Source organism: Amphiura filiformis, chromosome 14, assembly GCF_039555335.1.
Source record: "Amphiura filiformis chromosome 14, Afil_fr2py, whole genome shotgun sequence".
NCBI lineage: Eukaryota > Metazoa > Echinodermata > Ophiuroidea > Amphilepidida > Amphiuridae > Amphiura > Amphiura filiformis.
Genome location: NC_092641.1, coordinates 21,431,666 through 21,497,869, shown reverse-complemented (window position 1 = coordinate 21,497,869; position 66,204 = coordinate 21,431,666). Strand labels below are relative to the sequence as shown.

Sequence of the window (66,204 nt, the reverse complement as noted above, 5' to 3'; positions counted from 1 at the left end):
GCACTTCACAGTAGGTCATAATCACACCTCTACATGTAAAAGGGACACATGAACCAGAACCAATACCGGCATTTTCTTGAAGCAAATATGCTTCAATTTGCAAGAAGAGACTTCGGGAACAATTTCGTGATCCAAAATGACAACACCACGGCACACAGAGCCCTGCGCATGAGGAAATTCCTTGAAAATGAGAATGTAGAACACCTCGACTGGTCGGCTTTGAGCCCGGATATGAACCCTATATAGAACTTATGGGCAGCATGGGCAGCCAACCAACCACCCTGCAGGAACATAGACACGCCCTCATTGCTTGCTGGCGAGGTATTCCACATTTGCAAGAAGAGACTTCGGGAACAATTTCGTGATCCAAAATGACAACACCACGGCACACAGAGCCCTGCGCGTGAGGAAATTCCTTGAAAATGAGAATGTAGAACACCTGGACTGGTCGGCTTTGAGCCCGGATATGAACCATATATAGAACTTATGGGCAGCATGGGCAGCCAACCAACCACCCTGCAGATTTATAACCTAATCTAACTTTATTCAACTACCTGGATGATTGAGAATATTCATAGATATATATTATTATTATTATTATTATTATTATTATTATTATTATTATTATTATTATTATTATTATTATTATTATTATTATTATTATTATAGCTATTTGTGTATAGGACCAACGGGTTTAAATCCGTTGGTCCTGTTTACAAAGAACCACATCTGTAAAACATCTCCTCCAATGGATGGAGTACTCTCATGGTCATTTACCCAATGATAAAATTTTGTGTTTTCTTTTCAGGTCGTGTTTGTAATGACCGGTGACTGTGGGAATAACTCTCATCCAGGGTTTAAAGCTTATGAACAAATAGCTGCCACAAGTTCAGGGCAGCTATTCATGCTAGATAAATCCGATGTAGAAGATGTGAGTATCCATGGCAACGCAAAATTAGTTAAAACAAATTATGAGAATTCAGTTGAAGTCCATTGCGATAGCGACGGCTCAAATTGTGTTGTGTGTTCTGCTTCTTATTTTTTTTAATATTACCCATTTTGTAGGCGAAAAGGGTGAACATTATCCTTAAAGTGAGTCTCCGGCAATCATAACATTATGCCTCATATGTTGAAAAAATTATTATTAAACACAAATCATAAGGTTTTATTTAAAACAAACTCATATTGACCATAAAAACGAATACAAACAGTCGGCTCTCAACACGCGATATTCAAAATTCCCGCGCCGAAATTGTCTAAGTGCAATGACGTAATGGTTGTTTGTGCTCAATTGTCCTCATTTGGCGGTACGAAAAATTAACTTCAACGTTCACCTAGTATATTGTCATTATGGTAATCGGTAGCACATACATTGCCTCCAACATATCTAATAAGAACAGCTGGGGAAATGTATTTCTCTAAAGATGGTTTGCCAGAAAAACATACATTTTGCAAAAATCGAAATTCTTATAAAGGACATTTTTGATACAATTTGCCCCGAGTTTAGGAAATATGATATTCAGAACATTTTTTTTTTATAATAAAGCGAATATACAGGGTGTCCCAGAAAAAATTACCGAGTGAATAAAATTGAATGTAAGTCGAGAACTAGACATCAGAATCAAAAAATTAAAGCATAGCCTATTTTATTGTGCATCACATACGAAAATTTTATTTGATTCGGTTGAATGGTTACGAAGAAATTAAAAATTACATAATGCGCGCATCAATGCAGTTCATTCCAAGTTTGATCAACAGGCGCCATTTTCATACTCGCTCACCACTTCCTAAGGTTTGTGTATCTCATTAAATTAAGTCCACATTATCTATTTTATAATCCGATGGTGTTATGGAGATGAATAACAGTTTGCCCGAGAATACTTTGATTTCAGCAATTGGAAGTTTTCCAACTTTAATTCTTTAGGTTGGGGAAATACAGGGTGTATCAAAATTAAGTATACAGTTTGAAAAATACCGCTAGATTAAAAAGTATGAGGTCTGTGGTCAAAATTCTCTAGTTGATAACTTAATCAACATCTTGTCCTCCTATAGCTGACAAATCACTGGCGTGTGAACAATAATAAGGATTTGGTGGCTACTTTTGTGAAACGAGTACAAAAAGCAGTTGCGCGAAGTCAATTAAAATCAAAACAAAATACAAATCACAAGAAAGTCTCACCACTTTCTTTAATGTTTACAGTTATTGACAGTTTTAGTCTTAGTCTTCCACATGCCCACAATTCTTCTGCATGCAGATTTCGGCTCTTCTCAACATGGCGTTCACAGCACGTCTAATGAGAGGTCTGTCCTGCCTGAGAATGTCAAATTGTGCAATTATGCGTCTCTGAAGTTCATCAAGGTCTGCAGGAGGACTTGTGAAAACATTTAATGCAAACTCTGCTTCATCGCCAATGATGAAATCTTCCAGGAAACGTAGAGGACGTTCAAGAAGCCACTGACAGAAAACAGTGCGACGTTGGTGATCTGCTTGCTGAAGTTGATGTCTCTTAATCGTCTGATAGGGATGAAATCGCAAGTCATAAACGAGTTATTCTGTTAAAGGTTGCAGATGGTATTCCAAGTCCATTTCAACAGCAGATAATTTGACCTCCTGCTTGCCCCGCCTGCAGAATGTTACGGACTGCTAAGATATTTGCAGCAGATCTTCCAGTTCGGGGGCGACCACAATGTTCTCTGTTCAGATTACGACTCGTTCCAGTTATCTGATACTTCGCAACATTTTTGTAAATAGCACCACATGAAGGGGGCGTGCATTTGGGTACGGCTGGCGGAATCTCCGAAGCACTTCTGCTGGACTCTGGGTGCGATGGTACACTGCAACAAGGAAGGCCCTTTGCTCTAGCGTGTACTGTGGAGTATCCATTTTAATGTTGCTATTCTCCTTGTCAAGTAAAACCTAGCATATGTAAGAAGATAGTTGCCCAGATTTACCAAAAGTCACGTGTTATGTAACTCACACATGCACAGGATTGGAACCCTAACAATGAGGACAAATGATCTGTACACCTGCATGTTTCTCATGGCTGCACAACAATATCAAGCACCGGGCATTTAACCAATTGACTTCGCGCAACTGCTTTTTGTACTCGGCTCACAAAAGTTGCCATCAAATCCTTATTAATGGTCACACGCCAATGATTTTTCAGCTGTAGTAGGACAAGATGTTGATTAAGTTATTAATTAGAGAATTTTGACCAAAGACCTCATACTTTTTAATCTAGCGGCATTTTTCAAATTGTATACTTAATTTTGATACACCCTGTATGTTATATTTTAACTTTCCAAAAAACATTTGAGCCAAGAATGACAATGATTTAGTGCTTACAGCTTTACATGTGATTTTTGATACAATGCAACATTAATGTTGAAGTTTTAAGATTTAAATTTGCATTACAAGTCTTTGGAAATATTCCGAAAACATTAATGTGTGTGAGAATTTTGTTAAGCCAGATGGAATTCTTTATGCAACATTTATATCAACATTTACGAAAAAAGATATTTACAAGTACCTTACACGCAAGCTTTAATTTTCAATATCGTGCAGGTTTTCAAATTTGAACAAAACCTAATTAAATGTTTTGCAAGAAACAGATTATTTAAAAACAGCGAAAATGATTTCACGGTACAAAATATGAAGCCAATTGACAATTAACCACTACGGCGCATTCATTGTGTAGAATGATCTTTCTTTATAACTTGGAATGAAGTGAATTGATGCATGCGTTACGTAATCGCTCATTTCTTCTCAATCAGTCAACCGATTTCAGTAAAATTAACGTATAAGATGCAGAATAAGATGGGCCACATGCTGATATTTAGATTTTTAGAATTTGATGTCTATTTCTTGACTTACGTCCAATTTTATTTGCTCGGTATTTTTTCTGGGACACCCTGTACATACAACTGAATACCTGAGAGGAAGAAGGGCCCAAACTCCGGGGACCAACTCCATCAAAACTGTTTAGGAAATATTAAGAAAAAAATATTTGGAAAAGTTTTAGAGACATAATATGTTTTCATCTCCAGGTGATCTTTAATATATGAGCATATAAAAGTATGTGTAATGATATATCATGTATATGATGTTTCCATGGCAACGGTACAGGTCTTAATACGAGCCGGAGTTTTGAAGTTCTGATGACTGCTGTATATCTTGACTGCTATATGGACTTGTCCTGCAGAGATATACCATATAGTATTTGTTGAAAAACACATTGTAGCCAAGCAGCTGAATTACATGAATTTTACAATATGATTTAAGTAGACAACATCAAATAACATTTTAAGAAATATTTAGAATAGTAAAGACATCAAATTACATATGAATAATTGCACTCGATCAAGAAACATTTAAATATCATGAAAAACATGAACTAATCATTGCACAATACAAGTAAATAAGAACAGGCCAGCTGCTAAAAGATGGATTCTAAAAATATACAAAAAAAGGTTGTCATCATGGAAGATATTGCACTGAGCAGACCAGCTGCTAGGTTTGATAAAAGGGGGACAAGCAAATTAGCACAAGATCTCTGTTCAGCGAAGCACAGGTGAAACTTTCCACAGGAAACAGTCTTTTTGCTTGCACTGATGCACTTTATTGACAGATGTGTTGTTTTATTAACCAGATTCCAGCAAGTCGACAGAAGAATATCAATGCCTTGGTTTCGTGTACTCAAAATCTCCCACGGTTTCGACTGATTCTCATGTACCTCTCACAGAAGGCACACAGACTACCAACACATAGAGAGCCTTCCGGAACTCTCCTCACAATATCTGTCAAGAGCAAACCATTGCTTTCACCTTTATACTAACTAAAACCCAAGATCTAACATTAACTCGGGGATTTGACATCTTGTGCAATGCACTGAACATGCTAGCAAAGTGGGGATTTCCCAAGATTATTAATATACCTTGACTGAAATTAAAATTGCAACCAATGGTTGTTTTTTTCCTAAAACATGTCATAACACACAAACACTTACACGATTACTTGAAAGAGTTTTCCCCGTTTTAATATCTCTTATTAAATAGCTTAACAAAGTTAAATGATCAAATTAAATTACTCAAGATATATCACACTATCATTTCATCAAAATTACAGGGCTGCCGTTTTTAGTGGATATAAGAATGCCGTGGCGAAGGTCAAATTTGTACAAGATTGGGCCGATCAACTAATATACAAGTGCTAGTTCCGTAATTATACAAGTTATTATACAAATAAAAAAGTAAACATACTTATGAGACCATTTTTGCACCATAATGTACATAAGGACCAGTGATTGCACTGACAAAATTTCATTGATATAGCTCTTTCACTTCTGGGCGATTTCTAAAACTTTTTGATACCCCCTCGTACTTCTTAATTTTTATTTAGATAAGAATAAATAATAAAGGCAATAAACCCGTGTTTTATCTACCTATATATACTTATGTACTTCATTGAAGAGATTCATCAGGATTGTCTATATAAATTATTACTAGAGTTCTCATAACAAATCCAGGTACTCACAATTAGTAGTGACGTTTCGCAACCTTACTGGCTGGTTGCTTCTTCCTGACTGAGCTGTATCCAATACTAGCACTTGCCGTCTTAGCTGTAGTGTTACCAGTTGTTTTTTCTTGGATAAGCTGATTTGTATGCATGACTGAGAAAATAAGTTGCGCCCCCATTGTTCATAGCTTGCTCGTTGCGCCTCCTGATCCAGATTGACTCTCTTACCATCTTGGGAACTTTCTTGATGAAGAATTTTGGCCCCCTCCCAGTCTATGGTGTGGCTGTGCTCTGCGACGTGATCTGAAATGACAGACCTTTGTTGTTCTGAAACCGATGATAACCGAGCGGCTCTTGTGCACGTCCTTTGAGTGATTTTATCTGATTCTTTCTGATGTTCTTTCATTCTTATTCCGAACTGTCTTCCTGTTTCCCCAACATATGTGTGGGTGCAGTTGCGACAAGGAATTTCATACACACACACCCTGATGTTTCCCTTATAGCCCTTTTATCTTTAGGGTGAACTAACATGTTCCTCAGTGTGGTGTGTGGCTTCACTGCTGCAGAGACAACGTGTTTCTTAAGAATCCGCTGAAATTTCTCTGAGACACCTTGCACATATGGTATAACTACCATACCCCGAGATTTTGTATCGTCCGAGTTCTTCTTAGGTTTGGACTTAACGGTTTTGTCGGTGCGCTGCTGTTTGACTCTCTCAAACGACCAGTCTGGATAACCACATTTGCTCTTTATTTCTGTCTTCTTGCTCGGTAACAACGCGATCTGCTCTGTCCAAAAGGGTTCTGATGACTCCTAGCTTATGATGAAGTGGGTGATGCGATTGAAAATTGAGGTATTGTTCGGTGTGTGTTTTCTTTATGTACACCAACAGTTTGACCGATCCATCTGCTTTTCTTATGATAAGAGTATCTAAAAATGGAATCTTCTCCTCTTCCTCTGTTTCATTAGTGAACTTTATATTCCCTGTGCTATCAACCTGATTTAGATGGTCAGTAAGCTTGTCGGCACTTCCTTTATGGATGATCTCCAAAATATCATCTACGTATCGTTTCCAAAGGCAAGGCTGGCATTCAATGGGAGCGGTGGCGATGGTAGATCGTTCAAGAAATTCCATAAAGAAATTGGCCACTATTGGAGACACTGGGCTTCCCATCGCTGCTCCATTGTTTGCATATTTGTCCTTTGAACGTAAAATACGTCGTAAAAATGTTAAAATTAATTTCAGGAGTTCATGATGTCATCTACGCTGAGACGAAATACCTTCAAAATGTCTCTTCTGCACAAATAGCATACCGACAGTAGTTGGGTGACGCCACATTCAGATATGCATTGACAATAAGCAGTGTATTTGGGGTTTTCACAGATTTGGGATCACAGATTATTTAAGGTTCACATCTGGTCCGAGACGAAAATACCTTCAAAATGCACCTCTTTTGTAACATAGCAGAGTAACCCTACTTATATACACGTGCATTGACCTTAGCCAGTGTCTATTATGCGATCATACAGTTATTAAGGGATCACATCCAGTCCAACACAAATACTTTCAGAATGCCTCTACTGCCAACAAATAACAGCTGATAAGCTGAATAGAGGCAGTGTCTATGGGTGCTCCCAGATTTGGATACAAATGTCACTATAAAGGGTCACTTCCGGTCTGAGACGAAATACATTTTAAATGCTACTTCTGCCACAAATAACATAGCAGAGTACACCACTTAAACACATGTATTGACATTAGCCAGTGTCAACAGGGACTTTGGGTTCAAAAGTCATTAAGGGGCCAAAAGTCATCAAGGGGCCACACACCACTGCTGTGTTATTTGTATTTTACCACAATGTTTTCCAGTCGTGTCTGTTTCTGTAACAGATATATGTTTTCAAAATAAATTTAACATTTGTTCATAATTTATTTAGGTATTGAAATTTGTGGAATCCTCCGTCCATTCAAGGAAAGTTAGTTTATTGGCATCAGACATAGGAGAAGGTAGAACACATTCGTATCATCTACCGGTTGATTCTGAAATTGATTCTGTCACAATATCCTTGAGTGGCGATAACCCGCAGCTACTGTTACGAGACCCTTATAACCCAGGTAGGTTGAATGGCACAAGAGGATTACAAACATGAACTGCAAACAGCTTGGCATTGATCGTTATTTTATACACACTATTTTCTGGGTATTCCACCATTACTGAGACCAGAACGCCATGTAACCCACGATGCACGGCAGTTTTCCGGCGTGGGCAAAACGGAAGTACGGCAAAAAGATTTCGGCGAGCGTTTGGCATCACGGTAATAAATTTAAATGTCATGATATGGCAGCTCATGGCGTAAGCACAATTTATTGTTTTCGTTAACCCATGGTCCACCTAGAGTGCATTATTTTACCAGTAGGTCTAGTAATTGGCTATTATGATAATTAATTTACAGCCAGAATATAATCACATATTTTAACCGACTCAACTATAAAAAGAAATATAAATTGTATTAATCCATTCAGTCACTTCATGCGAGTCGACATACAGTCTCAATATGTAATATGCAGAAATTTACTGACTTTATAATATCAGAAAGAAAGAACCTCTATTAAGGGGCCTGGCAATTACTTTTGCTTGTATGTGATGTTGCATTTCAGCTCAGGCACTTTTTTGGAGACGCAATTTCATTTAGTTCCCGTGGGCCGATTTCCTAATATTTGTATATTTGTGTGTTGAAAATTCTAAAGAAAGAATAATGGTACTTATGTCCATCTTACTGAGCACAACATATACCTTAATGAATCTTGTCAATGCAGACAATTCGATGTGATTTCACTCGCTCGGAAACGTCAGTTTTTTTCATTGGATATTTTGTCAATCTAAATTCACAAATGATCCCACTTTTTTATCGAAATGACTTTCATGTGTGTATGTTGCATGTTCTTGTCAAAATATTTGCGCCAAGGACATAAAAAAATAAATGTAGATATTTATACAGCGCTTTATGCCGTAAACAGCCTCAAGGCGCTTTACATTTATTCCGCCGTCATTAGAATATGTCGGAACCACGTTTGCAGCCTACAAGTGGCGCAGGGTCCATCAGTACAGCTTCCTATTGCACCTGGGTGGGGTGAGGCAAGCGAGACAAAGCGCCTTGCTCAAGGGCGCAACACGGTGGTGGACCGGGGAATCGAATCCACGCACGTCGAGCAAGCTCTCAGATTATGAGTCCAAGGCCGTAACCACTGAGCCACCGTGCCCTCACGTGGGTTGCTGCATTTAGCATCCATCAAAATGGATGAAATGTTTTTGCAGAGGCTTTTAGCACAAAATAAATTGGTATTTGCTGTGGAAGTTGTGTTCAAACGTATATTCATTTCCAGCGCCACGTATAAACAAACTAGAAGCCAACAGTTTTGCCCATATCACATCAAATTTCTCTGGCAACTAAACCTTAATGTACCACCTAACTCGATGGCATTATTGGCGTGATTACTGTTGTCATGATATTAGATATGTTAGAAGTGATACGAGTTAACAGGCGAACTACATGTCAAAGTTAACTTGCGTTCTAAATATTGTGTTTTCTATAAACGTGATAAACTGCTTTGAATGAGGCACTGTGATAAATTCCGCCCAAAAGTACACGAAGGGAACGTACCAGTGCAATAAGTACTAAGCAATGGAGCATATCTCCGTGCTGGTCTCTGAACAAACATTATAGCCTGTTCAATAGAACCTTGTGATCAATCCGTATAGACATTACTATCCATAATATAGTGATGTGTATTTGGTAGACATTTTACAACAGATATTAAAATATCTGTTGTACCAACAAAGTAAGCATTTCGCCTTAGCTGGCAAATTACGTCATACAGATCTCTTTTGTCATTATGGAACTCAATAGATCTTTTCATTCATATTGGGCACCTTTTTTTTTTTTTACAGAAAAACATAAATTAGTCCAGTTGTGTGTCAGTTAATTATTGTCATTATGATTATGTGTTATACAGGGTATAGCTCGAGTGCACACCGCCTGTATCTTGTGAAGTTCCAAAGTCTTTCTTCTTTCTTAGGTCGATAAAAATTCTACTAGTTCGTCCAATATTTTAAAACTCATAGCTCGACCAATAAATACGGGCTCAATCGATCCAATTTTATATCACACTTGGGCACAAGAAGCACAGACCCAAGCTTGATATAAGTTACACACAGATAAGGGCCAAGGGTTATAAACTCAACCAATAAAGTATCGAAACGATTATAGATGTTAAGATATAAAACTTATTTAATGTATATAAAGCGCAACTTTCTCCTGCGCATTTTGATACCTCTTTTGTTGCTCTACGATATCATTTAGTCGAGTTATGGGCGCCTGAGTGGCTTCAAGTCGGATTTTAAAAGTTGCACTTAGCTCCTATTCAAGCCAAATGCGTTGCACTGTAACCAATAAATGACCATTGCTTTTGTCCGCCAAATTCAAATGAGTGTATGTGATGGTGGGCACACCAAGTATTCAGATGTCAGCAGAAAGAGTTCATGAGATAAGTCAGAGGTAAGTAAAGGGTAGCAAGTATTGAAGTTGGAAGTCGAAGGATTAAAATAAAGTAAAGTTCATGGTTAAGTAAACAGAGCACATCTTTGTCTTGATGTTGTGTGTGTGTGTGTGTGTGTGTGTGTGTACACGACGAACGCATTTGGCTTGAATAGGAGCAAAGTGCAACTTTCAAAATCCGACTTGAAGCCACTCAAGCGCCCATAACTCAACCAAATGATATCGTAGAGCAACAAAAGAGGTATCAAAATACGCAGGAGAAAGCTGCGCTTTATATACATTAAATAAGTTTGTGCTATATATTTCATTTCCCGATATATCTGACCATCTATAATCGTTTCGATACTTTATTGGTTGAGTTTATAAGGGTTTATTGGAGATTATTTAAAATCTTTAAAACGCTATTCTTTGCATGCTATGACCACTAAAGCACCCAACTTGACCACCAAACACGATACCCATTTATGGTAATCACATTTCATCTTATGTGTCCGGCTATGCGCTGTGGCGTTTCGCCATGCTTTGACGTATCGAGCTGCAATTTCGCACAGTGACAATTTCGCACAATTGCGCAAGAGTTTATGGGTACGCACGCAAATTGTAACAAATCTTAGAAATTAACCAATTTTTTGCCCTTATTCTGTTCACTTCGCTCCAAAGGCCAATGGTCAAAATGTGTCAAATTAATAAACTTTTTAATTCTGATTTCTTTTCCATTGTGTTACAGCAAGAACAGGAGCGGATGGGTTAGAGGTTTTAGTATCGTTAGAGAAAGTTTATATAATAACGATACCTAATCCGGAGCCTGGTATGTGGCTTTTACAAGTCAGCAGTACAGGAGTTCACACTTTGAGAGCAACAGCAAAAAGTCAACTTGATTTCAATTACGGATTTTCAAAAAACCAGGCGTGCGATTTGGATGAAACGATGCGGAGGCCGATCAGAGGTAGGTGAACTTAGGAACGGTATCACGATCGGGATCACGATTAGGATATACAGAGGTGAACATAACTGATATCATAATTCTTTGGCTTACTTTAGATGGAAAGGCACGGCGTCCCATAACCAAAGTGACTTATAATTACTCATAATAGGGTACTTCAACTGGTGTCAGGGACGCCAGATCAACCCATGTTCAGCTTCTCGGGCACATGATTATCATCGAAAACCGGTAAACCCCATCAACCAGACCTGGAGAGGTAGACACTGTCAATCCTGCACTGAACCAATGGTGAATTGCTCCTACCGCTAGAAAGTCCTGACTGAACATGAGCTAAACAAACTGTTAGGAACTCTGCAACATCGGCTAGGGAAGCCGGAGATGGGTTGATCTGGTGCTCCTGATACTACCTGAAATACCTCCTGCGTCTGGAATTATAGAATTATAAGTCACTCTCTTTGACGGACACCTTGGTTTTCTAGCCTGTTGAGAAAGTCCTGCTGCAGTGAAGCACTTGGCGAAATGTTCCTTGGAATCATATGGAAGAGTCTTGATCATCGTCAGCAGAGGCACTGCTGATCTGTCCGAGTTTCAAAAAGGTTGCTCTTGCACAGATAGTGGACTGTCCTTTCCCCCTCCGACCCAAAAGGGCGAGTAGAGGAGGCCCACTTCTGCTTCAATCAGTAGGTGTCTTCAGTCTCCAGGACTCAATGTGAGCGGAGGGAAGGCGTATGCTGTTATAGCTTCCAGTTCCCATCCGAAGGTACTAATAAGTGTAATAGGTGGGAAGCTAGTTACAATTTGCTGCAAACAAGTTAATCTTGGACTATTTATCCAGTTCAACAATCACTTGCCGGTCCCCGTATCGAGACTCCAATCTACTGACGTGATTCATACCTTTTGACCTTGGAAGTGGGGCTTGGGGCATGTCACCAAATCACAAAGTATCAGCCATCTTGTAGTCCAACCCTGCAAGAAGAACGCCCGGATAGTGATTCTGTGGCACCGGACCCGGGACAGCAGCTGTACTGTCAGGGCAAAATGGCCCACCAAGAATCCCACCTTGGCAATTGGTGTACTCAAAATGTTATTGCATTGCAGCCAGACAACTTCAGCCTTGGAAGGCAGACCCGTAGAGCAAGATAAATCCGGCAAAAATCCGAATATTGATATGCCATTACTCGTTGACTGCCGATAAAACGCCCAATAAAGACTTAGTCACCGGACCGCGCCGGCCAGTTAAAGTACATGCCCTATCACACCACTCCACACCATACATAAATTCTCCCAGTCACATTTCCCAAATATGAAATTAAAAAATTCAAATTTTAATTTACTTCTTTTAAAGTTTGGCAGAGGCGGGGTTCGAACTCACGGCGCAACGCTTAGTACTCTATGAGCCTAGCGCCTTAGACCACTCGGCCATTTGTCTTCTTGTTATTCATCTGAAACTTATTTAAAAATATTATCGCAACTTCAACATAGGCCTACCACGTGACAAGCAAAGGCAGAAAACGTATTATATTTTGGAATTTTATCTGCTTAAAACATTAATGTGTATTATAATAGAGCTACCATTATTTATATTGTTGAATTCTCAAGCGCATAGAGACAATTAATACGAGCGTCCTATGATACATACACAATACATAAAATCGATTTTGATCTTCGGCATTACTCGGTGACCTCCGATAAAACGCCCAATAACGCCGGTCAGTTAAAAAAAATGCTTAAGTACATGCCCTATTGAGATAAGCAATCCTTTTGTGATATGTCCATTCATCCATATAATAATAGCAATCAGATTTTTGGATGGATGTTTTACACAGTGATTGGAGAAGAAGCTATGTAAATTCAGCATCGAAGTGGTTACGTAATTCTCTTGGTTACCGGATCACGCTACTTTGGTATGCCTTCGAGTGCCATATACTTTTTGTGGTGATCATTTCGATCGTGGTTCATTACTCTAGCGCGTGATCCCGTTGACATAGTAACATTACGTAACTTCGATACTGAATAATCAAAAGTACATGTCTACAAATTGACAAGGACAACTCCTTTTGTCAAAATTGTTTTCACCTATTGCTCAGTATGTTAATTAATCCGATTAATTACGTAATTTCGCCAGCGTATGATATATCAGTACTAATATGTAGGCCCAAGGAGGTTAGATATAGAAAGAAGAGGAAATAGATTACGTATCGCATATTGGTCCTTTGTGCCTATTAGAGTTTCCGCGCCAAGGGGAGGAAGAAAAAAAGGAAGGAGGGGGGAGGAGAGAGAGGGAGAGGGAGACCGATGGAGTCACAGGGCTCTAAATTACATAGGCGTAGATCGGGGGGGGGGGATAAATGCCACAATATTTTGCCAGGGGGATGGTCAATATAATCACCCCCCAATATTGACGCCTGTGTATTGGTTTGTGTCGAAATTAACCTCATATTTGGCCATTTTATAGCCACAAAATGCCGTTTTTAGCGCTTTGCGCGAATTTATTCCACTTTTGTCCCATATTTCACCAGTTTAGTTTCAATAGGCCTATGCTAAAATTTTCGCGCGCATTTGTACCATAAGGTTCACTGTACTGGGTACTTTTAAAAAATCCTAACCTAACCTAAACATAACTTTAACCCTTAGATTGGAGCTCTACTAGAAGTAAAAATATAGATAGTGAACGAATTTAGTATTTCTATATCTATGTGAGAATGATACAATAGAGGCCCTGCATGAAATTATTGATTGGCTCCAAACAAAGGTTTTCAACCGGTGTCCTTCACCGTAGTTATGGCGGAGTGCAGTCCATTCAATCAAATGTTGTCATCAACCTATTTGATCGTAGTGCAGGATTATGTGTGTGAGACGAACTGTCACGGTAGATTGCAATCATGCTTTTGTTGAATGCATTTGAGTAGTCCGCCATATTTACGGGATGATACGTCGCATGCAAGGCCTCTATATGACATGATGAACATAGTCATTGATGCATCAGTTTTAAAATAGACTAGGCGGTTACCCATATTTGGCGGTTCTCGGCTGGGCGCGATTACCAGGCTGATGGTGACATGCCCATATGACAATGTTTACTAATTTGACCTCAGATGACCCCAGGGTGACATTGGATGACCCCAAAATGACCTAAACTTATAACTCTAAATGTTGACTGTACCTACCAAGTTTCATGCCCATATATGAGCTTTTACTAATTTGACCTCAGATGACCCGTGGTGACCTTGGATGACCCCAAAATGACCTTCAAAAAATGCTGCTTTAAATGTTGACCGTACCTACCAAGTTTCATGCCCATACGACACTTTTTAGTAATTTGACCTTAGATGACCCCTGGGAGGGGACCCCGTGGTCAGATGACTTAACGAACATAAACATCTTCTTGCCAGCACAGAACTATACCCACCCACCGAGTTTGAGCCCCGTAGGACCTAGTTTCATGCCCATATGACAGTTTTTAGTCATTTGACCTCAAATGACCCCTGGGAGGGAGCCCGGGGTCGGACGACTTAACGAACATAAACATCTTCTTGCCAGGACAGAACTACACCCACCCACCGAGTTTGAGTCCCGTACGACCTAGTTTCATGCCCATATGACAGTTTTTAGTCATTTGACCTCAAATGACCCCTGGGAGGGGGCCCCGGGGTCGGATGACTTAACGAACATAAACATCTTCTTGCCAGGACAGAACGTCACCCACCCACCGAGTTTGAGTCCCGTACGACCTAGTTTCATGCCCATATGACAGTTTTTAGTCATTTGACCTCAAATGACCCCTGGGAGGGGGCCCCGGGGTCGGATGACTTAACGAACATAAACTTCTTCTTGCCAGGACAGAACTACACCCACCCACCGAGTTTGAGCCTCGTACGACCTAGTTTCATGCCCATATGACAGTCTTTAGTCATTTGACCTCAAATGACCCCTGGGAGGGGGGGCCGGGGTCGGATGACTTAACGAACATAAACTTCTTCTTGCCAGGACAGAGCTACACCCACCCACCGAGTTTGAGCCCCGTACGACCTACGACGGCCTCACATTAGCAGTCACAGACAAAACCTAAATCTACAGAATATATCCATTACTCGTCGATACTCGAAAGAGCTCAAAATAAATAACTTAGAAAATTTTCTTGATGTCCTTTAACATGTTTTCATAGTTAACCATCGTTAGCCATGGAAATCTATCATGAGAACTGACCGGTGACTAAGTCCGATTTATTGGGACGTTTATCGGCAGTCAACGAGTAATGCAACCGGACAAAAGAATGGTCTCATAATCAAAGTTGGTTGTCCTGTGTATGGGACCCCCCCCCCCCCCACCATCTCCACCACTCTAAACCCTTAGTGAGGATACATGATGTGTAAATGAGATAAAAACTACAGGGTGTTTTTCAATAACAAAAGTTTAACTGAACTAAAGCTCGATTTTAAGAGCACGTTGACTTCTTTCATTTAATACCAAACTAGGGTATTGTATCACTTTAAGTTCTATTAGACTTGGGCATATTTTGGTTCATGACCCTGTTTTAGTGGAATCGTCCTTAATGTACATGCAGGTTGTCAGTGATTAACTCTCTTCACGCGAGTGTCGACTGCAGACGACATGTTTAAAAAAAAATCAAAATTCAAAAATTTCAGAAATGTAAATTTTCATGACCATATTTGGAATCAGAATGAAAAATGCATTAAAATTAGTACAAACAAGCCTAGTATTGGTTCAGTAGTTCTTAAGATAGCTCTTGATATTTTGAGAAAATATTTCAAAACTTCAACTTCTTCCGTTGAAGCGCATGGCTAGCACGCAAAGCATTAAGTTATTCTTGTAAAACATTTGTACACTCTAAGTGGTCCGAATTGAATCACTAATAAAAATGGTTTTACAAAATCTGCTTTAAGGCAGTTTATAAACATCATTTTACAGGCTTACTTTGTAAGTCTTGCAAAATATACATTTTAACATACCGGTATACGATTTATTAGTTGTATCATTTAAAAATTTATATTTACATATGTATGTTTTATTTCATCTATGCCAAAGATTTAAAAAAAAATATGCCGAATTTTACTGGGTTTATTAACGCAAATCTGTGAACAGAATTTTACATGTTTTGTAAGCGTTCATGTAATCTGGTTACTGCAAGTAGTGAAATATCATGCACTACTTTGCGAAGTGTGGCAACATTTTACACAGTTTGTTTAAGGTTTGCTCATTTCTGATAAGAAGTATTTAAAAATGCACATTATTTTACACGTGTATGTATCTTAACACTAGAATTGTTTATTTCATGTATGCTATAGATCCAAAATATTGGCATATTGAATGTTACCCAAATTGGGTAACTTGCTACACATTTTACCCATTTACTTACTTAGAGTGTATGAAAAGTTACTAAAACTAAAATGCCACGTGTATGTATCACCTGACACTGACACCTGAGACCACTGGCTTTTTCTACCATCTCTTGTATACCTGACGGTCCATTACGGATCTTAGCTGCCCTACTACTTCCATTGTATATTCAGATACACTTACATTTCTTTCAAAAACCAAATGTGCTCAGCTTATTAATTTAATTTATTTTTGACAAATCCAAAATTTATTTACTCAGTTACTCTAGCTTTCACCATCCAGACTGATGGCTTGTTCACAAGTGATCTGGTTCACTACATTTCCCGCGGTTTTGGATGCAATCTCACTCCTCGGGATCAATGTTTGTTTTAGCAGTGCATCATGAACGTGACTGAGAGAGAAACAGCCGTCATCGGGGTTGATTGCTTTCCCTTCTTGCGGATCTGAATTGCTTCTCTGATTCTTCTGGATGCTGCATTTGAGTCTCTGTCTAATATGCCCCCTCCCAGTTGATAACATGTTTTTCTTGTGCAACGTGATCTGTTATTGCGGATGCTCGGATGTTGAAGCTTTCCTATTTGCCCTGGTGAACTTTTTGTCTTTAACTGTATCCGAGACACGGACTCCGAATTGCCTTCCTGTTTCACCCACATACGACTTATCAACCCAGCAAACACAAAATATTTATGTAGAGGTTATATAAAGGGTATAAAACGTTTTCATAACATTCAAAAAGATTTTTTGATAACCTACTGCAAATATTTTAACATAATGCTATTTAAATGGTGACAAAATATTTGGCAAAAATGTTTACAAAAAATAGTAACATTTTAAAAACATTTAAAAATATTGTTGCAGTGTGTTTTCATACAAAACGTTTTAAAACGTTTTTATGACTTTTATATAACCCGACATTTAATGTTATTAAAACCTCTTTACCTAAACCAAAAGCCAAAATAAAACGTTTTTAAAACATTTTGTGTTTACTGGGAAATTATTTGCTGGGAATTTCGTATACAGCGTCGCTGGCTTCTAAGATGTCTTTCTTGTCTTTGGGATGAACTAGGATGCTTTTGAGTGTGTTGGTTGGTCTCATAACTGTAGAGATTTTATGTTTTTTAAAATCCTCTGGAGTTGTTCAGACAGCCTTTCAACATAAGGGATAACTACCATTCCTTTTGATGTAGTTTCGTCCGTTTTCTTTGACGACTTTGTTTCTTTGGTTGTCACTTCCATCTGGTGTTTGACTCCGTCAAATGCCCACTTAATAGGGTAACCACTGTCCATTAAAGCGTTGATCTTACGCTCCTCTGGCACTTTGTCTGCTTCGTCCGTCACTATGTTCACCTTCCTGTCCATGAGGGTTCTACACCGTGCTTCTGGTGGAGATAATGTTTAAGTAAACTTAATACTGCCAGTAGGGTTGATGGTGTTTAGATGTTCTGTTAACATAATTGTAGAGTCTTTCTGAATAATCTCAAATACATCATCAAAATATCTCCTCTAATATTTTGGGTTGCAATCAAGTGGTGCTCTCATGGTGGCTTCTTGCTCTAATCACTCCATGAAAATATTAACCACGATTGCGCTGACCGGACTTCACATTGCTGAATCAAAGATGGTGGAATACTTGTCCATATAAGCTGAAATACGTGGTGGTGAGAATGAATGGTAAGAAATCAATGATGTCTTCAGTGTTTAATTCTGTTCTGTCTTTGAGGGTTTCGTCGTCTTCCAGCCGTCTCTTGACGATGTCGAGACATTTTTCTATGGGAGTATTTGTGAATAGCGAAACGACATCATGTGAATTAAAAATATCACCATCGTCGATGCATATGCCCATCATCTCCTCCGTTAGAGACTTTGCATTGACCGCATGGCATTCAGATGTGCCGACTAAAGCTTTTGGAGGTCTGATAGCCAATCGACCATGTGCAGTCAACTATGGGGCGGATCGGATTCCCAGGTCTATAAATCTTGGTGGTACAGTAGAGTCTGAGGGCATTTTCCGCTGTGGGATACAACAATCTGTGCCGACCTTCGTAGATCTTATCCTCTGATTGGAGCCCTTTCTTGTGTACCGTGGGGTCTTTGCTCAGCTCGTGTTTTGGTCACTGAGCATCTCTTTAACCGTTTGTTCATAACTATCTTTGGTCTGTACTACGGTGCACTTCCCTTTATCAGCACCCATTATTAACAGATCATTTGTTTTCTTTAGCTCACCTAATGTCACTCTTTCCTCCTTGGTGATGTTGAATTTCGGGAGTTTTCAAAGTGTCAACTACTTCTGCTCTAAGACTCTGGGCCTCATCCCATGGCAATTTCTTACACGCCGATTCACACGCCACGATGCCACGATGCTCTTTCTCTCTCAGACACGTATATGACGCACTGCTAATACAAACTTTGATCTCAAGGAGTGAGATTGCAGTGCACCAAATCACTTGTGATCAAGCCATCAGCCTGGATGGCAAAAGCTCAAGACATTGAGTAAATAACTTTTGGATTTGTCAAACAAAAATTAATTAACCTTATCTATAGTCCTACCGATGCATCTGTTCACGGGTGCTTAGCTTATGGCAACAATTTTTTATTTAAACTTTTTATGTGTTGCAACTTTCCATTTTTTCTTCAATTCACTGTTGCAGGTCTTTCAAATCAATTACTTATCCAGGCCCATCAGCTTCTCCATCCAGGTCTTTTCCAGAGTGTGGAATTCCTCAACCTCAGAGGCGAGGTAATTGCTCGCTATAACTTAGATCATTACGACGAACATCGCCGTCTTTACCTTATTCCTAACATCGACCCACGAGATGATTACTTCCACATTCGCATAGTAGGAGTGGATCATACAAACAAAACCTTCCATAGACTTACACCATCTGCTGTTAACAGCTTTATACCAGGTAAGCAGCCTTATACCAGGTACAATGCCTAATAGGTTTAAATAAGGAGCACATCCCTGTCACCCTACGCAACACAAAAGTGGTTAACCAACACTAGTGGAAATTTAAGATGAAAATTCTTTCAAAAGGATGAGAAAAACAATGAAAATTGAAAATGTTCTAATTTCGATGAAATTTTCTCTGTTGCTGTATTAAAATAGCTCAATTATTGGCTATATAAACTGGTTAAAATGTACTTCTTTTTTGAAGCACGAAGACCATCACACACATGTGGAGTTTACAATCTCCCATGACATTCTGTCACTGCAAACTCAAGCCTCCAGCTTTTATACACCAGAAAACCCAAAATCTATTAATAAACCATCTCATGACATACTTTCAGATTGTAAACAAAGTTAAATAATTAAATTAAATTACTCAGGGCACATCACACTAGCAAACTTTATTGTTACAAAAACTTAAACTCTCACTGTGACATGTTCAGATAAGTGTCTTGCTTGAGAAAACACATCTCAATATTTGGTGTGTCCACCCCTTGCCAGTTGAAGGTCATTTACGCGACGTGACATTCCCTCGACCATGTTTGCCAAGGTCTCTTGTGGAATATCTCCCCAGCAAGCAATGAGGGCGTGTCTAAGTTCCTGCAGGGCGATTGGTTGCTTGTCCATGTTACCTATCCTGCGGGATACTTCTGCCCATAAGTTCTCTATAGGTTTCATATCCGGACGCAAAGCCGACAAGTCCAGGTTTCTAAATTCTCATTTTCAAGGAATTCCCTCACGCGTAGCTCTCTGTGCGCCGTGGTGTTGTCATCTTGGATCACGAAATTGTTCCCGAAGTCTCTTCTTGCAAACGGAAGCCTAACTGTATCAAGAACATACCTGGTTCATTTGTCCTTATAGCATTCAGAGGTGTGATTTCGACCTACTGTGAAATGCTCCACATACTGTACTGTGATTCCACCACCATCTCCCTGGACTCTAAGAGGTATAAAATCCTCAAGCAGGGCTTGACCAACCTGTCTTCGGACCTTGAATCGGTCATCTTGTCTGTAGAGGAGGAACTGGGCCTCTTCACTGAAGATCACGTTACGCCAGTGGCCTACTGTCAACTCCCTTTGTCTCTGTTACCAAAGCAAGCACGTATGCCGATGTCTTTGCAGAAGTATCGGCTTTCTTATTGGTCGTCTTGCGCGAAAACCTGCACTAACCAGTTTATTGTTCACAAGTTTCCTGGTAACAGGCGCGTATGGACCTCAGCCATTCTGTTCGTAGCCGGGATGCAGACTTCGTGCGGCCATTGCGGCAAAGTCTCAGGAGAGATCGGTCTTCCCTAGCGATTGTCTTGTGGAGCCGACCTGACCTTGGTCTAGGTGTAGTAGTTCCGGTCTCTCAACGTCTCTTCAAAGACTGCACCTTATGTAATTCCTAAAGCGGCACCAACATCTTTCTGTTTTTAGCCGCAATTACGTAAGTCAATGACGCGGGCGTATAAATCTCCGCTCAACTCGTACCCCATGATCAGAAATATCGTATACAACAGACAGATGCAACAAAGTAAAGCTGGTTTCTTCACACCGTAATGCAAAAGCTAATGTAACCTTATGAATCATTTCGCTCAAATAACTGCGAAATGGATGCCCGATGGTTCATTGGTCAGGCATAAGAAGCCATTGTCCTAGGATGTGATATGGAATAGTACCTAAGACTTTGCCACACACCCGTAATCCATTTTGCATGCTGACGGGTCATTGATGGTAAGAAATCTGCACTTAAAACAGGGTTATGCAAAAAAAATACAAATATTCCAAACTTTTGTCCATGAATGTATAACTTAAAAGGTAATATATATTTATTTTACATTATGCAGACACAAAGTGTGTAAAGTGACCGTGTATGTTCATGAGATGTAATGAGACTAGAAGAGTTGCACATTCGTTCCCTCTCTTTCTCCCTTAGACTGGTTCTATTTTGAAATTATGCGCTTTTTAAAACATCAATCGGCAGGTTCGCGTAAAAGCTGGCAACTAAATTATTTTGGTTAATTCGGTATGCTTAATTCGAATATTTATCTGCCAAGTTAGATGGGAACCCCGTGACCTTAAAAAGACCCCAACATGCTCATATAGGGGCAAAAATTAAAAATTCTCCAAATTAACTAAAAACATATCAAACTATTCGTCTGGGTCTAAGACTCACAAAATTTGCGCGTAGGACATATAGTTACAAAGTTAAGAGGCTCAACAGGTCCACTAGTGGAAGTTTTGGATGAGAAAACGGACATTTTGATGAGAAACGGCCAAAATGGCTAGAATTAAAATTTTCTCATTCTTTTGGATGAGAAACTTCCTGGTGTGTGTGTCAATCGTTATTGTCTTATTAAAACTGGTGAGAATTGCTAATCCCCGCTGAGCTCAAAATAAACATTATTTTCTCATCCAAAAGAATGAGAAAATTAAATTCTCGCCATTTTGGCCGTTTCTCATCAAAATGTCCGTTTTCTCATCCAAAACTTCCACTAGTGTAGGCATCATGATACTCTATGTACTGCTGGATATATTTTTTCTCGTGTTTTGTCTTAATTTGATTTGTCTGATGACCATGGTCACAAATCCCCAACAATGAGGTTATCATACTAGCACGTGTTACTGTACGATATTCTAGTATAGGTTTTGTTTTTGTTTTTCGGGTGCTAAATTTTTTCTTGAGAAAAAGGCATTTTTGTGATTTTTCTTGTATTGTCCACAATGTTAAAGATATTTTTGTTTTGATTCGTTTGTCAAAATGGAAACTCGGGTGGCTTTCAAAATAGAGTATCATGTGTCCACGGCCATGATGATTAAGATAACAAAGTTTGAATTGACGATAAAAATCCTCTTATTGCCATTATATACCAAGAGAGATTTTCCAATTCAGAACAAAATATTTGAACCGTATTTTACGAAAAATTTGAATATTAAGCTGTTAAAAAAAAAAAAAAAAAAAATTTGGTTCATTCAGGTTGCATGAGATATGATATGCATAGAAATGATCAAAAATGTTGGTTTTCTAGCACTTTAGAGATATCATATTTTCAAATTACTGCAGATATCTAGTTTTGTCGATTGTGTAGGCCTATACATTTTAAACATTGAATATTGATAAATGATTGATTGATTATCGATAATCGATTATCGATAATCGATAATCGATTATCGATTTTCCTCCACCACCCTCAACTACACACATATTATCCCCCCTAAATTTCCTCCGATTTTCGTAAAACTGCATGCAAACTGTTCAAGTTCAAGGGATTCAGGAAAAGTATACTTTTTATCATTCAATTGAATCCTTTTGACCCATATACAACAAGGAAATCGACTTCTTAATGGGATTCGTGGGGCCAGACAAATAATTTGACACGTGTTTGAAAGTATTATTGGAATAAAAAATAAATTTTGTCCCCTTTGCGATCATATGGGGTCATTTGTGTGGGTTTTTTAGATTCACGGTCTCAAATATTGCTTGGAAGGCAACAGATTCGAGTTCAGCATACCCAAATTTAAAAAAACAAAAAACAAGCTGGTTGCGAACTTTTGCGCAAAATTGCCGCTAGGAATGCATTTTTTTTCTTCAAAATACAACCAGTCTACCTTTCTCTCTTCCTTTCGCTACTTTTTTTTTTTGAGGGAGGGGGGGTCGCCAGTGTGTTTCGCACCCCACACCACTATAGCGACGGCCCTGCCTGAATATGCTGAAAGCCCTCTTTTTCTTTTTGTGTCACTGGAATACCAGATACCAGGAGTAAGATATCAGGGCAAGCAGAGCTTTTTACTATACCCGACAAGTGTCCGGGGGGACAACTGCACGCAATGTTTTATCATTACAACAGTCAGTAGACAAAAGAATGCCATGAAGAATGCAATAAATCAAAAACTAAATCAAATTGAAATTTAATATAAATTACTATAAAGACTAATTTCCTACAGGGAATCGAACCCACAACCTTTAGCAGGAAAATCATCTATACAGCGATTTAGAGCGATTTTTTAGCTTTTGTCATCACAGCTCCAACACTTTTGATATTGTAGATGTGTGCTCTGTGAAAAACACAAGACAATTGTTTTAATTACATGTCTCGCAGAATTACTGCTTAAATTCGTAATCCCAAGTCTAATCATGTCAGTTTATTTAGACATTTTTAACAATCTTTAAATGTTTTTCGTGATTTTAGCACCGTCTCTTGAGGTGCAATCGCTAGTTCGACACAAATTTGGTTCATTCAGGTTGCATGAGATATGATATGCATAGAAATGATCAAAAATGTTGGTTTTCTAGCACTTTAGAGATATCATATTTTCAAATTACTGCAGATATCTAGTTTTGTCGATTGTGTAGGCCTATACATTTTAAACATTGAATATTGATAAATGATTGATTGATTATCGATAATCGATTATCGATAATCGATAATCGATTATCGATTTTCCTCCACCACCCTCAACTACACACATATTATCCCCCCTAAATTTCCTCCGATTTTCGTAAAACTGCATGCAAACTGTTCAAGTTCAAGGGATTCAGGAAAAGTATACTTTTTATCATTCAATTGAATCCTTTTGACCCATATACAACAAGGAAATCGACTTCTTAATGGGATTCGTGGGGCCAGACAAATAATTTGACACGTGTTTGAAAGTATTATTGGAATAAAAAATAAATTTTGTCCCCTTTGCGATCATATGGGGTCATTTGTGTGGGTTTTTTAGATTCACGGTCTCAAATATTGCTTGAAAGGCAACAGATTCGAGTTCAGCATACCCAAATTTAAAAAACAAAAAACAAGCTGGTTGCGAACTTTTGCGCAAAATTGCCGCTAGGAATGCATTTTTTTTCTTCAAAATACAACCAGTCTGCCTTTCTCTCTTCCTTTCGCTACTTTTTTTTTGAGGGGGGGGGGGGTCGCCAGTGTGTTTCGCACCCCACACCACTATAGCGACGGCCCTGCCTGAATATGCTGAAAGCCCTCTTTTTCTTTTTGTGTCACTGGAATACCAGATACCAGGAGTAAGATATCAGGGCAAGCAGAGCTGGTTACTATACCCGACAAGTGTCCGGGGGGACAACTGCACGCAATGTTTTATCATTACAACAGTCAGTAGACAAAAGAATGCCATGAAGAATGCAATAAATCAAAAACTAAATCAAATTGAAATTTAATATAAATTACTATAAAGACTAATTTCCTACAGGGAATCGAACCCACAACCTTTAGCAGGAAAATCATCTATACAGCGATTTCGAGCGATTTTTTAGCTTTTGTCATCACAGCTCCAACACTTTTGATATTGTTGATGTGTGCTCTGTGAAAAACACAAGACAATTGTTTTAATTACATGTCTCGCAGAATTACTGCTTAAATTCGTAATCCCAAGTCTAATCATGTCAGTTTATTTAGACATTTTAACAATCTTTAAATGTTTTTCGTGATTTTAGCACCGTCTCTTGAGGTGCAATCGCTAGTTCGACACACTATTAGTCCTACACGCTAGTTTGAATGTAAAATGCACTGCACCAGTCCGACACGTCGCTAGTCCTTATCTGGGAAACACTGATTCAGTCTGAAACTGGCATACATACATACACTCCCCACCCACACATCCTCACCCACCCCTACCCACTCACCTACCTACACACCTATATACATACAAAAGTTTCTGAGAAACGCAATTTGCCAAAGCAACATTGCGTTTACAAAAATAACATGAGCAAAAATGCATAAGCAATAGCAACCAAAAATTAAAAGAAGTGTGTTTAAAACAGTTTCCTGAAAGTGTTTCTAGTAGTGTTTTGTGGTAGACCATTCCATGCTTTGGCAAAAACAACGGGAAACCTGTGTTCTCCTGCAACAGAGTCGAATATGTCAATTGCAAGACGTGAGGTATAATTTTAAGATCTGAGCGGGCGAGCAGTAACATAATAAGAGAACATTTCAAGAGCATTATAAGCAGGTGCTTGATCATTAAGTGCTTTGTACACAAGAAACAAGATCTTAAAAGTTACTCTGTGTGACACATATTTAGACTAGCGACGTATCGGACTAGCGCATTGCATTTCAAGTTCGGACTAGCGGCGTGTCGGACTGGTGCCCTGCATTCCTGATTCGGACTAGTGGCGTGTCGGACTAGCGGCTTGTCGAACTGGAGGGTGTACTCCGGTCCACCAGGTTCAACTCACTGACATTAACATGCATGTTAGACTTTCCAACAGTAACTCCAGTACCAACAGAAACAAAAATCTGTAAAATTATCTTAAGTCGCATCGGAAAAATACCCTTAAACCATTTTCTTTTCAAAAAATTTGTCATAATAATATGATGAAAACTAAAAGGTTAAGTCTGTTTTTGAAATCGCGACTCTTATTTGATTTTGCATGAAATTCCATTTGTCCGGGCATAAAGAACTTTAGTAGAAGATTGTCAGGTTAACATATTAATAAAATAGAATGTTTGTAATCCTTTCAGTTCCACCATCCATTACATCCCTTGTATTGAATGAGGCTGGCTCAAGGAACGATGACCAAGATGGTAATCCCAATAACACTGATGCCGTCCTGAATGAAGGATTTGAATACTTCTTCGACTGCACAACGTCTGATCTTTATGTGAATGTTACATGGACTCTGAGGAATTATGCCGGTGGTATTCTACCTACCGAATTAGACGAAAACTGTAACGTGAGTCCATACATAGAGGAGTATCATTTGACTGCTGGTAGAGTGACATATGATGATCTACATAATGGCACCTTAGAATGCTTAGCTGGAGTACATACACAAACGATTACTTTCCAGGTTTGGAGTAAGTTAGCTGCATTTCCCACTAAATGATTAGTTTTGTTGCAAAAATGCACTGCGAGTGTCACAATGGTAAAACACATGCCTGAAACGAAATAAAGAGGGTACCTAAAGCCCAGTATCACACGTTCCATATTATTCACTGTTGTGGCCGCAAACTGCATATTTCCGGTCAAAGACAAATATTAAAATAAAAAGGTGTAAAACTATAAAAAAATATATATGTATCTAAAACGCATCTGAGCACCTCTTTCACCACTTATCAATTACAAACACGATAAACAGAGCTTGATGAATTGGTTATTCTTTTTGGCCACAACTTGTGACAAATATTCCTATAGTGTCTCTGACATAATGAAGAGCAAAGGGACTGGCCTATCCATATGCTTAGGCGAACTGCATACGACCACTTCACTGTTCAATTGTCGACCAATTTCCTGGCTATTACGTCACATATCAACTCATCTATATTGTAATCATAACATCTATAGTCTGATCGGTACGGAAAGCCCACAGCAATTTTGAATTTGTTCTCTAAAATTAAAAGAACCACTTTTAGCGGGAATTTTTGAAAGTATTGAAAGTATTGAAAGACTACAATGCCATGTTAAAAACAACACTATATGATATATTTTGTTCATTATTTTTACAGTATTAAATTCCCTTAAGTAAATTATTTTTTCAGGTTAACACACTAATGAATAGTAAATGAGAATGAAATGACCCTAATTGATTATCTAATTAATAATGTTTTAATTCACTTCAGCTCCACCATTCCTTGTATTGAATGAGACTGGCTCAAGGAACGATGACCAAGATGGTAATTCCAATAACGCTGATGCCGTCCTGATTGAAGGATTAGAGTACTACTTTGACTGCACAGTAATGTCTAATAGTCATGTGGATGTTACATGGACTCTGAGGAACGCAGCCGGTGAAATTCTACAAACTGAATTAGATGATAGTTCTTCAAGTACTGCAAACTATAACGCGGGTCTATTCACGGAGCAGTATCATTTGACTGCTGATAGAGTGACATATAATGGTCTACATGGGGGCACCTTAGAATGTTTAGCTAGAGGGCTAACACAAACGATTACTTTCCATTTTTGGAGTAAGTTAATCTTTGTTTTATTATTTGTAAATAAATTACTCAGTTATAGAAACAAACCCTCCCTGAGATTCCTTACAGCTTTTTGGGGGTATATGTTCAAATATTTGATTTTGTGACACTTACAAGAATACTAAAAATTAGCCAATTTAAACAACTTGAATCTTAAAGTTAAGTTAAGGAGGCTAAATTTTACCAGCATTTAGCTTTTTAATGTTCAAATTCCTCACCCAGCTTCATATTCATATTCATATTCAAATTCATATTCATATTCATATTCATATTCATATTCATATTCATATTCATATTCATATGCATATTCATATTCATATTCATATTCAATTTATTTCCATCAAAATCAACAACAAAAACTTTTCTTTATATAAAAACAAGATGGAGGAGCTTGTTTGCTTGTTGTGTATGGGTCAAGTTGTTCAAATTGTCGAGGCAAACGTCGCCTAGCTTAGGGGTTTCAGAAAAAAAATATTTTGTATTATCTACGATGTCTAGTTAGCACGCTACACAGCAAAGAGTCAATATTCCATAGGATCCAATGGGTTTTGTATTTATTTATTATATATCTTCTGAACTTGATATCGCAGATAGTAAAAACTATTCTTTTCCTAAATCCCTTGAACTTGAAGAATAGTTTGCATCCATTTTTTACGAAAATCGGAGCAAGTTTAATTTTTCACCCCTGTACAACATGCAAATTGACCTTGGACTTGTTGAGTCTCATAACTTGGTAATTATGTTTCCTACGCGCAAAAATATTACATTTTTGTGATTCTTAGACCCAGACAAATAATTCGAAATGTTTTTGGCAAATTTGGAGCATGCTTGGCTCTGTATATAAGACCACGTTTAAGGTGTAATTTCAGGTCATTGTATAAAGAAAGTTTCCTTCTGTGGCAGGATATCATCTATAGACTGTAATTATAGGACAAATTTCATTTACAAGGAAAGTGAAGTCAATGTTACATTGGATGATCACACAATTAAATGGCAATATGTGTTACATCCTACTTTGGATAATGATACGGTTGTATTATTTCCTTCTATAATACTTACAGGCAAACCACAAGCTAACTCACTAAAATGTATGTTGGAGATAACAATGGAGCACTCCCACCTCTTCCTTTAGGACCAGTAGTTGGTGCCACACATGAAGTCACAGTAGGTGACAATTTGATATTCACCTGCTATATTGAAGATGCTTTCCCTGATGTCGATATCAATTGGACATTGGCTGACGGAAGCACAGGGACAGAAACAAGGCTGAATGGCCAAGATATTGATACATTAATTGACGCGATGTGGAACACCGTCAATACGCTCCAACCTGCTTATCATCGTGTTGTTGAAGGGAATTGTGGTGATAATTTAACCTGTACTTCATACCATCCAGAGACTGGGGATATTCAAACAGCTTCAACAGAGCTTAGAGTCATGGGTAAGTAAGCAGTGCTGAAAAATCTTTGTATCATGGGTTGGGTTATGGACTACTTTCCATTAAAAGACTCCCCTGACCAAAGCGGATGGCCTAATTATAACCTGCACTTAGCCATCCATAAACCTGCCATGTAACTGACAGGCTAAAAATAGCATTGACATGCCATCCATATGACCTGAAACACAACACAGTCACTGTTAGGGGTAGTCAGAGTCGTTGTACTGATGAACCCTGCGTGGTTCCGATATATTCTAATGAGGCGGAATAAATGTAAAGCGCTTCGAGGCCGTCTACGGCATAAAGCGCTATATAAATATCTACATTTATTTATTTTTATAGCGAACCTTCGACATAGCGAACCTTTGACATAGTGAGCCTTTGACATAGATAGCCTTAATTTATATTTGACAAAGCGAACCTTATTCCATTTTGGACATATCAAACCCTCTTGTATAGAAAAATACCAATTAATTTATTTATCACAATTTCATAAGAATACATCAAAATAATAAACAAGTAAAGGTAGCTTAATGCCTTCAAACAACCGTGTAACCAGTGAGAGGCCCACCAGCGAAATCCTCAAGGGGCACCACCGGTGCACCTCCGTCCGGCAATTACAACATGGTCAAATCACGGACCAATACTGTTAGGAATTTTATAAATGTGAGCAAAGAATTGCACACAGCCATCTCTATCCAAAGGGTTTGCAAAAGAGTGTGCAGGTCCCGATATAAACACTGCGTGTAAACACGTCCATATATGCACCTCCCACACACCAACACAATACACATCAACAGAAAAAGTTTTAATATCCTTCCTCGTATGAGGGGACCAGAATAAACACCAGTAATCAATAGATGGACGAACAATGGTGAAGTAACATTTTAAAGTGAGCATTGGCTTAACCTTGTAAAATTAATTGACGATAAAAACAAACGAAGGGAAACATCTATATTTGGGGTAAAGGAACGAAATATATGGGGTATCCATGTAAGAAATATCATATGTTAAAAGAACACCTAGGTATCTGCACTCGTAAACAGCATCCCTAAGACACCGCTCTTACTCTGAGGAACAACGGACGGTTTGCGTGTCAGGAGCATAAATTTGGTTTTAGAATAATTTACTGTCAAGCCATTGAACACTCTATCCATTTAGTAAGCAAATTAACATCTTCTTGGACCAGTATAAAATCAAAACATTGATATATTGCATTGTACAAAACAATGCCATCTACGTACAAGGCTAATTGTGGCTGTACCCTGAGAGAAATGGACGCACATCTGGTCATTGATGGCACATATGAAAGACATTTTTTCCAAGTCTCATCAGTCAGATTCCTGAATGAATTGGTAATTAATTTATTCCTCGCGTTGTTCGTTGTTATTCCTGATGGTTCCTGATTCAGTATTATTAGAAAAATGCCATGCTCAACATACATTCATCACACCTGATAATTCCTGAAACGTCCTCATTAAGGGTAGACGAGGTATTGTTGGTCGAAGCAACCTAAAAATCGATTTTCATTATCCAGATCAATATATTATTGAAAATTAACACCTTGATGTTTTGAAAAAGTTCATTCTACAAATCGTATACTTTGCAAACCTGCTTAATTTATTGTTGTAAATGAGTTCTGTACGTTTTACAAAAGTTTTGTTGTTTTCGCGGCAGCCCTCTTTACAACGTAACTCAAGAACCGCAGCACCCTGAGAGGGACGCACATGTGGTCGAGTGGATAAGGCGCCCAGACTCATAATACATAGGTTTGAGTTCGAGTTGCTCGTGCCAACGATGGTTGTGTCAGTATTATTAGAAAAGGCACTTTATCACCTCATTGCCTGAAACTCCTGGGGGGTTGTGGTTGGGTTGATTCGATGTTTGTATAGATGTTTGTTTCAATGTTGCAATATTGGCGTTCATTACAAATCTGTATGCCTGCAAAATTGCTTAATTGTGTCTGTTCGGGTGTGTTTGATGTACAATTCTAGCAATTTGACCTGCGGGTCACGATTTGAGTTTGAAATAAAAAAAAAAACCTTCCTTCCTACCTATAAAAGTATATCTGTGATATTTTAATTCTTCTACACGTTCGCTATGAATTGACTGATGCAGTTTTTGCCAAAGCTCAATACCATTCGTAAGATGCTGTGAACTACCAATTCACAACAGTTTAAACTAATTAATAACCTTAAGGAATACAAGATGAGTGTCTATTAAAGAGGATTACTTTGAGTTGTGATATGTTCTTTTGTTATATGGCATTATATTAGTGGTAATTGGGATTGCTTAACTTTAAGCATGAATTGTCAGAACTATGAATGACTCCTTTGTGTTAGTGTAAGACCGATCAAATAGTTAGTGTCTTTTTCATATAAAGCGTATTATTGATTCTTCCCTTTTATAGCCAATAATTGGTATTTGCATTTTAGCTAACCTCAATAATCATGAATGACAAGGAAAAACATGACTGAAGAGGTTCATCAGGTCTGTTAATTAATCAGCTGTTTAGAGGAAAAACATGTTTGCCAATTAAGGTGTTTTAAAAACAGATTTTCCTGTTCGTCATGGTTTTTGTCCTTGTTGTTATGCTGTATTAGGCAGTGTTTGCAATCCACAAAGAGGATACCCCATGATTGAAAAGGAATGCATGGCAACATCAAGGAAAACTATTGGTACAATCAGGAAAAGTGGCCTGCTAGTGAAAGAAATGTCAGGCCCAAAGATGGACACCATGAGTAACATGAGTGCGCTAGGGACGTGGCACCAATAATAACGTGTTGGTAACGGTCTGCTAAGCTAAGTTGGAGGAAAAAAAGAGTACACGGATGTGGACAGGCCGGCCAAGCGAAGTTTATATCTTGTTACCCTTTTTGTCATTTATTCCAGGACAAACGACTGTGGTAAATATCTTGCCGTTTCTAGTCAATACGTCTACAAGAGTTATGGAAGATGCTCGTGATGTTTCTGATCCAGATGATGATGTCCTGATTTTGTATGATGGTAATATGTACGACCTGATCTGTGCCCCTACCGGAGCTGATCCGGACACTGCCATTATATGGTACCTGATAGCTGACTGTACAAATCCTGCTAATAATGCTAGTAATGTTTGCTTTGTAGTGAGAGATGCCTTTCAGCCACAAGACGATGACTGTGACTGTGAGCTTCAGAACGACCCTCGTCCTTCTTCCCCATCAGATCTTGGAAGCTATGATTTGTGGAGGAACTTTAAGGCGGACTTAATGTTGCATGATGGGAAATGTTTGAGATGTGTGGCTAGTGATAACGGCATGGCAGATCATTATAAATTGGACATCAAAAGTAAGATTATTAATTTAATTGAGGGTTAAATAAAACACCCCTTCAACCTATCGGGCCTGAGAGGAAGCAAAATTCCACGACTGGTCTGGAGGGAGTCTGCATAAACCGCACAGGCCATATTTTAATTGGGGTGTGTCGGGAGATGGTGAAAAATAATTGTTTGATAGAAAATGTGCTTTTCATGAGTTTACATTATGGTGCTCATAATGTAGTGAATTTACTTAAAATGGCGGATTTAGGGAGGCTGAATTTGAGCTTTGTGGGGGACACAGATTTATGCAACAGTGTTCTGTTATTATCAAATTCATTGGGGTTTGAGGTGATATTTCCTAAACTTCGTCAGCAACTGGAATTCCTCACAGTTGAAATACACTTTCAATATACCATTTTCTGTAAAATGGGAGGAGCTTAAAATATGGCTCTTAAAAGTGATACGTACATACGGTACAAAAACAACTGCGAGGATTCCTGGTTGTCCAATGAACTCACCCTTACTCACGCTCTTTCTTTGTGTACAGTTAGTTTACAACATCTGGTTCCAAGGGGCCATTTAAACTTTCTGAGTGCGCACCACCTTTATTCAGCAAGCAAGGGAAGTCACCATTATCAATTGCCGTAAATGAGGTTCAGGTTGCAAATTGCATGCTACATAAATAATCTGAAAATTAAGTTTGTTTGTTTAAAGGAACCCTCAATCACAACATTATGATGTTAGAAAAACAATTATCAATCACGAATCACATAGTTTTGTTTAAAACAAACTCATATTGACCATAAAACAAATAAAATCAGCCGGCTCTCAACACGCGATATTCAAAATTCCCGCGCCGAAATTGTATAGGGCAATGACGTCATGATTATTTTTGTGCTCAATTGTCGTCAGCCTTTATTGTGTAACTGGGTCGTCATTACCACAGGAAACTTCGGTTGCCCGGGAGATTTGAATATCGCGTGGTGAGAGGCGGCTGTTTTTATTTGTTTTTAAGGATAATATGAGTTTGTTAAAAAAAAAAACCCACATGATTCGTGCTTGATAATTATTTTTCTAACATATAAAGCATAATGTTGTGATTGCCGGGTATTCCTTCAACCAGTCTTGTTTTACCTATGAGCTTCAAAATGCAACACGCCAGTGGGGCGTGTACTTTGTTTTAGAAAGTTTCACGCCCGACAGCAATAGTACACACTATTTGCGTGCGGGCATGTGTAAAATCCCAGCTCATGATAAAAGAAACGGGTTTTATAAAACCAACCTGAATCATATCTATTATTAATTACAGCACTAACGCCATTATTTTATTACTGCAGTTCCATGCCGTCAAACTCTACAACTCCTTGATGTAACTGCTGATGGGATGTTGGCTCAATCCGGTTATGATGATGGAGACACGATCCTTTTTCGTCAAGATGGAAAGGAGCGTAGAGTGTCATGCATCAATACAAGTGCACGTGATAAGCCTACTATAGACGTGTACATCCTTCAGCCAAAGGCAGTTATACCAATACGTTTAACAGCAGTGAATGGTGTTTCTGTGGTAAGTAACATCTACTTTGGATGACAGGTTTTTACGTATAAATTTTCTTTGGAGTCAACAGACAAGAATCCTGAATAATTATCTACAATTGTATAAAAAATCAAAGAGAAAATGTTGAAAAAACCAACTAACTAACTAACTAACTAACTAACTAACTAACTAACTAACTAACTAACTAACTAACTAACTAACTAACTAACTAACCAACTAACTAACTAACTAACTAACTAACCAACTAACTAACAACCAACTAACTAACTAACTAACTAACTAACTAACTAACTAACTTACTAACTAACTAACTAACTAACTAACTAACTAACTAACTAACTAACTAACTAACTAACTAACTAACCAACCAACTAACTAACTAACTAACAACTAACTAACTTAACTAACAACTAACTAACCAACTAATCTAACTAACTAACCAACTAACTAACTAACTAACTAACTAACTCAAACTAACTCAACTAACTAAACTAACTAACTAACTAACTAACTAACTAACTAAAATAACTAAATAAATAAATAAATAAATAAATAAATAAATAAATAAATAAATAAATAAATAAATAAATAAATAAAATGCCCCACGGTCCGGTCTCTGGATAATGGAACTATACCAAATTACATCATAGCCTATACAAATATGCCAAAGTGCTTTAACCCCATACCCCCCCTTCTTCCGTCCACTTATAAATACACAGCGCCAACAACCATTTCCGTTTTCTCCACAAATCGATGCCACCACACTGATTACACCTATATTGAATGCTAAAATTCAGTAACCGCTCCACACACCGACCATTGAGTTGATGTTTAATGTTATATAATCTACATTACCAGTTATTATCTTTGGACCCGAGGGAGGGTCTAATAAATGACCAGCGCACATGCTCAATGTTTCATTTTTATATGGATTACCTCCTTTGTTCCTATCCTCTACTTGATGAATAAATAAATACCTGCGATTAATATTTATTATGCCCTTTCTAAGCGGGGTACATAGAGATCATACAACCCCGAGTATTTCAAATGGAAAGGTAGTTACAGGGTAGTTTTGGGGCATTACTTTTCAGGCCAAATTCAACCTGGCCAAAACACGGAGTTGCTTATTTTTTTTTTTATTCAGCTGTCTCCTCTCTGGCTAGACAGTTAAGTTCAATTACATTAACAAGAATTTTGTTCTTGTTATTTTGAATAGAATTTTATGGAGACAGACTTATATTCAGATGAGGAGGAGCTATGGTACCTTCGGAAAGATGTAAGTCTATCTTTGGGCGGAGATTTTGACGTCGATGGAGCTCAAATCATTTGCCAATGTATCAATACTGGGTATGGTGAATATCTGGAACATGCTATACAAATCACATTGACATCTTTAGGTGAGATAATTTCATTGAAGTCAAAGGATCGAATAAAGACCTGAGCTGCATAAGTGCCTAAGTTCACTGTTGGCATTTAAAGATAATTTAGATTCAGTTTCAATATATATTAAAAATAAATTGTACATTAAAATTCATTACAAATGTGTTTTTAAATAGAAATGAATCAGGCACTTAGGTTTACAGAATACAACACTGAAGGACTTCTGCAGCTCGGATTTGTGATTATACCAAATATATCCTCCCTAAACGACTCTTAGCAACATTAAATTGCTAATAACTCAAGGTCGCCAAAATGTGACTCAGGCACTTCTGCATCGCAGGTCTTCAATACAATACCCTAGCAAGTCAATACCCCAGCAAATCTCCAACACCGGGAATTGAACCCGGGACCCCATGCACCAAAGGTAAATACGCTAGCCATTAGGCTACAATCTCCCGATATATGCAAGAAGAAGAGCGTGTGTTGCGACCAATCCACGACTGGCTTACACTGCACAAAATACAACACCGTTACCCTATAATAGTCCAACAATAATTGTACAGCAATCATTTTAATTTTAAGTTTACCCCCCTTTAGCGGGTTTCCTAAGACCCACAGTTGAAGCATATCTCGTGACAACTGGCGGGGAAGGCTGGAGAATGAAATATATGCAATTTCAACGATTTTCAATAGGAAGGCATCGTTGTTATGCATAGAAGCACCACGGGCCAATCAATAAAGCACACAATGTAACAGGCACAATTGAATTGCTAAAATTGCAAGTTTTGATTTTAGGGTTTACGGGTTTGGAGGCGCATATCTTGGTCAATTCTTGCTTGATTTTCACGAACAGGATGTCAAATGAGAAAGCAAAGTCCATTTAACAAAATGTATATATCAGAATAATCCAAACTTATCAGGTTGTTGAACAGCAAATATGACTATAACTGACGAGTTTCTTTTTGTGCCTGATGTATTTTATTAATTGCTTTGTTTTCGTAAGGCTACAAACACACCAAATATGGCGGATTCCAATTAGGGATTGAATATTGAAGATTGAATAATGTGTAAATATTATTATGTCATACTGAATATTAAAAAGTTGCATATTGGTGCTTTAAAACATTATGTCAAATTATCGTTGAACATGCAATAGTTGAGTGTCTTCTGACTGATTTCAGTTCCTGGTCCCACTAGAAATATCAGAGTAGTTGATATAGATAAAACAAGTATTATTGTGGAATGGACTGAGCCTTTGAAACCCAATGGAGCCGTTACATTCTATCATGTAAGTAAAAATAAAACAAAAATACATGGAATATGCTTATTGTGCTCTATAAACACAGCCAAATTAAAAAGTCTCCATTAGTTGCATCTCATTTAATAAATGAGTTTATGGCAAAATAATTCATATAATAATTTTCTATACACTTTCCTTCGAAGGTTGATACCAAATTTGATATCAAAAGTTCAATCATCGTTAGCATAGGAACCGTTGTTTGGAAATTCGTGCAATTTTAAAAATGACATAGGGAATTGTATCACGTAGGCCGGCAGGTTAAAGGTTTATCCATGCATGTCAAAATGCAAATCAAATACCCCGCTCTTTCAATTGTGCGCAGGCAAGTGTACAATGATTCCTGTACGGGATGCTTCAGGCCACATACTAAACTGATACCATGCATTGACTTTTGCGTGGTCAATTCGTAATTTGTCATTTTTAAAATAGCACGAATTTCCAAAAACGGCTCCTATGCCAACGATAATTAAACTTTTGATATCAAATTTGGTATCAACCTTCGAAGGAAAGTGTATAAAAAATTATTATATAAATTATTTTGCCATAAACTCATCAGACTCTGATTAAATGGAGAATCTACTGGAGACTTTTTAATTTGGCTGTGTTTATTAGCAATAACAAGCCGTTATTATTCGATAATTGGAACAACTATGCTAAACTTCCATAGACTATAACATGGAAACCTAGCTTTTGATGATTTATATTTAGGCTATTGTTGCCAAAATTGAAGTAGGGGCCAAAATAAGTGATACATAAAACATCAAAGAAACATGGTAAGATATATTGAGCATAATAGTAAACGGATGGCTTCAATAAAATCACAGTGTCGACCAACAAAAGTGTCCATGTACATGTAATTTGTAAAAATAAATGTTAAGAAAACTTATCCAACGGGTTTGAAAGTTTATCAACCAAGCTCGTAAAGGAGAGACCCACGGCAGCATGAGATGTGTATCCGTCAACAATATGAAAGACTTTTAGAGAAGATTTGGCGTCATATGAATAGTTCAAATCCTATTGCAACCAAACTTACGCATATCATCACTACGGGACCTTCATAAATTGGTGGTATTCAAAGACATAGGTCAAAGGTCATTTGAGGCAACTTCTAAAATACTATTAAGTTGAAAAGCTCAAATCCAATAGCTGCACGATGGGAGCTTATATGTGATGGTGGTGTTCAAGTTGACACACATAGGTCAAAGGTCATTTCGAGATCAACTTGTCAAATAGGATGAAAATGAAAAATATTATCTCAATTGAACAGTTCAAATCCCACAGCAACCATAATTATGTTTGGATGAATCCAAGTGTGTGAAATTACCCATACTTCTAACATACGCTATTTGTAGAGGTTACGCGTCAATTGTAAGAGCACTGTGTATTGTGTATAGGAAAAAGGTCAGTAACTGCAGTATGAGTAGAAAAAAGATGACATGACAGTCAGTGTTTTGAGCAAATTTTTCAAGATTGTTCATGTTGCATGAGAAGGGATTCAAGGGAAGGAAGTGTAGTATTGGGTATAAAGCATCCAATTTTATATCAAACTTGGGCCATTGCTGCACATGAAATGGCGGTGTTCAATTCAAATGCCATTTGATGGTAATGTATAAAATATGCTGGTAATGAATAGAAATGTGGTCTTAAATGAACACTCAAATCCAGTTGTAACTAAACGTGGTCAATAGCTGCACTATGTGTGGTGTTCACTACCATATCCTAATAAGGACAACCTATTTGGGACAGCCATCCATACTTTGCTCATAAAAATTTATAGTGATAGACTTATCCCTTCATTCATTTGCCATTGTTTCTTCATCAGATTGATTACAGAGCAATAGAACAACAGTCAAGTGGATCTTCAACCCAAGTGTTTACAAATGTAACTCAAGATGTCAGAGACAATAACAATACCAATCACGGAATCACTATACAACTCCTAGAACCAGACACTGTTTATGAGATTTATCTAACTGCTGAAAATTTACAGGGAGAAGGGATTGTTACTTCTGTAATGCATGAAACACTTTCACATTTAAATGGTAAGTTTTATTAAAAGGGCATTTCGTGATCCACAGCCTCATCCTCCCACTTTTCTAAAAAAAAGTTGTGATTTTTATACCACTGGAATCCCCTAGCTACATAATGTTTATGTTTTTTTTAATCATGCATAACTCGCAAACGCAAAATCGAAATCACTGAAGTTTTAGGAATAAGCTTTGTTCGTGGATATCTGCTGAAAAATGTCGTAAAAAGAAGATGCCAGGATCCGAAATCCTCCTTTAAGTATTAGTAATTACCTTTTTTACTAACCAGAGTTAATGCGATCTATGTGATTAACCACCCAAAGACCACAAAATAGTTCCATCTTTGTAGGAAAACCATCAAAAGGAAAGCCTTCAAATTTAGTAGCGTACCGTGGCCGCTCCTACCCCGGGGGCTGAAGAACAATCAATTTTGCCGCCCCTTCATCAACAGCCCGAAAAGGTTGACCCAATTTTTTACGGTGGTTTGAAAAAGTGAAGAGCAAAAAAAAAAAAAAAAAAAAAACGCTGGCGCCCTAAAAGCAACACATTTTGATGTATAGTACCACTTTTTCCGCCCTTCTTTCTTTACTAATTAATTTTGCCGCCCTTCTTCTTCTGCCGCCCCTTCGTTTTGGCCGCCCCCTGCATGCGCGTATTTGGGGCGCTTTGGGGGGGCGCCAGCAAAATCGAAGGGGCGGCGAGAAGAAGAAGGGGCGGCAAAAAGAGGGGTGGCGGAAGAAGAATGGGCGGCAAAAGAATTTGTAAAGATAAAAGGGCGAAACATTTGAAAAAATTGTACTATACATCAAAAAATTGTTGCTTTTGGGGCGGTAGCGCCTATAAATCCTTTTTTTTCTTCACTTTTTCAAACGACCGTTAAAAATGGGGCAACCTTTTCGGGCTGTTGAGGAAGAGGCGGCAAAATTGTCTTTTCTTCAGCCCCCGGGGAAGGGGCGGCCACGGTACGCCACTGCCCTGCTTTTACCCCGGGTAAGCCCCAAAAAATACGCGCATGAAATTTGATGTGGGGTTGGTTTATCATTCTGTTCTCGGTGCAGGCCAAAGGGTAGAGATGTATGTGGAATACTCGGGTAGAGTTAGGAGTGGCAGCCTTTGTAACGGTGCTGTTACAGATTTCCATCTTTCCAACAGTTTGCCCATTGTAAGCCAGGCAATTGAGTCAATCCTCTCCTAGCCACCCTAACTCGTTCGCAACTGGCAATGCTGATCGTCTGTTAGTCACCCCTACCAACTGAAGATGATCCTGGTTGTGTACCAGGACGTTCACACTGAGTGCTACCAGGGGCTGCCTCCTCCTTGAGGTCCATCACAAGAGCTGACTATAAAGCGCTTAAAGCCGAAAAAAGAGCATTGTCACCAAATAGGTGCGCAGAACCATAGACATACCACCTAGACCTGTAACTGTCCATCCCTAACCATGGCAGTAGGTGAAGCCACGTATCCAAGGTGATTTTGGTCGGGTGGTCGGACGCGGAGAAATAAGCGTTCATGTCTGGAACGAAAAACGCGATCGTTTGCGTGATTGCTGCGCCGTTATCGCCCGCGTCAAACGCAACATGTTCTGCAGACGCGAACATGTCTGTTTGTTTGCGTCCGGGTTGCGTCCTTGTCAAAATCGTTGCTAAGCAGTGTTGACTTCACTACGCAAACCAAAGTTATAGGTCTAGGTTCTTGTTTGTCTGGGCGCAGAACTACAATTTACAAAATAAACACAAAAATTGCATACAAATAATATATGAGTTTATCATTCAGTAGACATGAATAACGACATTTCATTGGTTAATAGCCAAATAATAACAATTTCGTATTGTTCAGCGTTCATAAATTACCGTACAATATATAGCCGTATTATTCAGCTCTTAATCAGTACCGGCAATTAACGGGCCTGCATACTCGCGTTGTATTGTACACTGTGCTAATCGCGTATGCAGTAGAGACGGCAATTACGCGCTACTTCGCGTTGGCAATGGCGCGCTGTATTACATGGCCTGGCGCAGGCGGCATAGGACACGCAACACGGACGTACGAGGCTGGCGAAGATACAGGGCTGACAGCCCCATTCACAATACAAGTTAGCGATTATAAATGGACAATTAACATACTTGCAGTGGGGTACTTTGCAGAACCCCAACGGTTTTTATGATAATTTTGCTTTGACACCACATAAGAAATTTAGGATTGTTTGGGAAGATTTCATGAGTATGTGTTAATCCAATGGCGACGTCAAAAACAGCGATATCGCATCCACCATCATCTGGCCTGGCGGTAGTTGCATGACAGAAAACTTTAAAGCATGCATGGAAGAGTTTATTATATCTTGATCATTTATGATTATGGTATTATTTAATGTTATTTATTTATTTATTTATTTAATTAATTAATTAATTAATTAATTAATTAATTAATTATTTAATTATTTATTGTCTTTTTTATTTATTTTTTATTTATTTATGTTAAATTCATGTCTACTGAATGATAAATTCGTTACCCCCTGTCTGTTCATATGCATCATATGCGGCCTCGTGTGATACGACCTCAAAACCAGTGATATTTTTCGTATTGCATGAACAAACAGGGGATAACTAATAGTATTTGCATGTGTGGGGTGCGTGTGGGTGGGTGTGATGTGGGTAGGGGTGTGTGTGGGGGTGTGTGGGTGTAGGTGTTGGAGGTGGTGGTTTGGGGGTGAGGGATGTTTTTGTATATGTGTATATTGTATCAAGGGGTTGACAGTGATTCGCCGATTCTCCAAATTTGCACGCTACGGTATGCTATACAGAAGTTGCTGGGAATCACGCGTTCCCGACTGTCAATCATCAAGGGTCAATCACCTCGAGCTTGACAACGATATCTGAATAGACTATTGCCAAGTCTTACGTGTAGGCGCGAAATTAAGGTTAATTTATGTGATTGAAACAGTATTTTTCTTGTATACATCTTGGTCTGGAGAGTGGGATTGTTGGTAGATTTGGTGTATTTAATCAATTAAGTTAATGGATGCGCTAAAATATTATTAAAAGTATTAAAACAGCTATTCAACATTTGAAAAAATACGCTGTTGCAAGCTTGAAAAGGTCTAACCTTGGTTGCAGCAAGTCGTGATTTTCTCAGGTAATTTTATTTCTTGAACGCGGAGCACGGGCGCGATGCAGCCGGTAGAAATCGCGGTAGTGTTCCAGGCCTACGCGATGGCAGGGTAATGGCGGCATCCATAGTTTTATTACATTTATCCTCGAGTGACGCTTCCCAATCTTTATTTATTCCCTGATTGTATGTAAAGGTGCAGATGTATCGCACTAGACCTAAATTAGCGCTCGGGCGCTCAAGTCATTTACATTTGGGCATACATTTGACATTTACACACATAATCATTAAATATACAATGTAATTCAAAATTATCATAATCCAACAAAAGATGAGGATTTTATTAGAATTGAGTCGTATAGGTGCATTGAAAACGGAGCGCTTTGACAGCAGTTACTTGAAAAATTCCATAGAGGCGCTTATAAGGGAGAGCGGTAATTAGGTTAAAATAAATGTGCATGTATGACCATGCATCAACTAAATCATCAATATGCATTGGGCAATATCAAAGACCCTATAGATAAAAAATCTACCGTTTTGTATCTAGGGTCTACTGGTCTTTGATATTGCTCAATATAATTGCTCAGATCCAGAAGATATGAATACCCCAATCATAACTGCATCTTCAGTAGCAGCGGCTACTGTTCTATTTGTCGTCGCTTTAATTGTAGTGTGTGTCTGCTGTCGTAAGAAAAGACGCAAACAGAAGAGGGAAAGACAAGACGAACTTGAACTAAGCAGACTGGTGGGTTTTGTGTACAATTAAAACAAAAAAGTTGGATCTTATAAACTCAAGATGAAGATAGAATAAACAAAAGGGGTAACATTCCAAAATTTGTCCAATTCTAATGAAAATTAATATATGTGATTACGATATGATTCAAAATATGATGGAGGTCATTTCAAGGTCAACAAAGGATCCAGAGGTCAACAAAGGATCAAAAGGGGTAAAATTCCAAAATTTGCCCAATTCAAATTTAAATTAGAATATATAAATATTGATATGATTTAAAACAAAACTGAGGTCATTTCAAGGTCATTAGAGGTCAACAAAGGTCAAATTATTTTAATTAGCTAGATTGTTATTAAACTTAATGCCTACATCTTTCACGAAAATGCAATCGTGTTCCAAATTTTTTTCAAGGTCATCAAAGGTCACTTCAAGGTCACGGCTGGACTTCGTAGCCCTCGTAGGCTGCAATATATCTAGTTGGGTATTGCGTTTGAGTCAGAATTCCGAAAAGAAACTAAAAGTCAAATTGGTCTGTTAGCCAAGATATTTCTGATTCTACTGCATATCATATTTACGCCATGACCCTTTTTTTTTTTTCTCAAAAACAAAAAATTTTACTTTATTGACTCGAGGAAGGTAAATGGACTATAGAGAAATAAACATAAAGTCCTGCTCATTTTTTTACGCGGGTTTTCGCGATCAATAAACTGGTGGATTCTAAAACCAGAATTGTTCAGTAATTGAAGTTGTGATTATGCCATTAAGATGTGTCGCATTCAATAATATAAGCGTATTACGTAACTGTACATTTACAGATGTTTATGTTTTGTGTACACCATCGTGTCAACAAACAATAAACAATAAACATGTTTAATCTACTCTTAATTCGTTTTTCAACAGTTCGAGTATCAGCCTAATCCGCGTAACAAATATGAAAAGAAAGGCGCTTTCAACAGAAACAATTTGGCTTTTCGTGAACAGCTGGGAAGTGGCGCTTTTGCTGTTGTATATCGTGCAAAAGCAAAAGACATCGTGAAAAAGGGAGTTGAAACTGTGGTAGCAGTGAAAATGTTAAAGGGCACGTCTACAGAAGATGATAAAACCAACTTTCTGAAGGAAGCTGAGGTGTACAAGAGCTTGAAGCCTCATCCAAACATTATTGGAATGCTTGGAACATGTATCGAAAAAGGTAATTACCTTGCATTATCTTTGGTCTAATTTAACCGGGGGAACCCGATTTAGGAGGCGACTAGAATGTGTAGACAGGACAGATTTGAAACCAACTTGGGGTGTTAATTATTATTTATGCTGGTGTAAGAAAATAAACATAAAATTAGTTCTCTGAAGGCCTACATGTAGTCATGTACATCAATGGGGAGGGGGGTAGGGAAATATGACCCAAAATGTTTGCCAAAATGAACAATTTTTGTTCTTTTCAGCTACATTTTGACACAATACATGGAAAATACCCCAACCTGTTAAAGATGGCTTGAAGTCACACATAGTGAAAACTTTTGTTATAAACTGGTGTCTGCTGACATGAGAGTGTGACCCTTTAGTTATTATGTGTGCAAGCGCTTTGCTAAAATGGAATAGAAAACATCATTTGCTAGGCATTTGCTAATACATTGTTAGTCTGAGAGCAAAATCTCGGCCAGAACATTTTTTCCCGCTCAAATACTAGTACGTACTATTTTCAGCTAAGTTGTAACGATATGTTCTAGGGAACATTAGAGTCAAAGATTGAGGTAATAAGTATGGATGGAGTCACGATGTCAGCCATTTATTAACTGTGCGCATGCGTATATTCAATGCTTGCACCTTACGGGCGCACATCACTATACATACCTTAATGCACAGATCTTGTCATAAGTAATAAATTGAATTCTATTACGACTGGGTAACCATAACATTATTGAGAACTAAGATAGGAATGGATAGTCACAATACTTCAAAGATATAAAGGAAAGTCAATAATTATGAATTCAAAGAGGTTCTAATAAACATGGAGAATTATAGATTACATACCGCGTTCCTTTGTGCAAAATAGATTATCCTCTTCATATACTAGAATGAACTGATAATAATTGAAAATGCTAACATATTTTACAGAGCCGTATTACATCATCATGGAGTTCGCAAGCGAAGGAATCTGCAATCCCATCTCCAAAAGATTCGAGAAGATGCTAAACCTGCTATGTACGGAGGGCAGCAATCGTCTCATAGCAATTATCAGTTTCTGATGCCCAAAGAGCTTATGACTTTTGCGATACAGATAGCCCGTGCTATGGCTTACTTGGCATCTGAAAAGGTGAGTATAATGATTATACTAGAATATATTTATTAAAATATTGTGCAGAATTCACAGAATATTATATCTATGAAATGATTTCTATCCTGCTGTCCATCGATACTTTGCAACTCGCCACATTCTTCTAGGAGATGTTGTGGATGGTATGCACGATGTTGGAAAGGTCATCGGATTTTATAGGGTTAGCTAGAATTATCACAGTCCATGATCAATGTATAATGCGATTTGCACGTAGCGACCAAAGCAAAAACTGCTTTGCACGGTAAAGTAGTCCGATGACCGTTGCTCTCTGTAGTTAGTATTATACAAAATGACATGGATCTGCTATTCGACAGTATTCAGTATTCACAATGGTATCATAGAAGTTTTAACTTAATTAAAAATCTTTTCTGTTACAGTGTGTCCGTCTGGACTTGGCAACTAGTAACATTATTCTATTATTTCTGTTACAGTGTGTCCATCGGGACTTGGCAACTCGTAACATTATTCAATTATTTCTATTACAGTGTGTCCATCGGGACTTGGCAAATCGTAACACTCTTATATGCTTTCTGTTACAGTGTGTCCATCGGGACTTGGCAACTCGTAACATTCTTCTATTCTTTCTGTTACAGTGTATCCATCAGGACTTGGCAACTCGTAACATTCTTCTATTCTTTCTGTTACAGTGTGTCAATCAGGACTTGGCAACTCATAACATTCTTCTATTCTTTCTGTTACAGTGTGTCCATCGGGACTTGGCAAATCGTAACATTCTTCTATTCTTTCTGTTACAGTGTGTCAATCAGGACTTGGCAAATCGTAACACTCTTATATGCTTTCTGTTACAGTGTATCCATCGGGACTTGGCAACTCGTAACATTCTTCTATTCTTTCTATTACAGTGTGTCCATCAGGACATGGCAAATCGTAACATTCTTCTATTCTTTCTGTTACAGTGTGTCCATCGGGACTTGGCAAATCGTAACATTCTTCTATTCTTTCTGTTACAGTGTGTCCATCGGGAATTGGCAACTCGTAACATTCTTCTATTCTTTCTGTTACAGTGTGTCCATCGGGACTTGGCAACTCATAACATTCTTCTATTCTTTCTGTTACAGTGTGTTTATCGGGACTTGGCAAATCGTAACACTCTTATATGCTTTCTGTTACAGTGTGTCCATCAGGACTTGGCAACTCGTAACATTCTTCTATTCTTTCTGTTACAGTGTGTCCATCGGGACTTGGCAAATCGTAACACTCTTATATGCTTTCTGTTACAGTGTGTCCATCAGGACTTGTCAACTCGTAACATTCTTCTATTCTTTCTGTTACAGTGTGTCCATCAGGACTTGACAACTCGTAACATTCTTCTATTCTTTCTGTTACAGTGTGTCCATCGGGACTTGGCAAATCGTAACATTCTTCTATTCTTTCTGTTACAGTGTGTCCATCGGGAATTGGCAACTCGTAACATTCTTCTATTCTTTCTGTTACAGTGTGTCCATCGGGACTTGGCAACTCGTAACATTCATCTATTCTTTCTGTTACAGTGTGTCCATCGGGACTTGGCAACTCGTAACATTCTTCTATTCTTTCTGTTACAGTGTGTCCATCAGGACTTGGCAACTCGTAACACGCTTCTATTCTTTCTGTTACAGTGTGTCCATCAGGACATGGCAAATCGTAACATTCTTCTATTCTTTCTGTTACAGTGTGTCCATCGGGACTTGGCAAATCGTAACATTCTTCTATTCTTTCTGTTACAGTGTGTCCATCGGGAATTGGCAACTCGTAACATTCTTCTATTCTTTCTGTTACAGTGTGTCCATCAGGACATGGTAAATCGTAACACTCTTATATGCTTTCTGTTACAGTGTGTCCATCGGGACTTGGCAACTCGTAACACGCTTCTATTCTTTCTGTTACAGTGTGTCCATCAGGACATGGCAAATCGTAACATTCTTCTATTCTTTCTGTTACAGTGTGTCCATCAGGACTTGGCAAATCGTAACATTCTTCTATTCTTTCTGTTACAGTGTGTCCATCAGGACTTGGCAAATCGTAACATTCTTCTATTCTTTCTGTTACAGTGTGTCCATCGGGACTTGGCAACTCGTAACATTCTTCTATTCTTTCTGTTACAGTGTGTCCATCGGGACTTGGCAACTCGTAACACGCTTCTATTCTTTCTGTTACAGTGTGTCCATCGGGACTTGGCAACTCGTAAGATTCTTCTATTCTTTCTGTTACAGTGTGCCCATCAGGACTTGGCAACTCGTAACATTCTTCTATTCTTTCTGTTACAGTGTGTCCATCAGGACTTGGCAACTCGTAACACGCTTCTATTCTTTCTGTTACAGTGTGTCCATCGGGACTTGGCAACTCGTAACATTATTCAATTATTTCTATTACAGTGTGTCCATCGGGACTTGGCAACTCGTAACATTCTTCTATTCTTTCTGTTACAGTGTGTCCATCGGGACTTGGCAACTCGTAACACGCTTCTATTCTTTCTGTTACAGTGTGTCCATCGGGACTTGGCAACTCGTAACATTCTTCTATTCTTTCTGTTACAGTGTGCCCATCAGGACTTGGCAACTCGTAACATTCTTCTATTCTTTCTGTTACAGTGTGTCCATCAGGACTTGGCAACTCGTAACACGCTTCTATTCTTTCTGTTACAGTGTGTCCATCGGGACTTGGCATCTCGTAACATTCTTCTATTCTTTCTGTTACAGTGTGTCCATCAGGACTTGGCAACTCGTAACATTCTTCTCTGCTTTCTGTTACAGTGTGTCCATCGGGACTTGGCAACTCGTAACATTCTTCTATTCTTTCTGTTACAGTGTGTCCATCGGGACTTGGCAACTCGTAACACGCTTCTATTCTTTCTGTTACAGTGTGTCCATCAGGACTTGGCAACTCGTAACATTCTTCTATTATTTCTATTACAGTGTGTCCATCGGGACTTGGCAACTCGTAACATTCTTCTATTCTTTCTGTTACAGTGTGTCCATCAGGACTTGGCAAATCGTAACATTCTTCTATTCTTTCTGTTACAGTGTATCCATCAGGACTTGGCAAATCGTAACATTCTTCTATTCTTTCTATTACAGTGTGTCCATCAGGACTTGGCAAATCGTAACATTCATCTATTCTTTCTGTTACAGTGTGTCCATCGGGACTTGGCAACTCGTAACACTCTTATATGCTTTCTGTTACAGTGTGTCCATCGGGACTTGGCAACTCGTAACATTCTTCTCTGCTTTCTGTTAGAGTGTGCCCATCGGGACTTGACAAATCGTAACATTCTTATATGATTTCTGTTACAGTGTGTCCATCGGGACTTGGCAACTCGTAACATTCTTCTATTCTTTCTGTTACAGTGTGTCCATCTGGACTTGGCAACTCGTAACACGCTTCTATTCTTTCTGTTACAGTGTGTCCATCAGGTCATGGCAAATCGTAACATTCTTCTATTCTTTCTGTTACAGTGTGTCCATCGGGACTTGGCAAATCGTAACATTCTTCTATTCTTTCTGTTACAGTGTGTCCATCGGGAATTGGCAACTCGTAACATTCTTCTATTCTTTCTGTTACAGTGTGTCCATCAGGACATGGCAAATCGTAACACTCTTATATGCTTTCTGTTACAGTGTGTCCATCGGGACTTGGCAACTCGTAATACGCTTCTATTCTTTCTGTTACAGTGTGTCCATCAGGACTTGGCAAATCGTAACATTCTTCTATTCTTTCTGTTACAGTGTGTCCATCAGGACTTGGCAAATCGTAACATTCTTCTATTCTTTCTGTTACAGTGTGTCCATCAGGACTTGGCAACTCGTAACATTCTTCTATTCTTTCTGTTACAGTGTGTCCATCAGGACTTGGCAAATCGTAACACTCTTCTATTCTTTCTGTTACAGTGTGTCCATCAGGACTTGGCAACTCGTAACATTCTTCTATTCTTTCTGTTACAGTGTGTCCATCAGGACTTGGCAACTCGTAACATTCTTCTATTCTTTCTGTTACAGTGTGTCCATCAGGACTTGGCAAATCGTAACATTCTTCTATTCTTTCTGTTACAGTGTGTCCATCGGGACTTGGCAACTCGTAACATTCTTCTATTCTTTCTGTTACAGTGTGTCCATCGGGACTTGGCAACTCGTAACATTTCTATTCTTTCTGTTACAGTGTGTCCATCAGGACTTGGCAACTCGTAACATTCTTCTATTCTTTCTGTTACAGTGTGTCCATCGGGACTTGGCAACTCGTAACACGCTTCTATTCTTTCTGTTACAGTGTGTCCATCAGGACATGGCAAATCGTAACATTCTTCTATTCTTTCTGTTACAGTGTGTCCATCAGGACTTGGCAAATCGTAACATTCTTCTATTCTTTCTGTTACAGTGTGTCCATCGGGACTTGGCAACTCGTAACATTCTTCTATTCTTTCTGTTACAGTGTGTCCATCAGGACTTGGCAAATCGTAACATTCTTATATGCTTTCTGTTACAGTGTGTCCATCGGGACTTGGCAACTCGTAACATTCTTCTATTCTTTCTGTTACAGTGTGTCCATCAGGACTTGGCAACTCGTAACATTCTTCTATTCTTTCTGTTACAGTGTGTCCATCAGGACTTGGCAACTCGTAACATTCTTCTATTCTTTCTGTTACAGTGTGTCCATCAGGACTTGGCAACTCGTAACATTCTTCTATTCTTTCTGTTACAGTGTGTCCATCGGGACTTGGCAACTCGTAACATTCTTCTATTCTTTCTGTTACAGTGTGTCCATCAGGACTTGGCAACTCGTAACATTCTTATATTCGTTCTGTTACAGTGTGTCCATCGGGACTTGGCAACTCGTAACATTCTTCTATTCTTTCTGTTACAGTGTGTCCATCGGGACTTGGCAACTCGTAACATTCTTCTATTCTTTCTGTTACAGTGTGTCCATCAGGACTTGGCAACTCGTAACATTCTTCTATTCTTTCTGTTACAGTGTGTCCATCAGGACTTGGCAACTCGTAACATTCTTCTATTCTTTCTGTTACAGTGTGTCCATCAGGACTTGGCAAATCGTAACATTCTTCTATTCTTTCTGTTACAGTGTGTCCATCGGGACTTGGCAACTCGTAACATTCTTCTATTCTTTCTGTTACAGTGTGTCCATCGGGACTTGGCAACTCGTAACATTCATCTATTCTTTCTGTTACAGTGTGTCCATCGGGACTTGGCAACTCGTAACATTCTTCTATTCTTTCTGTTACAGTGTGTCCATCGGGACTTGGCAACTCGTAACACTCTTCTATTCTTTCTGTTACAGTGTGTCCATCAGGACTTGGCAAATCGTAACATTCTTCTATTCTTTCTGTTACAGTGTGTCCATCGGGACTTGGCAAATCGTAACATTCTTCTATTCTTTCTGTTACAGTGTGTCCATCGGGACTTGGCAACTCGTAACATTCTTCTATTCTTTCTGTTACAGTGTGTCCATCAGGACATGGCAAATCGTAACATTCTTATATGCTTTCTGTTACAGTGTGTCCATCGGGACTTGGCAACTCGTAACACGCTTCTATTCTTTCTGTTACAGTGTGTCCATCAGGACTTGGCAAATCGTAACATTCTTCTATTCTTTCTGTTACAGTGTGTCCATCAGGACTTGGCAAATCGTAACATTCTTCTATTCTTTCTGTTACAGTGTGTCCATCAGGACTTGGCAAATCGTAACATTCTTCTATTCTTTCTGTTACAGTGTGTCCATCAGGACTTGGCAACTCGTAACATTCTTCTATTCTTTCTGTTACAGTGTGTCCATCGGGACTTGGCAACTCGTAACACGCTTCTATTCTTTCTGTTACAGTGTGTCCATCGGGACTTGGCAACTCGTAACATTCTTCTATTCTTTCTGTTACAGTGTGTCCATCAGGACTTGGCAACTCGTAACATTCTTCTATTCTTTCTGTTACAGTGTGTCCATCAGGACTTGGCAACTCGTAACACGCTTCTATTCTTTCTGTTACAGTGTGTCCATCGGGACTTGGCAACTCGTAACATTATTCAATTATTTCTATTACAGTGTGTCCATCAGGACTTGGCAACTCGTAACATTCTTCTATTCTTTCTGTTACAGTGTGTCCATCGGGACTTGGCAACTCGTAACACGCTTCTATTCTTTCTGTTACAGTGTGTCCATCGGGACTTGGCAACTCGTAACATTCTTCTATTCTTTCTGTTACAGTGTGCTTTCCATCAGGACTTGGCAACTCGTAACATTCTTCTATTCTTTCTGTTACAGTGTGTCCATCAGGACTTGGCAACTCGTCTTCTATTCTTTCTGTTACAGTGTGTCCATCGGGACTTGGCAACTCGTAACATTCTTCTATTCTTTCTGTTACAGTGTGTCCATCGGGACTTGGCAACTCGTAACATTCTTCTCTTCTTTCTGTTACAGTGTGTCCATCGGGACTTGGCAACTCGTAACATTCTTCTATTCTTTCTGTTACAGTGTGTCCATCAGGACTTGGCAACTCGTAACATTCTTCTATTCTTTCTGTTACAGTGTGTCCATCAGGACTTGGCAAATCGTAACATTCTTCTATTCTTTCTGTTACAGTGTGTCCATCAGGACTTGGCAAATCGTAACATTCTTCTATTCTTTCTGTTACAGTGTGTCCATCGGGACTTGGCAACTCGTAACACTCTTATATGCTTTCTGTTACAGTGTGTCCATCGGGACTTGGCAACTCGTAACATTCTTCTCTGCTTTCTGTTACAGTGTGCCCATCAGGACTTGACAAATCGTAACATTCTTATATGATTTCTGTTACAGTGTGTCCATCGGGACTTGGCAACTCGTAACATTCTTCTATTCTTTCTGTTACAGTGTGTCCATCAGGACTTGGCAACTCGTAACATTCTTCTATTCTTTCTGTTACAGTGTGTCCATCAGGACTTGGCAAATCGTAACATTCTTCTATTCTTTCTGTTACAGTGTGTCCATCAGGACTTGGCAAATCGTAACATTCTTCTATTCTTTCTGTTACAGTGTGTCCATCAGGACTTGGCAACTCGTAACATTCTTCTATTCTTTCTGTTACAGTGTGTCCATCAGGACTTGGCAAATCGTAACACTCTTATATGCTTTCTGTTACAGTGTGTCCATCGGGACTTGGCAACTCGTAACACGCTTCTATTCTTTCTGTTACAGTGTGTCCATCAGGACTTGGCAAATCGTAACATTCTTCTATTCTTTCTGTTACAGTGTGTCCATCAGGACTTGGCAAATCGTAACATTCTTCTATTCTTTCTGTTACAGTGTGTCCATCGGGACTTGGCAACTCGTAACATTCTTCTATTCTTTCTGTTACAGTGTGTCCATCAGGACTTGGCAACTCGTAACACTCTTCTATTCTTTCTGTTACAGTGTGTCCATCGGGACTTGGCAACTCGTAACATTCTTCTATTCTTTCTGTTACAGTGTGTCCATCAGGACTTGGCAACTCGTAACATTCTTCTATTCTTTCTGTTACAGTGTGTCCATCGGGACTTGGCAAATCGTAACATTCTTCTATTCTTTCTGTTACAGTGTGTCCATCAGGACTTGGCAACTCGTAACATTCTTCTATTCTTTCTGTTACAGTGTGTCCATCAGGACTTGGCAACTCGTAACATTCATCTATTCTTTCTGTTACAGTGTGTCCATCGGGACTTGGCAACTCGTAACATTCTTTCTATTCTTTCTATTCTTTCTGTTACAGTGTGTCCATCGGGACTTGGCAACTCGTAACACGCTTCTATTCTTTCTGTTACAGTGTGTCCATCAGGACATGGCAAATCGTAACATTCTTCTATTCTTTCTGTTACAGTGTGTCCATCAGGACTTGGCAAATCGTAACATTCTTCTATTCTTTCTGTTACAGTGTGTCCATCGGGAATTGGCAAATCGTAACATTCTTCTATTCTTTCTGTTACAGTGTGTCCATCAGGACATGGTAAATCGTAACACTCTTATATGCTTTCTGTTACAGTGTGTCCATCAGGACTTGGCAACTCGTAACACGCTTCTATTCTTTCTGTTACAGTGTGTCCATCAGGACATGGCAAATCGTAACATTCTTCTATTCTTTCTGTTACAGTGTGTCCATCAGGACTTGGCAAATCGTAACATTCTTCTATTCTTTCTGTTACAGTGTGTCCATCAGGACTTGGCAACTCGTAACATTCTTCTATTCTTTCTGTTACAGACTTGTGTCCATCATCGGGACTTGGCAACTCGTAACATTCTTCTATTCTTTCTGTTACAGTGTGTCCATCGGGACTTGGCAACTCGTAACACGCTTCTATTCTTTCTGTTACAGTGTGTCCATCGGGACTTGGCAACTCGTAACATTCTTCTATTCTTTCTGTTACAGTGTGCCCATCAGGACTTGGCAACTCGTAACATTCTTCTATTCTTTCTGTTACAGTGTGTCCATCAGGACTTGGCAACTCGTAACACGCTTCTATTCTTTCTGTTACAGTGTGTCCATCAGGACTTGGCAACTCGTAACATTATTGTATCATTTCTATTACAGTGTGTCCATCAGGACTTGGCAACTCGTAACATTCTTTCTATTCTTTCTGTTACAGTGTGTCCATCGGGACTTGGCAACTCGTAACACGCTTCTATTCTTTCTGTTACAGTGTGTCCATCGGGACTTGGCAACTCGTAACATTCTTCTATTCTTTCTGTTACAGTGTGCCCATCAGGACTTGGCAACTCGTAACATTCTTCTATTCTTTCTGTTACAGTGTGTCCATCAGGACTTGGCAACTCGTAACACGCTTCTATTCTTTCTGTTACAGTGTGTCCATCGGGACTTGGCAACTCGTAACATTCTTCTATTCTTTCTGTTACAGTGTGTCCATCAGGACTTGGCAACTCGTAACATACTCGGATTCTTTCTGTTACAGTGTGTCCATCGGGACTTGGCAACTCGTAACATTCTTCTATTCTTTCTGTTACAGTGTGTCCATCGGGACTTGGCAACTCGTAACACACGCTTCTATTCTTTCTGTTACAGTGTGTCCATCGGGACTTGGCAACTCGTAACATTCTTCTATTATTTCTATTACAGTGTGTCCATCAGGACTTGGCAACTCGTAACATTCTTCTATTCTTTCTGTTACAGTGTGTCCATCAGGACTTGGCAAATCGTAACATTCTTCTATTCTTTCTGTTACAGTGTATCCATCAGGACTTGGCAAATCGTAACATTCTTCTATTCTTTCTATTACAGTGTGTCCATCGGGACTTGGCAAATCGTAACATTCATCTATTCTTTCTGTTACAGTGTGTCCATCGGGACTTGGCAACTCGTAACACTCTTATATGCTTTCTGTTACAGTGTGTCCATCGGGACTTGGCAACTCGTAACATTCTTCTCTGCTTTCTGTTACAGTGTGTCCATCGGGACTTGGCAAATCGTAACATTCTTATATGCTTTCTGTTACAGTGTGTCCATCGGGACTTGGCAACTCGTAACATTCTTCTATTCTTTCTGTTACAGTGTGTCCATCTGGACTTGGCAACTCGTAACACGCTTCTATTCTTTCTGTTACAGTGTGTCCATCAGGTCATGGCAAATCGTAACATTCTTCTATTCTTTCTGTTACAGTGTGTCCATCGGGACTTGGCAAATCGTAACATTCTTCTATTCTTTCTGTTACAGTGTGTCCATCGGGAATTGGCAACTCGTAACATTCTTCTATTCTTTCTGTTACAGTTACAGTGTGTCCATCAGGACATGGCAAATCGTAACACTCTTCTATGCTTTCTGTTACAGTGTGTCCATCGGGACTTGGCACAGTGTGTCCATCAGGACTTGGCTCGTAATACGCTTCTATTCTTTCTGTTACAGTGTGTCCATCAGGACATGGCAAATCGTAACATTCTTCTATTCTTTCTGTTACAGTGTGTCCATCAGGACTTGGCAAATCGTAACATTCTTCTATTCTTTCTGTTACAGTGTGTCCATCAGGACTTGGCAAATCGTAACATTCTTCTATTCTTTCTGTTACAGTGTGTCCATCAGGACTTGGCAACTCGTAACATTCTTCTATTCTTTCTGTTACAGTGTGTCCATCAGGACTTGGCAACTCGTAACACGCTTCTATTCTTTCTGTTACAGTGTGTCCATCGGGACTTGGCAACTCGTAACATTCTTCTATTCTTTCTGTTACAGTGTGCCCATCAGGACTTGGCAACTCGTAACATTCTTCTATTCTTTCTGTTACAGTGTGTCCATCAGGACTTGGCAACTCGTAACACGCTTCTATTCTTTCTGTTACAGTGTGTCCATCGGGACTTGGCAACTCGTAACATTATTCAATTATTTCTATTACAGTGTGTCCATCGGGACTTGGCAACTCGTAACATTCTTCTATTCTTTCTGTTACAGTGTGTCCATCGGGACTTGGCAACTCGTAACACGCTTCTATTCTTTCTGTTACAGTGTGTCCATCGGGACTTGGCAACTCGTAACATTCTTCTATTCTTTCTGTTACAGTGTGCCCATCAGGACTTGGCAACTCGTAACATTCTTCTATTCTTTCTGTTACAGTGTGTCCATCAGGACTTGGCAACTCGTAACACGCTTCTATTCTTTCTGTTACAGTGTGTCCATCGGGACTTGGCAACTCGTAACATTATTCAATTATTTCTATTACAGTGTGTCCATCGGGACTTGGCAACTCGTAACATTCTTCTATTCTTTCTGTTACAGTGTGTCCATCGGGACTTGGCAACTCGTAACATTCTTCTCTGCTTTCTGTTACAGTGTGTCCATCGGGACTTGGCAACTCGTAACATTCTTCTATTCTTTCTGTTACAGTGTGTCCATCGGGACTTGGCAACTCGTAACACGCTTCTATTCTTTCTGTTACAGTGTGTCCATCGGGACTTGGCAACTCGTAACATTCTTCTATTATTTCTATTACAGTGTGTCCATCAGGACTTGGCAACTCGTAACATTCTTCTATTCTTTCTGTTACAGTGTGTCCATCAGGACTTGGCAAATCGTAACATTCTTCTATTCTTTCTGTTACAGTGTATCCATCAGGACTTGGCAAATCGTAACATTCTTCTATTCTTTCTATTACAGTGTGTCCATCGGGACTTGGCAAATCGTAACATTCATCTATTCTTTCTGTTATAGTGTGTCCATCGGGACTTGGCAACTCGTAACATTCTTCTATTCTTTCTGTTACAGTGTGTCCATCGGGACTTGGCAAATCGTAACATTCTTCTATTCTTTCTGTTACAGTGTGTCCATCAGGACATGGTAAATCGTAACATTCTTATATTCTTTCTGTTACAGTGTGTCCATCGGGACTTGGCAACTCGTAACACGCTTCTATTCTTTCTGTTACAGTGTGTCCATCAGGACATGGCAAATCGTAACATTCTTCTATTCTTTCTGTTACAGTGTGTCCATCAGGACTTGGCAAATCGTAACATTCTTCTATTCTTTCTGTTACAGTGTGTCCATCAGGACTTGGCAACTCGTAACATTCTTCTATTCTTTCTGTTACAGTGTGTCCATCGGGACTTGGCAACTCGTAACATTCTTCTATTCTTTCTGTTACAGTGTGTCCATCGGGACTTGGCAACTCGTAACACGCTTCTATTCTTTCTGTTACAGTGTGTCCATCAGGACTTGGCAACTCGTAACATTCTTCTATTCTTTCTGTTACAGTGTGCCCATCAGGACTTGGCAACTCGTAACATTCTTCTATTCTTTCTTGGCAACTCGTAACATTCTTCTATTCTTTCTGTTACAGTGTGTCCATCAGGACTTGGCAACTCGTAAGACGCTTCTATTCTTTCTGTTACAGTGTGTCCATCGGGACTTGGCAACTCGTAACATTATTCAATTATTTCTGTTACAGTGTGTCCATCAGGACTTGGCAACTCGTAACATTCTTCTATTCTTTCTGTTACAGTGTGTCCATCGGGACTTGGCAACTCGTAACACGCTTCTATTCTTTCTGTTACAGTGTGTCCATCGGGACTTGGCAACTCGTAACATTCTTCTATTCTTTCTGTTACAGTGTGCCCATCAGGACTTGGCAACTCGTAACATTCTTCTATTCTTTCTGTTACAGTGTGTCCATCAGGACTTGGCAACTCGTAACACGCTTCTATTCTTTCTGTTACAGTGTGTCCATCAGGACTTGGCAACTCGTAACATTCTTCTATTCTTTCTGTTACAGTGTGTCCATCGGGACTTGGCAACTCGTAACATTCTTCTCTGCTTTCTGTTACAGTGTGTCCATCGGGACTTGGCAACTCGTAACATTCTTCTATTCTTTCTGTTACAGTGTGTCCATCAGGACTTGGCAACTCGTAACACGCTTCTATTCTTTCTGTTACAGTGTGTCCATCGGGACTTGGCAACTCGTAACATGCTTCTATTGTTTGTATTACAGTGTGTCCATCAGGACTTGGCAACTCGTAACATTCTTCTATTCTTTCTGTTACAGTGTGTCCATCAGGACTTGGCAAATCGTAACATTCTTCTATTCTTTCTGTTACAGTGTATCCATCAGGACTTGGCAAATCGTAACATTCTTCTATTCTTTCTATTACAGTGTGTCCATCGGGACTTGGCAAATCGTAACATTCATCTATTCTTTCTGTTACAGTGTGTCCATCGGGACTTGGCAACTCGTAACACTCTTATATGCTTTCTGTTACAGTGTGTCCATCAGGACTTGGCAACTCGTAACATTCTTCTCTGCTTTCTGTTACAGTGTGCCCATCGGGACTTGACAAATCGTAACATTCTTATATGATTTCTGTTACAGTGTGTCCATCGGGACTTGGCAACTCGTAACATTCTTCTATTCTTTCTGTTACAGTGTGTCCATCTGGACTTGGCAACTCGTAACACGCTTCTATTCTTTCTGTTACAGTGTGTCCATCAGGTCATGGCAAATCGTAACATTCTTCTATTCTTTCTGTTACAGTGTGTCCATCAGGACTTGGCAAATCGTAACATTCTTCTATTCTTTCTGTTACAGTGTGTCCATCAGGATTGGCAACTCGTAACATTCTTCTATTCTTTCTGTTACAGTGTGTCCATCAGGACATGGCAAATCGTAACACTCTTATATGCTTTCTGTTACAGTGTGTCCATCGGGACTTGGCAACTCGTAATACGCTTCTATTCTTTCTGTTACAGTGTGTCCATCAGGACATGGCAAATCGTAACATTCTTCTATTCTTTCTGTTACAGTGTGTCCATCAGGACTTGGCAAATCGTAACATTCTTCTATTCTTTCTGTTACAGTGTGTCCATCAGGACTTGGCAAATCGTAACATTCTTCTATTCTTTCTGTTACAGTGTGTCCATCGGGACTTGGCAACTCGTAACATTCTTCTATTCTTTCTGTTACAGTGTGTCCATCGGGACTTGGCAACTCGTAACACGCTTCTATTCTTTCTGTTACAGTGTGTCCATCAGGACTTGGCAACTCGTAACATTCTTCTATTCTTTCTGTTACAGTGTGCCCATCAGGACTTGGCAACTCGTAACATTCTTCTATTCTTTCTGTTACAGTGTGTCCATCAGGACTTGGCAACTCGTAACACGCTTCTATTCTTTCTGTTACAGTGTGTCCATCGGGACTTGGCAACTCGTAACATTATTCAATTATTTCTATTACAGTGTGTCCATCGGGACTTGGCAACTCGTAACATTCTTCTATTCTTTCTGTTACAGTGTGTCCATCGGGACTTGGCAACTCGTAACACGCTTCTATTCTTTCTGTTACAGTGTGTCCATCGGGACTTGGCAACTCGTAACATTCTTCTATTCTTTCTGTTACAGTGTGCCCATCAGGACTTGGCAACTCGTAACATTCTTCTATTCTTTCTGTTACAGTGTGTCCATCAGGACTTGGCAACTCGTAACACGCTTCTATTCTTTCTGTTACAGTGTGTCCATCGGGACTTGGCATCTCGTAACATTATTCAATTATTTCTATTACAGTGTGTCCATCGGGACTTGGCAACTCGTAACATTCTTCTATTCTTTCTGTTACAGTGTGTCCATCGGGACTTGGCAACTCGTAACATTCTTCTCTTCTTTCTGTTACAGTGTGTCCATCGGGACTTGGCAACTCGTAACATTCTTCTATTCTTTCTGTTACAGTGTGTCCATCAGGACTTGGCAACTCGTAACACGCTTCTATTCTTTCAGTTACAGTGTGTCCATCGGGACTTGGCAACTCGTAACATTCTTCTATTATTTCTATTACAGTGTGTCCATCGGGACTTGGCAACTCGTAACATTCTTCTATTCTTTCTGTTACAGTGTGTCCATCAGGACTTGGCAAATCGTAACATTCTTCTATTCTTTCTGTTACAGTGTGTCCATCAGGACTTGGCAAATCGTAACATTCTTCTATTCTTTCTATTACAGTGTGTCCATCGGGACTTGGCAAATCGTAACATTCATCTATTCTTTCTGGACTTGGCAGTGTGTCCATCAGGACTTGGCAACTCGTAACACTCTTATATGCTTTCTGTTACAGTGTGTCCATCGGGACTTGGCAACTCGTAACATTCTTCTCTGCTTTCTGTTACAGTGTGTCCATCAGGACTTGGCAAATCGTAACATTCTTCTATTCTTTCTGTTACAGTGTATCCATCAGGACTTGGCAAATCGTAACATTCTTCTATTCTTTCTATTACAGTGTGTCCATCGGGACTTGGCAAATCGTAACATTCTTCTATTCTTTCTGTTACAGTGTGTCCATCGGGACTTGACAAATCGTAACATTCTTATATGCTTTCTGTTACAGTGTGTCCATCGGGACTTGGCAACTCGTAACATTCTTCTATTCTTTCTGTTACAGTGTGTCCATCGGGACTTGGCAACTCGTAACATTCTTCTATTCTTTCTGTTACAGTGTGTCCATCAGGACTTGGCAACTCGTAACATTCTTCTATTCTTTCTGTTACAGTGTGCCCATCAGGACTTGGCAACTCGTAACATTCTTCTATTCTTTCTGTTACAGTGTGTCCATCAGGACTTGGCAACTCGTAACACGCTTCTATTCTTTCTGTTACAGTGTGTCCATCGGGACTTGGCAACTCGTAACATTATTCAATTATTTCTATTACAGTGTGTCCATCGGGACTTGGCAAATCGTAACATTCTTCTCTGCTTTCTGTTACAGTGTGCCCATCAGGACTTGGCAAATCGTAACATTCTTCTATTCTTTCTGTTACAGTGTGTCCATCAGGACTTGGCAACTCGTTACCGTGCGTCTCTCGGTGTTTGGCAGAGCCTAACACGCTTCTATTCTTTCTGTTACAGTGTGTCCATCGGGACTTGGCAACTCGTAACATTCTTCTATTCTTTCTGTTACAGTGTGCCCATCAGGACTTCTTTCTGTTACAGTGTGCCCATCAGGACTTGGCAACTCGTAACATTCTTCTATTCTTTCTGTTACAGTGTGTCCATCAGGACTTGGCAACTCGTAACACGCTTCTATTCTTTCTGTTACAGTGTGTCCATCGGGACTTGGCAACTCGTAACATTCTTCTATTCTTTCTGTTACAGTGTGTCCATCGGGACTTGGCAACTCGTAACATTCTTCTCTGCTTTCTGTTACAGTGTGTCCATCAGGACTTGGCAACTCGTAACATTCTTCTATTCTTTCTGTTACAGTGTGTCCATCGGGACTTGGCAACTCGTAACACGCTTCTATTATTTCTGTTACAGTGTGTCCATCGGGACTTGGCAACTCGTAACATTCTTCTATTATTTCTATTACAGTGTGTCCATCGGGACTTGGCAACTCGTAACATTCTTCTATTCTTTCTGTTACAGTGTGTCCATCAGGACTTGGCAAATCGTAACATTCTTCTATTCTTTCTGTTACAGTGTATCCATCAGGACTTGGCAAATCGTAACATTCTTCTATTCTTTCTATTACAGTGTGTCCATCGGGACTTGGCAAATCGTAACATTCATCTATTCTTTCTGTTACAGTGTGTCCATCGGGACTTGGCAACTCGTAACACTCTTATATGCTTTCTGTTACAGTGTGTCCATCAGGACTTGGCAACTCGTAACATTCTTCTCTGCTTTCTGTTACAGTGTGCCCATCGGGACTTGACAAATCGTAACATTCTTATATGATTTATGTTACAGTGTGTCCATCGGGACTTGGCAACTCGTAACATTCTTCTATTCTTTCTGTTACAGTGTGTCCATCTGGACTTGGCAACTCGTAACACGCTTCTATTCTTTCTGTTACAGTGTGTCCATCAGGTCATGGCAAATCGTAACATTCTTCTATTCTTTCTGTTACAGTGTGTCCATCAGGTCTTGGCAAATCGTAACATTCTTCTATTCTTTCTGTTACAGTGTGTCCATCTGGATTTGGCAACTCGTAACATTCTTCTATTCTTTCTGTTACAGTGTGTCCATCAGGACATGGCAAATCGTAACACTCTTATATGCTTTCTGTTACAGTGTGTCCATCGGGACTTGGCAACTCGTAACATTCTTCTATTCTTTCTGTTACAGTGTGTCCATCAGGACATGGCAAATCGTAACATTCTTCTATTCTTTCTGTTACAGTGTGTCCATCAGGACTTGGCAACTCGTAACATTCTTCTATTCTTTCTGTTACAGTGTGTCCATCAGGACTTGGCAACTCGTAACATTCTTCTATTCTTTCTTTCTGTTACAGTGTGTCCATCAGGACTTGGCAAATCGTAACATTCTTCTATTCTTTCTGTTACAGTGTGTCCATCAGGACTTGGCAACTCGTAACATTCTTCTATTCTTTCTGTTACAGTGTGTCCATCGGGACTTGGCAACTCGTAACACGCTTCTATTCTTTCTGTTACAGTGTGTCCATCGGGACTTGGCAACTCGTAACATTCTTCTATTCTTTCTGTTACAGTGTGCCCATCAGGACTTGGCAACTCGTAACATTCTTCTATTCTTTCTGTTACAGTGTGTCCATCAGGACTTGGCAACTCGTAACACGCTTCTATTCTTTCTGTTACAGTGTGTCCATCGGGACTTGGCAACTCGTAACATTATTCAATTATTTCTATTACAGTGTGTCCATCGGGACTTGGCAACTCGTAACATTCTTCTATTCTTTCTGTTACAGTGTGTCCATCGGGACTTGGCAACTCGTAACACGCTTCTATTCTTTCTGTTACAGTGTGTCCATCGGGACTTGGCAACTCGTAACATTCTTCTATTCTTTCTGTTACAGTGTGCCCATCAGGACTTGGCAACTCGTAACATTCTTCTATTCTTTCTGTTACAGTGTGTCCATCAGGACTTGGCAACTCGTAACACGCTTCTATTCTTTCTGTTACAGTGTGTCCATCGGGACTTGGCAACTCGTAACATTATTCAATTATTTCTATTACAGTGTGTCCATCGGGACTTGGCAACTCGTAACATTCTTCTATTCTTTCTGTTACAGTGTGTCCATCGGGACTTGGCAACTCGTAACATTCTTCTCTGCTTTCTGTTACAGTGTGTCCATCAGGACTTGGCAACTCGTAACATTCTTCTATTCTTTCTGTTACAGTGTGTCCATCGGGACTTGGCAACTCGTAACACGCTTCTATTCTTTCTGTTACAGTGTGTCCATCGGGACTTGGCAACTCGTAACATTCTTCTATTATTTCTATTACAGTGTGTCCATCGGGACTTGGCAACTCGTAACATTCTTCTATTCTTTCTGTTACAGTGTGTCCATCAGGACTTGGCAAATCGTAACATTCTTCTATTCTTTCTGTTACAGTGTATCCATCAGGACTTGGCAAATCGTAACATTCTTCTATTCTTTCTATTACAGTGTGTCCATCGGGACTTGGCAAATCGTAACATTCATCTATTCTTTCTGTTATAGTGTGTCCATCGGGACTTGGCAACTCGTAACACTCTTATATGCTTTCTGTTACAGTGTGTCCATCGGGACTTGGCAACTCGTAACATTCTTCTCTGCTTTCTGTTACAGTGTGCCCATCGGGACTTGGCAAATCGTAACATTCTTATATGCTTTCTGTTACAGTGTGTCCATCGGGACTTGGCAACTCGTAACATTCTTCTATTCTTTCTGTTACAGTGTGTCCATCTGGACTTGGCAAATCGTAACACGCTTCTATTCTTTCTGTTACAGTGTGTCCATCAGGACATGGCAAATCGTAACATTCTTCTATTCTTTCTGTTACAGTGTGTCCATCAGGACTTGGCAAATCGTAACATTCTTCTATTCTTTCTGTTACAGTGTGTCCATCAGGACTTGACAACTCGTAACATTCTTCTATTCTTTCTGTTACAGTGTGTCCATCGGGACTTGGCAACTCGTAACATTCTTCTATTCTTTCTGTTACAGTGTGTCCATGAGGACTTGACAACTCGTAACATTCTTCTATTCTTTCTGTTGCAGTGTGTCCATCGGGACTTGGCAAATCGTAACATTCTTCTATTATTTCTGTTACAGTGTGTCCATCGGGACTTGACAACTCGTAACATTCTTCTATTCTTTCTGTAACAGTGCGTCCATGAGGACTTGACAACTCGTAATATTCTTCTATTCTTTCTGTTGCAGTGTGTCCATTGCGACTTGGCAAATCGTAACATTCTTCTATTATTTCTGTTACAGTGTGTCCATCGGGACTTGGCAACTCGTAACATTCTTCTATTCTTTCTGTTACAGTGTGTCCATCGGGACTTGACAACTCGTAACATTCTTCTATTCTTTCTGTTACAGTGTGTCCATCGGGACTTGGCAAATCGTAACATTCTTCTATTATTTCTGTTACAGTGTGTCCATCGGGACTTGACTTGGCAACTCGTAACATTCTTCTATTCTTTCTATTACAGTGTATCCATCAGGACTTGGCAAATCGTAACATTCTTCTATTCTTTCTGTTACAGTGTGTCCATCGGGACTTGGCAAATCGTAACATTCTTCTATTATTTCTGTTACAGTGTGTCCATCGGGACTTGACAACTCGTAACATTCTTCTATTCTTTCTATTACAGTGTATCCATCAGGACTTGGCAAATCGTAACATTCTTCTATTCTTTCTGTTACAGTGTGTCCATGAGGACTTGACAACTCGTAACATTCTTCTATTCTTTCTGTTGCAGTGTGTCCATCGCGACTTGGCAAATCGTAACATTCTTCTATTATTTCTGTTACAGTGTGTCCATCGGGACTTGGCAAATCGTAACATTCTTCTATTATTTCTGATACAGTGTATCCATCAGGACTTGGCAACTCGTAACATTATTCTATTATTTCTGTTACAGTATGTCCATCGGGACTTGGCAACTCGTAACATTATTCTATGCTTTCTGTTACAGTGTGTCCATCGGGACTTGGCAACTCATAACATTCTTCTATTCTTTCTATTACAGTGTGCCCATCGGGACTTTTCAAATCGTAACATTCTTCTATTCTTTCTATTACAGTGTGTCCATCAGGACTTGGCAACTCGTAACATTCTTCTATTCTTTCTGTTACAGTGTATCCATCGGGACTTGGCAACTCGTAACATTCTTCTATTCTTTCTATTACAGTGTGTCCATCGGGACTTGGCAAATCGTAACATTCTTCTATTATTTCTGATACAGTGTATCCATCAGGACTTGGCAACTCGTAACATTATTCTATTATTTCTGTTACAGTATGTCCATCGGGACTTGGCAACTCGTAACATTATTCTATGCTTTCTGTTACAGTGTGTCCATCGGGACTTGGCAACTCATAACATTCTTCTATTCTTTCTATTACAGTGTGCCCATCGGGACTTTTCAAATCGTAACATTCTTCTATTCTTTCTATTACAGTGTGTCCATCAGGACTTGGCATCACGTAACATTATTCTATTCTTTCTGTTGCAGTGTGTCCATCGGGACTTGGCAACTCGTAACATTCTTCTATTCTTTCTGTTGCAGTGTGTCCATCGGGACTTGGCATCACGTAACATTATTCTATTCTTTCTGTTGCAGTGTGTCCATCGGGACTTGGCAACTCGTAACATTCTTCTATTCTTTCTGTTACAGTGTGCCCATCGGGACTTGGCAACTCGTAACATTATTCTATTCTTTCTGTTGCAGTGTATCCATCGGGACTTGGCATCACGTAACATTCTTCTATTCTTTCTGTTGCAGTGTATCCATCGGGACTTGGCATCACGTAACATTATTCTATTCTTTCTGTTGCAGTGTATCCATCGGGACTTGGCATCACGTAACATTATTCTATTATTTCTATTACAGTGTTTCCGTCGGGACTTGGCAACTCGTAACATTATTCTATGCTTTCTGTTACAGTGTGTTCATCGGGACTTGGCAACTCGTAACATTCTTCTATTCTTTCTGTTGCAGTGAGTCCATCGGGACTTGGCAACTCGTAACATTCTTCTATTCTTTCTGTTGCAGTGTGTCCATCGGGACTTGGCAATCACGTAACATGCTTCTATTATTTCTATTACAGTGTGTCCATCTGGACTTGGCAACTCGTAACATTCTTCTATTCTTTTTGTTACAGTGTGTCCATCGGGACCTGGCAACTCGTAACATTCTTCTCGGAGATGGTCTTGTGTGTAAAGTCAGCGATTTTGGACTAGCTAGAGACATGGGGGAAAACAATATGTATGAAATGAAGTCACAGGTAAGACGGTTTCAGAAATGTATTCTCTTCTGTGAATTGAAAAACATTTCTCTTGAATGTGAATCATTTTGTTAATCGAATTGTTGGCTTTCCGAATTTGGGTTTTTAGAAACATCTGTAGTAGATTTTTAATTTTGGCAATATACGTTCGCTGACTAGACTCTGTCTTTATAACAATGCTTTTATTTTTAGGGTCGCGTACCAATCCGATGGATGGCGTTAGAGTCTCTGCTAGACAACATATACTCAGCTCAGAGTGATGTATGGTCATATGGCATACTGCTATGGGAATTGTTTACTTTAGGTATGTTATCTATAATAGCTCACAACGAAACACAGCAATATTTACAACGACTTATCCTTTGTACCTGTTTATAAAATAATATTCTTTAACACAACGGGGGTATTATCTTCAACTTTTCAATCTTTTTCACACTAAATTGCATTAAATAACAATTAAGTAGTGCTGAAAAACAATGTTTCGCCTACAATTTCACACGTGAATAAAAAAATTCTAATTTTATTTCAGTAATATTAGTTTATTTATACTCTCCTAACATGGGCCAAATTTCATCATAAAATCCATCTGGAGAGTAGTTTTTCGTATTTTGCCGAAATATGGAATGACGTTAGCTAAAAATCAATGTTTTAGCCACCATTTTAAAATATTTTTTGTAAGTAATAATTGTTGTCTTTAGAGTATGAATAGGCGTATATGGTGCAAAAGTCATGGAACAATTCATTCGCCTTTTGCCTTTTTGTACAAAAAAAAAAACACGTGTTTTGGGCCCCAAATAGGGTAAAATTAGAAAAACAAACCTCATCCCAATCCTATCGTAAATCTGAAACATGGGACTATTAGGTTCACGATTAATTTTTTTGATATATTTCGTTGATTTATCACACAGGTTCGCATCCTTACCCGGGCATGTCAGGCCCTCAAGTGATGTCAGAGGTGAAAAAGGGATACAGGCTACCTAGACCAGAACATTGCAGTGCGGAAATGTAAGCTTAACACAAAATTAAATTACTATGTTATTAATAACCATGACTGCATATAAATCAAATTGCTCATTGGTCGTGAGTGGTAGGTAGAAGTGGCAGGGGACTTGCGACTGAA

General features: G+C 39.1%; 1 protein-coding gene across 1 annotated transcript; it reads left to right on the top strand.

The window, feature by feature from the left end:
• Window positions 1–27,123: 27,123 nt before the first annotated feature.
• On the top strand, window positions 27,124–65,084 carry LOC140169824 (uncharacterized). The gene is made up of 11 exons (XM_072193126.1): window positions 27,124–27,226; window positions 28,297–28,676; window positions 31,566–32,000; window positions 33,309–33,535; window positions 34,743–34,923; window positions 36,088–36,194; window positions 38,029–38,248; window positions 41,932–42,083; window positions 42,972–43,260; window positions 44,184–44,382; window positions 64,962–65,084. The coding sequence occupies exons 2-10, from the start codon at window positions 28,322–28,324 to the stop codon at window positions 44,312–44,314; spliced, it is 2,097 nt and encodes a 698-aa protein (XP_072049227.1). The 5' UTR covers window positions 27,124–27,226; window positions 28,297–28,321; the 3' UTR covers window positions 44,315–44,382; window positions 64,962–65,084.
• Window positions 65,085–66,204: the final 1,120 nt, after the last annotated feature.

Coding starts and splice junctions, on each gene's coding strand:
- LOC140169824 (XM_072193126.1), top strand. CDS start 28,322: ATGTATGTTGGAGATAACAATGGAGCACTCCCACCTCTTCCTTTAGGA. Junction 33,536..34,742: donor CAGTGAATGGTGTTTCTGTG/GTAAGTAACATC, acceptor TATTTTGAATAG/AATTTTATGGAGACAGACTT. Junction 38,249..41,931: donor AACACTTTCACATTTAAATG/GTAAGTTTTATT, acceptor GCTCAGATCCAG/AAGATATGAATACCCCAATC.